This window comes from Triturus cristatus, chromosome 2_1 (genome assembly GCF_964204655.1).
Source record: "Triturus cristatus chromosome 2_1, aTriCri1.1, whole genome shotgun sequence".
Taxonomy (NCBI): Eukaryota; Metazoa; Chordata; class Amphibia; order Caudata; family Salamandridae; genus Triturus; species Triturus cristatus.
The window spans coordinates 59,313,252-59,385,340 of record NC_140581.1 but is presented as its reverse complement, the minus strand read 5'-3'; the positions used below and the strand labels follow the sequence as shown (position 1 = coordinate 59,385,340).

Genomic DNA, 72,089 nt, shown 5'->3' with positions numbered 1-72,089 from the left:
CAAAGGCAATTGACTGTCTCCTTTTCTTTTTTTGCAAATGCTGCCGCCCTGCCAGTGTCTACTACTACTACTATACTACCACCACCACCCCAATCATGGCATGTTAGAAAAAGGAAACCATCTTCACCATGCAGCCATTGCTGTGCCTAAGTTACACATAAACATCAAGCACAGGTAAGAGAGAAGTTTGGGGGAGGCAGAATTAATAATGGACATGTTTTCAATGAATTCAATTTCACACACCAGTCCAGATAAAGAATGCATAGACTAGAGGACAGACTGAAAGTACTAGTAGGACAAGTCAATGAGTGAGGTGTGTCACATCTATCTGTTTGTGTCTTACACAGTCAGCCAATTATTTAAATCAAACACAGGCTATGGGCGGCCCTGCACCAGCAAGGAAACAGTGTGATGTAAAACAGTAACCCCACCTACAAACCATTAACAACATTGCATGTAACATAGAAAAATATATTTAATTTACCCTAACAAAAATAAACTAAAAACCCACAAAAGCTGACCCACCCCCTCCCTAACCCCAACCAATGTCCGTAGGAAACTCCAGGAGAAAATAGTAGTCCGAAAACCCAATGCCCAAACCAGTTCTCACCCACCCAAACAAGGATTAAAAAAGGGGCTGATCTTGAAGACAGGGACTAAGGTGTGGGGCGGGACTGAAGGAGGACACGCATCTGCCCCTCTAAACGGGCGACACGGCGTCTGAGGGCGCGGCAGTTGCAGCCACAGTGGGGGGGGGCACCAGAGATGGTACAGCGGTGGCAGCGGGCAGCCGCCAGACGGAGGCGCCGTACCACTGGAGGGCGGTGGCTGGGGCCCGGGGCACTGGAGGAGGCTTCAAGTGCTGCTGCAGTCTCCTCCTCCTCCTCTGCCAAGACCACCAGCCGCCGGTATTCACGCTGGATTGCCTCCAGCTTCCGGCTCCGTGCCTTGGCGGCCAACTCCTTTCGATTGAGTTTAGGAGTAGCTGTGTATCAAAAAGAAAAAAAACAAGACAATTGTAAAATATACTCTTAGAAAAACAGTAAGACAAGTTAATTATTTATACACATAGTGGCATGGTAGAGTAGCACTATAATATAAAGCAGAGTAGTACATAACATTTTAAATCTCGCCCGTCCTTCTTCCTTCCACCCGTCTTTCACTTTTTAGTTGAACAGTGCACCAGGTGCTCTTCTCCATAACACTTTCAAAGCGGAGTTGAAATCAGATAGATGAGGCCATTGTTTACTCAATCCTCCCGCTCCTATGCCAATGAAAGGGATTCTAGTCTTCTAGTTCACTCTTCAAACGTTCACAACTCATACTTACTTAGGACATCGGATGGCGGGCGGACTTTGTCCGCATGCCATCCTCACGCTAAAAAGGGTGGGGGTCCCGTGGGGACAATTAATTAGGAGGATGCGCCCGGCACAGTGGCGGGCGCATCCTGTTTTTTTTACATTCTGGTTGGCGATGCCGAAAGCAACGCTAAAAATATATGTTGTGCTGCTTTTCCAAGCACAATATGACAGGCCCCGCGTGGAGCCTGTCACGTTATGCTTTGAAAGGCAGGGGGGTACCGTAGCATAGGTACCCTCCATGGGGGCCCCCAAGCATACTCTGCAATGTCTGCATGCCTTTCCGTGGCAGACGGCAATGCTGCCACGCAAAGGCATTCCAAAATGCAGATTATATGGCTGGCGGTGTGTTCATAGAGACACCACAACCATATTGTGACTCTTTTCTACAGGGATAGCGGGAGGTTTGCCCCTGCGGTGTCGGCGGTGAATACCGCCGGCCCGGCGGGGGCAATACACCCGCCATCCTAATGGGGCCCTAAGTCTCAACAGTACAGTATACATACAGTACACCCTTGCAGTGAGTGTACTGTCAAGTTTAACAATAGTTAAGGACTATGAATCTAACTTACCACCGCCCGCCACTGGTGCTGCCACTCCCCCTACCGCTCCATCGTCGGTATCTGCAGCAACTGCCGCATCCTCTCCCTCCGCGTCGCCTTCGCTGGCCCTGGCAATGGTGGTCGGTAGTGCGCTTAGAAAACATTACACATTTATTAGGCGTCATATACACCTCCCCCTATTGATCAGTAGCAAGGTTGAAAAATGAGTTAAAAGTATACTAACATACATCACTAGTACAAATCAGGTAGTAGTAGAGTAGACCTTAATAGTTAAATATGGTCATTCTAGCCTTTGCGTAGTTACCCTGAGCCATGCAACCATTTTACCTTTGTGTCTTTTATTTTTACAAATGTGAAGTTACCTTGCAGCTTTTTGGATATGACACCTTTGAGCCCACATGACCTGTCTCACACTGCTACTGTCTACACGCTGCGTACAAGCAGTCAACAAAAACATAAACAAGCCACTTTTTTATGAAGTACTGGTGTACTGTTAGTCCATATTGCTTATCCATAAATGCTGCACTTTTTGGCACGGCTGAGAAATGCTTGCAAGTTGCAATATACTAACGCGCACCATTTAATTTTTCGCATTACAGACGGAAGATTCCCTTCTTCGAACCAGAGCTTTGCAGAGCTTATGAATGATGCAACAACTACCAGTACTAGGTTCCTCTAAGGTGAGGGGTCCCTTCACTCAGATCTTCATTTATAAATTTATATAAACTAAATTGCTAGGGGATGGTGGTGCTGCCTTCCACCACTGTTCAGTTATCATGATTTAATTCCCAACTGTAAGTAAGTGTAACAATGTTTATTGTTTTAATGTTACGGTTGGTGCTGCATTTTATAATAGAACAATGTACAGAGCTTCTCAATTCAAAATAAACATTTTGAACGTACATAGACTCGGTGGTATTTGGTGTGGACTGACTTACACGAGTGAGCAAATTAAAATATTGGTGTGCATGTGCATTGCTTCCACGACTGAGAGGTTGGGTGTGTTATGTTCTGGGTTGTCTACTTGTTGGGTATCTTGGGGGGAGGGTTCGGAGACCTAATAGTTATGACAATACAGTACTATAGTCGAGCAGGGGATTGGGGTGGGTTCTGAATTTCTGATTGAGGTGTGTGAGGAAGGTCCAACCTACCATCACCAACATCCTATTTTCTTGTGCAATGGTCTGTATGTGCAAGATCCCTACAACAGTAGTAGTATGTCCTATAGGCTATCATATCAAAATAGTAATAAATCTGGTTGGGCATTTGTTGCTGTGAATTGTCAAAGCCTCAAGATTAACAAAGACTCAAGATCAATAAGACTAGAAGTAGTACAAGAGGACGACCCAAAGGACTGGACTCAATGGCTAGAGCTACTGGTAAATCTGAGTTTTATTACAACCTTTCACATAAAGAGTGGCACTGGCCAACTGGGCAAGCTTAGCTACTACAGTACAGACAGACTGGTAGTAGTAGTAGTACTGAGAGTCATCATAGCAGAGGAAGGGATAACAAGATTTTTGAAACCGTACAGATTGAAGGATAATTGTTGGTAAAAAATAGCATTGGGAAACTGAAACAATAGTTTGGGAAAAATATGGTGCAGTAAAAGTTATGGAATTAGAAATATTATTAAAAACAAGAAGACTTACTGGGGCCAGCAGAGGAGCTCTCATTGGTGTCCTCCTGGTGGTGGTGTTCGGACTGTTGTCCCGCCGACTGCCCACTCCCTGTCTGTCTGCCCCTGGGTGCTGATGAACAGGAAAGATATAAGAAAGAGACAAACATTGATGGATGGTGTCAAACAAATACAAAATTTTTAAAGAACGGTCAAAAAACACTTATGTAAACAACAATTGCAATAACTAAATTGACCGATCTCATCTGGTCAACAAGTAGTATCGGGGGATTCGCGGATCGACTACTTAAGTTACTATTTATCAACAGTAATCCGGTCTTCCATTCTGATTCCAGAATACTAAGTTACAACTAAGCCCAAGTACGACGTACCACCCCACCTAGCCCACCTATTCCAGGCATGCCAATTGTATATTAAGTATGCATTTCCACTTCTTTTATTCCTCAACAATGCAGATGGTCAAATGGAGGACACATGACTACATTTTTAGTATACACCAAATTTTGGGTTGATTGATTGATGCTGATGTTCTGCTAGTGCTAAGCCAATTACCACCACTCATTGAACAAACTAGAAAAGGTTCTAATAAAGACTGCCGTACTAGCAGCACGTCACGTAACTGAGGGGGCATCACGCATACCACTAACAAATTAGAAACAAAGATACAAAGTACCTAAACCTAAGTATGAATCCGCCCCTATCTCTTAGTGACAGGACAAAGTAAAGAATGGACTAGAGTCACTGTAGCATTATGTAACATAATTTCTCTGAAATAAACTGTTACAGAATCACGCTAAGCGAGCACAAACACAAAGTTGCAAACAAGTTAGATTCGTAGTAGCGCAGAAGAGCACCTGTGTCATAATCACAGAAGACTTTTAAACGTAATTAACCTGGAATGTAAGCAGCAACATTCTAGCTGGTTGGAAGAAAAAAAAAAATTCGCAATATATAACACAGAGCAGAAGAACAGACACAAATTAGTAATAATTAAATAGTTACTCACCAAGCCCCGGGACCTCCACTCCTAGCAGGTCCAGAAGGTCCTGCTCACGGTCCAGGATATCGGACCACCGGTGCGTCAACTGCGCCTGGGTGCGCCGGACCCCAGAGAAGCGTGACACTGCCCGGCGCACCTTCCCCCACCGCTGCCTACGCTCCCGGAGGCCGTACCCGGACCCAGGCCTGCCAACTGCAGCCAGGGTTGAGGGGAGGTGGCGCTGCACAAACAAAATGAGTGCACCCAACTCCACCTCCCCAAAATAGGCCTGTGTCTGCACCCCTTGTGGGCGCCGCCTTCCGCAAGGAAGGCGGTCGCGGCTCTGGCTGCGACGACGACCAGCCCTACCCTTAGACATGGTTCTAGGACGGGGCGGGAAAGAAAAGGTAATAAAATTAAAGAAGTAAAGGAAATAAATAGCAGGCAATAGAAATAGAGAAAAAGTAGCTAAAATACCAAAAAAAAGTAGACAAAAACCAAAAATATAGAGGCAGGAAAATTGTTAGAGAAATAATAAATAAGAAAGATAAAAAAAAGGGCCTTTAAACAAAGGATTGAAAAGATGTAGGGAGGATTCAAAATCAGGCCCCAGAACCATGCAATAAAGTGAAAATCAAGATGCCGCGCCCATTGCGACCACGTAAGCAAGTTCGCGCAATATTTTCTTCCCGAGCAAGCAAAAAGCAACGCAATCAAGTAAATGCGGTCGCGAAAAGGAAATATCTACCGCGAACGGGCGCGAACATGCATTGCGCAACAGGAAGTAAGCATCGCGAGAGGGCGGGACAAGTGAAAACAAGATGGCCGCGCCCGTGAGCAACCGCATGGGTAAGTTTGCGAGCCGCTATCACATAAAAAATACCGCGAACAGGCGGGAAAAAAACTTCCGCGTCTTCGTGATATTTCCGGCGTGTTTGCGGAGATTTTCAGCATTTTCGGGATAGTTTGCGAAAGTTAATTTCGCAAATTCCGCCCACCCCTACTGGTTAGCTGTTTCCGAAGTCTGTTGCGGGTGCATCTATTTTTTCTCACAATATACGGGAGAATGATGTTATTTTCTCTTATTTCAGTCTGGGTCACTTGTTTTGTTTATACACAAACGGTTTTTTCATTACACTTCACTATTTTGCGTATAAAATGTTCCCATTGCTCTATTACTGTTTTCATCGCAATTTCTTTAAAACACTCATTAATTAGGTTTTGTATTTTTTGTATTTATGGTTTCCATATGAGTTTCCTATAATTGATGGTATGGATCTGGCCTTGCGTTGTCAAATATTCTTGAGGATTTGGACAAGATAGTTTTATCCTCATTATTTGTTGGCTATGGTCACTGTCCGGCACTTCGTTCAGTTGGTAGGAGATCACTTTATTGAAGATATATAATGAAGCCATTGTATAACCATTTCGTCAATTGCCATTCTGCGAATGAAATGTCCAAGAAGGTGGTATATCCATTGGAAATCTACCGTTCAATATTCTTAATCCCAATGCCTCCATGTCCATCAAATAGTTTCTCCCCATTCTATTTTGCTTAGTATTTGTTCGAGAATCAGTTATTTGTTCAGGGATTTCCCATTGTTGGTTCTGGGACTGGACATGGTCGTCCCGTAGATAAGGTATTAATACATTTATATTAAATTTTATTATTGGAATATATATATTTATCAAAATTATGATTATTTGAGTCTTACCTTTGCCCGATGTATATCTCAACTTTACAGCAAGATGATTAGAGTTATTTGTAACTATGCGCTCATGATTTATCTTTAAATCAGTCAATATGAATGTTGCAAGCCCCCGCATGGACGACCAAATTTGAAATCTTTGGTTGCAGGTTCAAAATATCCTTTATATCGATGTAACATAAATGGGTCTATTGCCCATGTTTCCTGCAACAGTATAACATGACTAGAACTTGGTATTGCATCTATTTGGGCATCTTTTAGTTTTTTTACATATCCCATTGATATTCCAAGAGCACATTATTATTACAAAATTGTCCCTATTCTGCTCTACTAATACTGCCTGTGTTGAGCTTTGTCAATGTTCTTCGTCCCCATGTAGAGCTGTCACAATCCATTTTTCATTTATACCGTTTGCATGTTCTACTACTATTTTATTAGAAGAGTTCATTTCTGCAAGACATGTTTTTCCAAGGGGATTTTTTAATATGGAAAAAACTGAATCATCTTTTTTCAGCTTTGGCTTTTTTGTCGGACTTTCTGTTTTTAAAAAGGTGTTGGATAGACCTTTGGAGTCGGTTGACTAATTAGTATCCCCCAGTTTTGAAAGGTTCCTTGCTCTTGCATGATTAAATCCGCTGTAAACCCAGAGGCCACTGTGAAGAACATTAGGGGATGTTTGCCTTCGGGATTAGGTAGAAATCCTACACATTCAATATCTTCAGATGTTATTTTCTCCAATGTTCCTATTGTTCTTAATAGCCGAAGGATATTTCCTCTATTCAAAATATCGTGTTTACCCCGTGACTCATATAATGGTGTGAAAATAATTTGAGCAGACTTTTTTAAGAGGCATACTTTTCTTTTTTCTTCAATTCTTCCCTGTTCCTCATATGTAATTTGCCGATTTTGACCACTTCTTTCAATCACTAGGTTTTCCCATGTTTTTATTGGTCTCATTTCCTCTATTGTTTCTTTAACGTCCAAGGAATTAGTCGATGTTTTATCAACCCACAGTTCATTCTTTGCTTGATTAACTTTTTGATACATGTTCCCACCTATACTTAATGCAGTTTTTTTGGTTGTGATATATTGTCTTCTGAATCAATTGTCCCATGTAGTTTTGCTCATCATTCTGATTGTGCACTGCAATTGTAGGCCCAAGAGGATATGAGGGCCTCATGACTTGGGTCATATTTATTGTTTGTTCATTTTGAATATCACAAGAAGTGACCGCTTTTATTACACATCCATTTCCATTAAGTTTGCATAATGCTTCTTTTTCTTGGTCCCTATTTGCTTCAAATACTGGAGAACAAGGCCTTTGGCTAGTTCTATCTGCTAGTATAATTGTAGTTGTAGCGAGGGAATTTTGTTCGCCCAAATTGTTCCCAGACTTAGTAAAGAAATCATATTATTTTTCCTTTTTTTTCAAGTTTTTTTCCATCCGAGTTACATTACCCTCTTGGTTTTCTAATTTTTTTTTCCCTAATTTTTCTCCTACGTCAAGTTGATTAGAGGATGCGCCTAATTTGGTATCTATTTTTTCCACTTTCCTTTTTTAATGGTGTATCCATATTATTGTTTGCTTTTTCTACTGTTACCATTTTCACCTTATTTCTGACTTTATGTAGTTTTTTCCTTTGTCTTTTTGTTATTTCAAAGGTTATTGAATCCTCATCATTTTTTCCACCTTCCTTCAGGTCGTGTGAGGAATGCGACAGTGTTTCAATACCTTTTTTCTTGTTTATATCTTGTTTTTTGCTCAGTATTATTGCCGTGCTTGATGTAGCAGAGGCCTCGTTTTCTATGTTTTCACCTGATTGCTCCATATTTTTTTCCTCTATCAAAGCAGATACATTTTTATCTGAGTAACAATTCTCCTTACGATATTCCTTTTTTTTGCAGACGATATCTTTGACACCCACTAAGACTGTGTTCACGATGTCTGGAATAGTTGACAATTTATTAATTGAGGGAGCGCATGTACATTCAAGATAATTTTGACGCTGCTTCCCTTTGGGCTTTAATAATAAGATTATTCAGTTCGACCAATTTGTGCTCATTCCCAGCGACTGCATTTGCCATAACTCTAAGTATATCAATTTGAGTATCCATTTTATTAGATTGTACTGTTAGAGCTTCAAGAGTTAATACTGATGGTTGATAAAATATATCCCATATAGTTCCTACTTCTTGGTTTGTTTTATTATCCATGTCTGCCTCCTTATCACACATTGAAATATTAGTATCATCATGTCCACTTTCTATATTTGTTGTTACTGATGCATTTTTTGGCGTATCCATACTATCATTATTAGTAGAATATTTATTTATAACTACCAGTTGATCGTTGCTTCCTAAAAATGTATTTATAGTTACTAATGTTTTTGGTTGTTTTCTGCTCGCCTGTTCTTGGCTTTCAGAGCTCTGTTTCTTATTCTTTTTCTCCCCGCAAGCATTATTTTGCATAACAGACCCATATACAGGATTAATTATACCCACAGTGCATTTTTATTGATTTCCAGATTTAGTGCTCAGTGTATATTTATTGACTAAATCCTAATTTTTTTTCCTTATATCATCCTTTACTTCTATTGGCCACGGAGCTCCTGCAGTGGGCGTATTCTTGGACTTATCAGTTTGTATAAAATCCTTTATTGATTTTTCCATCCTATTTTCATCCATTTCTCTATTTCCGGTTTGTAAAGATAGTGTTTGGTAAACTGGATGTAATAAATGTAATAGAGCCACATCCTCTGTTTGCTCTTTTATTTGACCTTCATGTTCAATATCCTTCGTTGGTTTTTCCGTCCTATTTTTTTCCATCTCTTTATTTCCAATTTGTAGAGATAAATTTTGGTATACTGAATGTATTAAATGTAATGGATCCGCATCCTCTGTTTGCTCTTTTATTTGCTCTTTTATTTGTCCTTCACGATCTTTAATTTGCAATTTGTTTACGTGGTCCAATTCCCAGTCTACATCAATTAAATCTATATTCTCTTCCAAATTATTTGTTGGCTTGATTGGGGTCTGCAGGCTTTTTATTTCTGCTTCTGAATGCATTGACATAAGTGCAGTTGTTGGATCACGCATAAAATCAAATTTCTGTGGAATTTTAGTAGATTTTTCAAACATCCTAGCTATTGGTGAAATTAAGGTTTGGCTTACACCCTTAATTTGGGCTTTAGTATTTCTTAGCACTTTTGGTGCTTGAATTTTTAGGGCGCGTCTTTTTGGAGTACCCACAGTTCTTTCTTTGCCTGAGCGCATTTCAAACAGTAGCCTTATTTCCCCCCCCCCCCTCAAAATATATAAAAACAGCCTCCTCCCTGAAACTGGCGTTATAGAGGTTCTAAAGGCACAGAGGGCGCTTTAAAGGCACTAAAGTCATTTGTATACTTGCGCTCACCTCGACCCACCGGCATTCACTATCTTTGCTGCTCACCAGCTGTTCCTGCGGCACGCCTCGACTCTGGCAGCTCCACCGGCTCAGCTAGAGTGTTAATTGTTAATTGTTTGCACTTCACCGGTCACTCCGTCAGGACTCAATGCTCAGCGCTCAGGGCTCAAGGACTCATGATGTCCGGAGTTCCGAGGCTCACTGCCCAGCTCTGCCGTGCACACAGCTCCTCACAGCTCCCACTCGCGTTGCATCGCCACGCCTCCCAGACGATCGGACTTCTGCTCGACACTGTCTATCTTCAATCCCCGCAGTGCAGCCACCTGCCTCGGAAGGTCCTCCGCTCCTCCCCGACTGGCTCTCTCGGTGGTACCTTTGCCACCTTGGGCTGCCTGTCCCAAGCCGCGGGCAATGCGGCAGCCGTCCGAGTCCAACGTCCTGCTTGGAAGCAGTGCGCCTGTCAGGCAAGCTCCGTGCCCGTCTCGGCCAGCCCTGAAGCCGCTGCTGACACGCTCAGCTCCCCGCTCCCGGAAACGCTCAACCCCTACCGGGCACAGCCAGAGCCACAGCCCGGAGCGGATCCTACTCAGTTAGTCAGGAGCGGAGCCCACAGCAGGAAGGAGCACAGGAGCAAGCGGCGGCGTGTGGCGTACGGAAACAGGAAACAGGAAACCGAAGAGCGAAGTGCTGCTGTAGGCAATGGAATTATAACTCAACTCAATGATATTCATTTTATGCTCCAGCTTGCCACTGGTGCCAACAGAGCGCTCTGTGTGATCTGGGGGCATGGGTTCACTCAGTTTGGAGCACCTACCAGTCCATAGTTGTGACTCATCCAGACAGGTCTTCTTTGCCATCAGCACTCCAGTCAAAGTTTGATGTTTGCAAATGATTCTAGGTAAAAAGACCTGTTGAAAGCCTCACAAGTCACCCAACCCTGGAAGACTAGAGTTGTCTAGTTTTACAAAATGTTCAAACTTGTTAAGTTTCCCTGGGTGCTGGCTGAGTTAGGGCCAGAAATCCACTGCTACCCAAAAATGACACAAAAGGCTTTAAAGTGCTATGTGAAGAGATCAGCAATAGGGATAGCTTTGATATTAGGGGCTATGCTCAGCTGAGCTAGGGCCCAAAATACACAGCTATCAACTTTGCAGAGAAAGGGTCAGTTTTGACTTGAAAAATGTGATGCATCCATTTTACATTATGGGCCATTTCCTAATGCCAGCAGTAGGCCCATCCCCACAAGTGAGTTGCCATTTTTATATGGATACTTGGGGGAACGTTGGTGGCAGGAGGTTTGTGACTCTCAGATTCTAGAACTTTTCATCATAGAGGAAAATGTTTTTTATTAGTCAAAGTTTGAGGTTTACAGTGGATTTAGGGTAAAACAAAAACAGTAAGAGCCATGCAAGTCACCCAGCTTTGGATTCCTTAAGGTGTTTAGTTGTAAAGAATATGCAGTGTTTACGTACATGCCAGCTGAGGGAGTAGGCCAAACTCCACAGCTACACATATTGCAAAGAAAGGTTTGTTTTTAGTGGAAATGTTAGGCATCCATATTGTGTTTTCGCCTGTTTTCTGTCGGGGGCACTAGGCTTACCCACACAAGTAAGGTACCATTTTTATTGGAAGCATAGAATAGTAGAACATTTGTCTATACCAGTTGGATCTCACTGCATTTGTATCTAGCAATTGTAAGTAAGTATATAAGAAAGAAGTCATTGTGAAAAATACCCTCTAAATCATATGCTACTATGCGTACCCACTAGCAGATGTAATGGTATATTACTCATTTTCAATATTTATTTATATAAATAGTTAGTTTATTTGGGAATCCCTTGACACATATGTGCCCTTGTTTAATTTGAAACACCATAACATTTTTTACATCTGTAGTACCACTAACATAAAAAGTTCCCACTGACAATTGGTATCCGCTGGCATCTACTTCTAATGTCCAGGCTTTATTACCTAGTCAGCCATAAACCAAGTAGGCCAACACATACTTACACCTGATGCTCATAGATTGGCCCTGCTTCTGTGTGCTAAGTCAATACAGTGTAGCCCTTGGTCCGTTCACTGCCAGTCCGTTAGCAGTTGTGTGGCTGCATTGCAGTGCAGTTAGGCCTTCAGCCCAAATCAGTCTGGTTAGAATGCTGTGATCAAATAGGGGTACACAGGAGCATGTGCAGTGTATCTGTTGACAGCATACCTGATCCACGTAATACAACTTCAAAGAATCATGAGTTGTGGGTCTCATGTCTCTCTGATGTGAGCTAACATGCTCAGCAGCTTCAAGATTAACAAGGGGTCCCAGGAAGTACAGGGTTGATGCCTTACATGCCCACGGGCTGCTTTAAAATATGTTGCTATTTCGCACCATCAGTGGGTGGTCCCTGAGGACCCCTGAGTATTGTAGGCCAATGATGGTGCCGCACCAGCCCTGATCCAGCGGGTTACCAGCCACAGATACTCAAACACCATATACTCACTTGGGCCCATAAACACACACTCACATAGACTAGTAAATACCGCTGGAGTCAATTACTGTAAATGTTTTTATGAGATTAGTTGCCTGACATTCTTTTCCTAATCTTTCACTGATCAAACGGTTCTTTCCTCTGATCAATGGACCTATTAGTTGGAACTAGTTGATGGTGAAATTACATTAGAATTATATTCCTTATATATTGAAATAACCACAGATTCGGGAAAAGTTTAAATGTTTTATCTAGTTAAATTCATGTGAACCAAAACCAAAATACAGTACGAACGCCGTTACCCCAAGGAAGGAAAAGTCAATACATTCAATAATCAGTCATCTATATCAGAGCAAAGTTTCACAATGACAGTACTCAGAAGAGAGAGGGTAGAGAGAGCAGTACAATGACATACTACACAAAAGTATATTTACCTAGAATGGTGTGGAAACCAACCCCTAGGCCAGGGAGCTAGAAGGGTCCCTTGGGAAAGATCAGGTGACAAAGGCCTCAAGACAGATTTCAGGACAGGATTCAGGACAGGATAGATGACATCTGCTAGATCCGACGCCTGCTTCGTACCCCTCTCTGACACTATCTTTCCCCTTCGATTCTTCCGAGATCTTCTTCTAATGAATTGTTTTATTTTCCTCCTCGATTCTTCCCCCTCAGTCTGCTAAATGTATCCACTAGGCAGCTCATGCGCAACAGCCTATATGGGTCCTAAAAACTGCCTGGCTTCCTCACTTTTTAGATTATAACATTCAGAAAGCCCTGGCACTGTGTTAAAAGAAATGTGAATGGTAATTCAGCTTTCCAATTACCATCCATGTGACTCAAAATATCAGGAGGGCAAAGCCTCAAAGCACAGCGCCAGCAGCCACACCTGAAGATCACACTTCACTGCTGATTGGCTGAGCTGATCAGCCACATATCAATGTAACAGAGGATACGAGCAGACAGGGTGTTGGCTGTGACAAGGCACTTCATGGCACTGTCAACGTCCAGACTAATCTGGTCAGCTCTGTGAGCCCTTAACTTATGTGACACTCATAGTCATTGCAGTAACGGGGGAACTTCAAAGAAAATGTGTTACCCTAACAGGAGATTCGTGGCTCTTGCATGTCTGAATGCTGGATGCCATTTACCCCTCAAGGAGTAAGAGAATGTGTTGCAGGTTCTCCATGTCAAAACTATAGGGGACATTCTGATGGCAGTCAGACCATATCTAGCAGCTCATTAGATGCAGTGCTACCGCCATCTGCTGTTGCGGTCCATCTGACTCATTACAATGTCGCAGACGGAAGGACAGTCCTACACTGTCCAATGGGCTCAAAGGGCAGTTGGACCATCAGAGGGTCAGTGATCCCTACAATAGGGGTAGTGCCTGCTCAGGCACAGTATTAGGGATTACATGTATTTTGCTGCCTGCCATTTCAAAGCGGTTCGCCAGCCATGAAAAAGCAGGTGGAAAATGACTATGGGGGCCCTTAGTGGGCCCCCCTTACCCACTGGCCCTCCGCTATGGGCCGGGGGGCGTGACGTATGGTGCCCCTCTAATCATCCCTGTACCATGTGGCCACGCAAAACCCCTTGATTTTGGCACATTTTTAGATTTACCATAAGTGGTAGACCTGGGAATGTCTCAAATCTGCCACGCATTCACAGAGCAGGCTCAGTGAGGAGAAATATGTGTTTTTCTCATGGTTTGTTCCTCATGGGATTGTTTTTGTTCAGGAAGTGGCCCTTCTTGCACAGACAATAATCATTTCTACAACAATGGCACCCTGGGTTCTTGTGTAGGCACTAGGTAGTACATTGGGCACCAACACTGGGAAAAGACAGGAATACGGCAAATTCTTGCCCTTTACCTGTCACACAGTGCATCAAGTTGTCTTACTGGGCTGTGCTACATGGAGTTTTCTTAAATATGCCCTGAATCTGTTGTGGATTTTCCTTTATGAAGTATTCCACTGTCAGTGGCTAGGACTGTGCTATACTAATACCACTAATCAATACATGTGTATACATTGGATTTATTTGCATCACTTTTCTTTGAAGAAACCTAAAGAATACAACCTTGTTAGTTGTGCAATATGCCTACATACATTCCCCCATATAGTGATTTCGCTAGACCTTTCAACTCATTCACAATCTGTGGATATGGCCCTCCTTTATTAATGTTCGACAAGTAAAGGCTATCACCCCTACAAAAAAAGATAAATGCGAGTAAAGCACTATGTAATGTAGGTACGCTGTACACTGTGTGTTCCACATAAGTTCTTGGTTGCTGGATAAATGCTTGGGAACACTTTTCTCTCCTCAGTGGCTCCGTTTGAGGCTTGGCACTGCAGTTCACTTCTGTCCTCCATAAGAGTTTCCAACGACAGCTAGCATTTCCCAGATAACTTATAACATTTATGAACATCACAACAAAAGGACCCAGCCAAATTTTCCTTTAAACACTTTATTCTCATATCATGTCGCAATTATTGTGCTATGCTAGTTATGGAAAAATGTTGGCTTATTGTAGAAAACTACTGGTAAAATGATATGCTTGTGGGTGGAAAATAAAAGTAAAAGAATTGTACATGTGCACTGTAAATTGCTGTTCTCCAATGTGAAAAACCCATTGTATGTTGGTGAAGGGTTACTGTAGTCCATATTTATGATTTTTGTGGCACAGGGCAACACACAAGTCACCTTGCTTTGCTTCCCTGTGATCCAGCGCGACTAAGGGGGGGCACATTTTACAGATCCTCCCTGCGTCATATATCCATTACAACACTTATTCATTCACACACGCATTCATTGGTGGAGCCCATAACACCAACATTCACACTAACGCACTCGTATCTGCACGCAGGACGATGAATCCGCTGGACATGTGGGGGGGTACTTTACTACCTACAGGGAAAGAAATATGTTACAAAACATTACAAATATACATCAACCCCTATAGAATCCTAACCTTAACATCAAGGCACTCCACCACTTGGTCGAATGAACCAATTAGTTGGACTGGTTGATGGTGATTTAGAACCAGCTAAAACACATTTAAAGCTTCGGATTTCTTTTCTATGCTCTATTTAAAGAAACCACAAACTCATTCTCAGTTAATCAATGTTTAGTTTATATAATTAATTTCTTATAGTTGCATAATTTTGCATTTCAGTCAATCAAAGTTCCAAATTTAATTAACACAATTTTTCATGACATTTATATTTACCTATTCTTGCTATCAGGGTTATTTTCTAATCCAATTGGCTCTGCATAACCCAAATTCTTTGCTCAATCGTCTCAATCGGAAGCAGGCCAAGACTCAAAAGTCCGGGAAAAAGTTCTTTGCTTGGCACGACACTGTCCCAAGGATTTCCAAAGGACCATGTGATTGCGCATGCGAATCGATCACGGAACGCACTCTCCTCCGGATATGATCTGCGACCCCCCTCTCTATTCTACTACCCTTTTTATAATAAAATTCTGGGTGACATTGAGGTTCTGGACTTTTAAGAGTCCAGAGGTGTCAGGGAAACAACACCCGAAGACCCCTGAGTTCCTCCTGTCTCGGTGCACAAAATAAACAGAGACGCGGGTTTCTCGATGGCGGCGTCAAAGACCAAGGTTTATTTACTGCAGGGACACAGAAATCATAGGAACCACACAGAGGTCGAATCTACGAGACTGTTCAAATTGCATTAAGTGGGTTGCTCCTTAAATACACGAAAAATGTCTTTAGGCAACATTACACGAATATTTCTCATGCCCAACCCGGTATCCCAAACAGACAATAAATATACATCAAACAATAATTAGTCGTAGGTTTTCGGTATTCGATCAGATCCCCTTGTCAGTTCTCCATTCTTTGCTCGATCCTCCCCATCATAAATATCGTAACCTCCCCATTGTAAAAGCCCAGAAGGAGAGGAGCAGAGCCAGGTGCAAAGGATTGAAAAGCAGGATAAGAAGTGTTTAGGGATCATAAACGGGCATGGCTATCGTCTTCGGCCTCTCGGTCAGGATAATGGACGCGAGAACCAGTATAGCAGGACTGGCCTCAGGCAAGGGAGGCAGCTTGATTCTGCCTAGTCATGTAGCGTCAGCCTTTCTCGGGACTCGAGCTTATGTGTCCTTAACAAGGTGATCCTGCCGGGGTCATCGTCCGTTCATTGACTATGTGACGGCAAGAAACAAAATGGACGCTGTATCTAAAATGGATGCCATGACTTGACAACAGAATGCCCTATTCTTCAGTGAATTCAAGCTCGTTGCGTAGCGAAAATACTGTCATGTATATAATGGATCATTTGCGGTTCATTGGTACCAAAATCGTGTCAGTACTACGATACTGAATACTCGGGATCGGATCGCTACGGAACCTCAGACCGTCCTTTTGCCCTTACATAGGCAATAGCTTACTCTATGTCAGAGTCCATTTCTATGTTCATCAGGTCACTGATATGTTGCTGAAGCATTACTCTATCCCGTGGCGTATCTCTAAAAACAGGTGGTCTTCTTACGCATGACGAAACACAAACGCTACATAAGGCAGGACCACACTGAACGATGAGACAGCACGAAAATAAAAATACCAACGCAACACCAGTGACCATCAGAACCTTCCATCCCCATGCAGATAATAGACTCCAGAACCATCCCATTAATGACCAGTCACCTTCCTCTACATGAATGGAGTCAGAGATTTTGTGCAACTTAGAGATGGCCTTGTATACCGTTGGCGCATTATCTGGGATAAAAACACAGCAACTTGATTGGATCATCTTACATACCCCACCTCGATCTGCAAGTAACACGTCAAGGACCATACGGTTCTGTAACGTCATGAGGCGATCCGCTTGAAGCTCAGCTGTTAGGTTACTAAGGGCACCCGCAGTTTCGGTAATGGTGGATTCAACTACCCGTGTTAGTTGACGTAAGTTTCTACTGTTGGCCATAGGCCCCCAGAACGGGAGGAAACCTTTGAAAAAGTCTCCTGCTTCTTGGCCAGCAGTATCTTCTTTACTGAAAACACCTCTCACAACTCTCGTTTTGTGATAGTCCGGTGCAGCAGTGTATGTCGGAGGTAACAGTTGAGCGATATAACATGAGCCTGAGAAATCAGCGGGCAGCCATGTGTATGCTCTGTCTCAACAAACAAAATAGGTACCCTTAGCAGCTAAAAATGCAGGGGAAGACTGTGACGGGAAAACGTATGTTTCGATACAGTCACTCTTCCCTAGTCGAGCTTTCGGATTCCTCCCATTTCCTTGCAAGCAGACTTGACCTTGGTGGGTTACGACCCAGATCGGAGTCGAGCTTTTACGTTTGTTCTCACCCAAAGTAATGCCATATTCCGTAACGTTCCACCCCATGTAAACTCGCAATTCATCCTTGGGAATAAACGGAGTGTTATTGACGTCTCTAACCATGTCAGTAATTCCCTTTACCAAGGCTCTGTTAGCGGAGTTATACCTAGTGGAACGCGGAGGTCGTGGAGGATAGGTCTCTAGAGCATAGGCGAACATGGTCTGAAATGCCCAAAATGATCCATTATAACTAAAGGGCAGAACTAGATACGGGATGCCCTTATCCATGGTATGTGGTATCAAGCCACATACCCAACAGTTCGTTGTGTTTACCACTAGTTGATGTTGGTGCAAGAGCTGAATGAAAGTGTTATTTATAAACTCGGAGCATCGAGCTTGCTCGTGTGCAGGAAAAGGATGGAAAGAATGAATAGAAACAATAGTCGGGGAAACAGAAATATGGGGAGATACTGTAGACGTAACAGGTGCAAAGATCAATTGAATACCAAAAATAATTCCGCCTACCAAAGTTATAAAAACAATCAGAAGTGTCAGGGTACATTGCATTAGGAAACATTTGCTATATAATATATCATATAGTTTGGTCTTGTGCACATTTATGACGTTAACCCGTCGCAGTTCAGGAAGCTCCATCTTCTACAACCGTTCGCAACGGATGGTTTGTACCTGTTAAAAATTGCCTCTGTTTACCTTGGGAGTTCCCAAAGTAGACAGAAGAAACCGACCTTGTGTCAGGTTCCCTGCAAGTTTAAAACAAGGCACACGTTACGACCCTACGGTAACCCAGACGGCAAGGTGAGAGAACAGTAAAAACAAAAAGATAAAAATTAAAGCAAACTTCCTGACTGAATGGAATGCAACAAGATCAACACAGTTTTCAAACAGAAAAGTAATTAAGCAACGTCATTAGTTCATAGCATGAGAACGTAGATTATATCTGTACTTTCCAGGTCTTGTCTGGTCTTGAAATAGCTGGTCTACAGGTGCAGAAATGTTCGACTCCACAGGTGACAAATGTTCACTTTGTACAACACTCTGTTCAGGGTTTGAAAGAGCAGTTCCTGCTGAGGTGTCAGAGTTTTGCGTTTCAGTTTGTTTGTCCGTTATGTACTCTGCATCACTGAAAGGGATAAGCCTAGGAACAGGTTCTGTCTCAGATACACCAAATCCCTGTCTAACCCAGTTGTCGTAGGGGAGTGGGAGAGGGACACGTTTCGTATGGCTAGCGTGTACCCAGTTCTTTTTCCCAGCTAGTCGTACAGCAGTTCTCGTTGCCAGGAGCACCTGGTACGGGCCCACGAATCTTGGCTGGAGGTTCCGAGTTCGTTCGAAATTCCGGACCACCACCTGGTCTCCATGTGTGGCATAAAAAATATGACTTCTTCGGATGCGGTTGTAGAGTTGTATAGTTTGGTAATGAAGAGGAAGACCGTTTTTAGTCAAATGTGTCAATGTGGTCTAAAACATTGACACATATTCAACATAGTCTGGCTGTACTGTCTCCCGAGATCTTGGTCCCAGTCTACTATCATACCAGTTTTTAAGAAGGTTCAGGGAGGAGACCCACGATGTTATAGACCAATATCGCTGATTGATTCAGCAGTTAAAGTATTAGGGAGAGTGATCCTCAGCAAAATAACAGAATGCCTGCAGGAGTGTTATGTACTATCAAGCCTCCAGTATGGCTTTAGGAAAGGTAGTGGCAACACGGACCAGTGCCTAAACTTGCATTTGATAGCTGGGAAATATGTTACTGCTAAAAAGGGGACACTACACCTGCCTTTTATTGATCTCTCCTTGGCCTTTGACCAAGTAAATGGATCCAAATTTACGGGCCCGATTCACAGAACTAAGTTAAGACAAAATCCTAAATGTACTGCTTTTGGTATTCACAGAAGTTAGGATTTTGTCTTAAGTTTGTCTTAAGTCAAACTTAGGACAGACTTAAGACAGACTTAAGACAGACTTAAGACAGACTTAAGTTAGCATTTTGTCTTAAGTCTGTCTTAAGTCTGTCTTAAGTCTGTCTTAAGTTTGTCTTAACTCTGTCTTAAGTTTGTCTTAAGACAAACTTAAGACAAAATCCTAACCTCTGTGAATACCAAAAAGTAGAACGTTTAGGATTTTGTCTTAAGTTAGTTCTGTGAATCGGCCCCATCATCTTTATTACGTGAACCGGAATATTGTCAACTTTCTGTCCGATTTGCATTGGGACCTTACTGCCAAGGGGTGATACGACCAAAGGGGTAATCACACACAGATTATTTGTATCTCAAAAGGAGTCAGACAGGATTGCATTTTAGCTCCTTTATTGTTTATTTGATATACTACAAATTTAGATTCCGTCTTTTGTATAGCCTGTAAAGATATTCCTCGAGTGGGGGAGCATTTAATCGCAGTGCTTTTATGCGCTGACAATGCTGTTTTATTAGCACGCACAGCGGTTGTGCTCCAGTGTCTCTTAAGTTCCTTTGCAGATTTTATGAGATCACTCGACCTAAATGTAAACTTTTCTAAATTTCATACTATGATTATGGACTCTATAACCAAAAAAGTACTATTGTGAAGGAAACAAAATATCAAGGGTGACTACATTTTTGTATTTATGGGTCTTGTTTGACGAAAGGGGCACCTGGGCACCGCAAATGCAAGTTTAAAGGATTGATATGGTAAAGTCAACAGAAGCAGTTCTTGATTTTTGCACGCAGGTTAGGAGCTAAACCAGTTCAAGCCATGTTAGTAATATATACAGCGCAATGTATTGCTTTCTCTAACTACGGGTCTGAAATTTGGAGATATAAGGGGATTAAGGAACTACAAATAGTAAAGAACACATTTCTTAGACATTTGTTATCACCTACGCAATCAACACCCTCCTATATCATTCATCTGGAATTGGTTTTCTGTCAGATCTGATCAGAATGGCTCTGCTACTCAAATGAATAAATATCTGGATTAATACTGAATTAGAGATGAACTGGGAGACTGTTTGGGATTGTTTATCACTAGATAGATTAAGCAGTATCATTTGGTCATGGTATGTTAAGAAGGTATAAACAAATTAGGGCATCCCAAGTTATTTGACTTACCAAATAATCTGTCAAAGTAGGATTTACTCTGGGTCAAGAAACATTTTCTATGTATGCTCAAGCTGAAAGAGAGTTTGGAGGATTGATGAAATCAACACTATGAGCCCATTTACTCCTGAAAACAAACCTTGCAATAGGACCCTATTAAAACGAAGTAACAAAGTCCTACCATCGCTTTCTTTTAATAAGATTTTAATGTATCTATTTGCACTTTCTGCTGGCAGAACCACAGAGGTGGTGAAGGTTGGAAGATTTGGGTCCCTGCTCCTGTTATAATTTCTCCACCCAAGAAACGTTGTCATTTTTTACATTTTTTTAAGCCATAAATGTAACTGATATCATATACATGTCCTTACATTCAATCAATCAAACAATCAATCAATCAGGTGTTTGTTGAGTGTGACTACTCACCCGTAAGGGTCTCAAGGCGCTGGGAGGCGGGGGGGTCACAGGTTCCAGTCCATCAAGGCGGGGGTCTGTCGAAGAGCCAGGTTTTGAGGTTTCTTGCAAAGATGTGGAGCAAAGTTGTCTGTCTGAGGTGGAGCGGAAGGTCGTTCCAGGCTCTGGCCGCGCGGAAGGAGAAGGAGCAGCCTCCCGATCTAGTTTTCTGGTGATGGGGACCATGGCATAGGAGAACTGGGCTGATCGTAGGGTCCTTTGGGGTGTGTGAAATTTGAGTCGGTTGTTCAGGTATGCTGGTCCGGTGTTGTGGAGTGCCTTGTGAGCGTGGGTTAGCATCTTGAAGGTGACTCTAGCTTCGATAGGGAGCCAGTGAAGTGTGAGCAGGTGCTGGGAGATGGGGCAGCATCTTGGCAGGTTGAGGAAAAGTCTTGCAGCAGCATTTTGGATATTTTGTAGCTTGCAGGTGAGGTTTTTGTTCATTCCGGCATAGAGTGTGTTGCCGTAGTCGAGCCTGCTGGTGACCAGGGTGTGAGTGATGGTATTTCTGTGTTCGAGGGGGATCAATTTGAAGGTCTTACATAGGAGGCGGAGGGTGTGGAAGCAGAAGGATGAGACGGAGTTGATCTGGTGGTCCATTTTGAGCTCTGAGTTCAGGATGATTCCCGGTTTGCGTGAGTGGTCCGTGGGGGTGGACGGGCTTCCGAGGGTTGGGGACAACCAGGTGTCATTCCAGGCATCGGGTTTTGGGCCCATGATGAGTACTTCCGTTTTGTTGGCGTTTAGTTCTAGGCAGCTGTTTTTCATCCATTTGGCAACGGCTTCCATGCCTTCTTGAAAGTTGTGTCTGTCGGTGTTGGGTTTGTTGGATAGGGAGAGGATGAGTTGGGTGTCGTCTGCATATGACACATTATTGAGTCTGTAGCGTCTGACGAAAGGGGCGAGCGGAGCCATGTAGACGTTGAAGAGCGTAGGGCTGAGGGAGGACACAACAACGAGAAAAATAGAATAACTAATTAAGTAAACAAAGAAGGTATGAAAATTAAAGAAAGATAACAAACTAAAATCTTTTACCTTTAAAGCCAAGAATAAAAGACAAAAAAGAAGATGATGAAACACCTTGTTGCTCCCACAACTGGTCAGTCCAAATCTGATTACATTTCAACCACAAACACGGTCCCCTAGTTTCAGCCAAAGCAAGTTCCATTTCATAAACCTATCTAAGTACAACCCATAATTCATTAACACTGGGACTGTTAACATCTACCCAGGCTCTAGCAATACATAAATGGGCACAAAAAATAATAATAGTTGCCAGGAAATTCCAGTTCCTAACAGCCTACTTCTGATCCCATGAAAAACCTATTTTGCAGTAAGCTGATATTCAGGGCTCATAAGTGGGCTGAGAATATTGGTGACCCCCCTCTAGAATACGTCAAGCTTTGGACAATCAATAAGCATACATCTAAAGTCTGCCGCATATATCCAGCATTTCTGTCTTGCCAGAAGCCCACTTAGATATTAGCGCCAGAGTATAGAACAACATGTACACAGCCCGATGCTGTTGCAACTTTAAATTAACTGATGTTACCCCTTGATCTAGTACTTCCATACTCTCCCAGATGTCCTCAGCTGCTATTTCTACCTGTAAGACCAAGCTTGCCACAAGTTTAGCCACGATTTGTAAGCTATCATCGCTAGTCCGCGCCAGACGTTTTTGATAGACTAAGCTAATTACCCCCCCCCGACCGGTGCATGTAAATATTACACCCAGTATTTCCGAAGATTTTGGCAGTGTTAATAACTTCTTGACTCATAAATAATAATCCCTGACCTGCAGGTATTAGAAGAATGTTTTTGCAAGAGGCCAAATTCGTCCTTAAGTGCAATAAAAGAACAAAACCCCTGTCTATCATAAAATTGGCCGAGTCGGGTAGTGCCCTTAGAATTCCAGTCTTTACCAGTACGATCCTGGAATATGTTGGACATCGTTGGATTGCCCCATAGCACGGTGTATTGATGCTGCACCGGGAAAGATCATTGCTTACATATGTCAAGCCAAATTCGATTTATGTCTATAATTACCTTAAACTTTACCCTCTTGAAATAATTGGGGTAAGCGGTTTTATACTTTATCATGTTTTACAATCAGTCACTAGCTGCACATCCACAAACATTTTTTGGTACCTATTTTAAAGAGTAAAGGTTTTACCCAAGAAAGGCCAACTTTAGTTTGCTTACAGATGTTGAATAATGTATAAGAAACTTTTAACATTGATAGTTTTGTACTTGCGACAGTCAGGCAAAGGAAAAAAGGGACCTTATGATATGAGACATTTCCACTCTTTTACAATTATAGGGAATTAATATTTATTCGGATGTTCTTTGTGTACAAGATTAATTTTTAAAGAAATGGGTATAAGACTTTTTTCTGATATCATAAAGATGCGGCAATTTTTTACCCTTATATTTTATGGTGTATAAGAAAATCCTCATTACATTTTGTGTATGTTTTATTGTTGTTTGTATAAGGTTTTTGTAGTGTACTTTTATGGTTTGAATTATCCGAATAAAGTGATTACGACTGCATAAATATTACTATAATTTTTCAGGCAGAGTTAAGCAATAGTTGCAAATATTTATTTGTTTGTGAAATGAATGAACTGGGAAAGTTTCTTAAAAAATCTATTTTGAAATTAAATGTTCCCACCACAGTTAGATTATTGCAGGGTTTTTATTATGCCTATTCTATTGACGTGTGTTTTCCCACAATGCTTGCATTTGGATAGACACAAAGATCTGTATTTGTGCACATGTCTAAAAATGACCTAGTATGTGTTGGCAAAGGGTGCGCAAAGCAAATACCTGCAGCCATGTCATAGAAGAGGGCACAAGGGAAATGCTCATACATGTCTCAATGCAAAGAATTGTAATCCTCCATGCCTTGTCAAATTTCAACAAGTCCACTTTACCGACAGACTAATATATTTTGCACAGTTGCATAAAAATGTGTGCTGAATGATGCGCACACTTGCATCTTGGTGTGGTGCAGCACGGATGACAAATAAACCCATAACCCAGTGTTGTTATATGGTCAGGGATTGTTAGTTTTTCATTACACTAAGCATGGCCAGCTCTAGGGCGGTGCAACCGGTGCCACTGCACCTGGTGCTGTCTTTGGGGAGGCGCTGTATTTTTAAATATATTTTAATTTTCAAAACACATGATGCTGCGTTCCTTGCATCCAGCAATTTTCAGGCAGCAATAAAATTGTCAAAATAACAACTTGGTTAATATTAGTTTTTTTCTGGAGGGAGATTGGAGTTTTGTCTAGTGGCAACTTTGACTCATCCTAAGGTGGCACAGAGGGTTAATATTGAGTGCTGCAAAACACGTGCACAATGCAGGTCACACAGTGGGATACTTCTTTTCTCAGAAAAGTCCTTTCAATACTTGCAGCTTATAGATTAAAATCCTAATATTGAACAGTGAACTATTATCTGTCATCAAAGAACTGCTTGGAATAGGTTAGAGAGTTATTATTTTTTTCTCCAGTCTTACATTATTCAAACGCTATAAAAAAAGGTTCTTTTGGGTAGAAATACATTCTTATAGTAAAGACAACTGCCAGCCATGGTGATAAGCTTTAACCCCTTCGACGCTCATGACGGAGCGGTTCCGTCATGAGCGTCGGTTGTGCTGTGCGCATGATGGCCCCGCCCCGTCATGGCCCTGCCCGTGCAATAGAACCTTCAGCACAGCACGAAAATCCGCGCCGCGATTAAGGGGTTAAATGTGCTGCTCCAGACCAAGCAGCATTAAACTATACTGCCTAGCAGCATGTTTGGCACGTGACTCCTGCACCTTGAGTCCTCTGTCTTATGCAGCATTTCCTGTACCCCGATTTAGGCACCTAGGATAACCTGTCTCTGTGTAATGTGTGTGTGACTTGAGGGACACTGTTAAAGGGTGATAGTGAGGGAATCCTTGGCAGAGGTGGTCATAGGGGGCAGCAAAAAACATGGTCTCACCGGCCGTCACCAGCGCTAAAGAAACATAGAAATACTTGCTCTCTTTTATGAGGTGTTCTGCAGTAGGAGCTGTCAACTCTCTAATGAATTCTTAATCTCTTGCTTTTGTATGCATCTTATATAAATGTTGGAAGGAGTTTATTTTATTATACCTATTTATAAAGTATATGTGCCGTTAAAATTCTTGTTGTTTGTTCTGTGGACCTCCGCTGGAGTTCCTCATCATAATAAAATGTTTGAACCTATTGAAATGCAATTCATATTAATGCTGTCAGCCACATCAGTGCATGTTTTAGTGCTGTTAAGTCACAGTTCATAAGCATGCTTAAACATATTATAACTTTCGATGTCACTTCCTGGCTTCCAGATGTTTATACATGTCCTGGGCAACCGAATCTTGGGTGACATTGTTACTGCATGAACCTCAGTACCTGCATCTGTGACATTAAGGGCTTCATTTAGAGAGTGCACTTTCTACAGGTGGTCAAATATGATTTAATGCACAGACAGGGCTCTGCTGTGCTTAATGCAATGTGTGAGATCCATTTTGGATTTGTTCGTGTTTGAATCTCGTCTTACACCCACAGTTAGGTCTGAGCTGCACATGACAGGCCTAAACTTATTAAAACCAACAATTTTGCTCACAAATATTTGCCAAGATACCTCACTGTTTGCTGGCACCTTGCAGGTGATTGATGGCTTCGGTTCTGTGGGAACAGTTTGCCCTGCCAGACCTTCCCCCTAATTTGCATTGCTGGGTCTATATCTACAGAGATCTCTACTAACTCCAGCATCACTCACTGAGTGTGAGAGATCCCTCTTGAGCTCACAGAAAAGAGCAGCAGGCAGAGGTGAGTAATCCAACAGAAGGTGAGCAGAAACGATGTATAAAGGTTTATTCTCTTTGCAACTTTGTGAAGTTTGACCAGATGAAAAAAACTGATTTCTCAGCAGGAAATCTCTGCTAAATGTTTCTTTATGTGAGAAATCTACAGCAACAGGAGAAATGTATTTGGAACACACTTTCTAAAAAAAAGGTACATTGCAAAAATCTTCTATGCGGAAAACAACTCCTGCAGGAAATGATTAGGGAACTTGTAGACATATAAGCCTACAGGAAGAATTCATCCGTCATTAGTGGCCCCATTAGCTCACAATAATACCCCCCCCTGATATTTCCAGCATGGGCTACTAGGACATCTGAGTGGTCTTCCTCAGGAGGGTTTCCGCCTTCAGCCCATTCAACTCTTAGTGAGCTGCTAAGATTCTACATGGACCATGCAAAACCCTCCAACCTCCTCATCCCACAGCACCACACAGGGCTACAGGATACTTGAGTCCATGATTGGGACTATGTGCTGATTGGCACTGTGGCGACTGCACACTACTGTGTTCTAGGAACCCTGCCCCTCTGACAGTGACACGGTGCCCATATCACCAGTACAGCTCTGCTGAGAGAGGCCTTGCACTGTACTGGTGTCTACATGGCATTCACATGCTAGTGTCTGCATGGTATGGCAAGCGTCAGCGGTCCATTGCATGCAGTTCCACTAAGGCACATTAGTGCTGCCCTCTTGTAACATGTCAGTGTACTCCTCCATTGCGCTGCGGTTCCACTACGGCGCATTAGTGCTGCCCTCTTCTAACATGTCAGTGTACTCCTCCATTGCACTGCGGTTCCACTAAGGCGCATTAGTACTGCCCTCTTGTAACATGTCAGTGTACTCCTGTGTTGCACTGCGGTTCCACTACGGCGCATTAGTGCTGCCCTCTTCTAACATGTCAGTGTACTCCTCCATTGCACTGCGGTTCCACTACGGCGCATTAGTACTGCCCTCTTCTAACATGTCAGTGTACTCCTCCATTGCACTGCGGTTCCACTAAGGCGCATTAGTGCTGCCCTCTTCTAACATGTCAGTGTACTCCTCCATTGCACTGCGGTTCCACTAAGGCGCATTAGTGCTGCCCTCTTCTAACATGTCAGTGTACTCCTCCATTGCACTGCGGTTACACTAAGGTGCATTAGTTCTGCCCTCTTCTGACATGTCAGCGCACTCCTCCATTGCACTGCCGTTCCACTAAGGCACATTAGTGCTGCCCTCTTCTGACATGTCAGTACACTCCTCCATTGCACTGCGGTTCCACTAAGGCGCATTAGTACTGCCCTCTTCTAACATGTCAGTGCACTCCTGTGTTGCACTGCGGTTCCACTAAGGCGCATTAGTGCTGCCCTCTTCTAACATGTCAGTGTACTCCTCCATTGCACTGCGGTTCCACTAAGGCGCATTAGTGCTGCCCTCTTCTAACATGTCAGTGTACTCCTCCATTGCACTGCGGTTCCACTAAGGCGCATTAGTGCTGCCCTCTTCTAACATGTCAGTGTACTCCTGTGTTGCACTGCGGTTCCACTAAGGCGCATTAGTGCTGCCCTCTTCTAACATGTCAGTGTACTCCTGTGTTGCACTGCGGTTCCACTAAGGCACATTAGTACTGCCCTCTTCTAACATGTCAGTGTACTCCTGTGTTGCACTGCGGTTCCACTAAGGTGCATTAGTACTGCCCTCTTGTAACATGTCAGAGCACTCCTCCATTGCACTGCGGTTCCACTAAGGTGCATTAGTACTGCCCTCTTGTGACATGTCAGCGCACTCCTCCATTGCACTGTGGTTCCACTAAGGTGCATTAGTGCTGCCCTCTTGTGACATGTCAGTGTACTCCTCCATTGCACTGCGGTTCCACTAAGGCGCATTAGTACTGCCCTCTTCTAACATGTTAGTACACTCCTCCATTGCACTGCGGTTCCACTACGGCGCATTAGTGCTGCCCTCTTCTAACATGTTAGTACACTCCTGTATTGCACTTAAGTTCCACTAAGGTTCATTAGTACTGCCCTCTTCTAACATGTCAGTACACTCCTCCATTGCACTGCGGTTCCACTAAGGCGCATTAGTACTGCCCTCTTCTAACATGTCAGTACACTCCTCCATTGCACTGCGGTTCCACTAAGGCGCATTAGTGATGCCCTCTTGTGACATGTCAGCGCACTCCTGTGTTGCACTGCGGTTCCACTAAGGCGCATTAGTACTGCCCTCTTCTAACATGTCAGTACACTCCTCCATTGCACTGTGGTTCCACTAAGGCGCATTAGTGCTGCCCTCTTGTGACATGTCAGCACACTCCTCCATTGCACTGCGGTTCCACTAAGGTGCATTAGTGCTGCCCTCTTGTGACATATCTGTGCACTCCTGCTTTGCACGTCTCATCTGTTGAGAAATGCTGGGATGGGTCACTTGCAACACTACTGAGATCAGCCTGGACTGACCTACAGCACATTATGTCATTCTGTTGCAATCTGTCACCCCCCTATCACAAAGTGCCATTTCTGTCCTCCGCTGCAACATATTGTACATAACTCAATCCCGGGAAATTTTGCCTAAGAGCAGGTGGTGGGTAGACTGCTGGCATTACCGTCTTCTAATAATAAGTACATTGTCAGCATCTGGCTGCACACATCTGTAGATATCTGGTTGCAGCACTAGTGAGTTCTATACTACCAGAAAAATGACATATCGCAGATGTTTTCATCACGTCTCAGATGAGGTGGCCACAGTTACTTTCTGCTTCACAATTTTAAATCAAGGATTAATAGTGCCACCCTCTCAATTTGTTGTATTGAAGGCAAGCCAGATGTGTGAAAAGCTTGTTTTGTAAACTTTTTTTCTGACATGTCAGTACACTCCTGTATTGCACTTCAGTTCCACTAAGGCGCATTAGTACTGCCCTCTTCTGACATGTCAGTACACTCCTGTATTGCACTTCAGTTCCACTAAGGCGCATTAGTTCTGCCCTCTTCTGACATGTCAGTACACTCCTGTATTGCACTTCAGTTCCACCAAGGCACATTAGTACTGCTCTCTTCTGACATGTCAATACACTCCTGTATTGCACTTCAGTTCCACTAAGGCGCATTAGTTCTGCCCTCTTCTGACATGTCAGTACACTGCTGTATTTCACTTCAGTTCCACTAAGGCGCATTAGTACTGCCCTCTTCTGACATGTCAGTACACTCCTGTATTGCACTTCAGTTTCACTAAGGTGCATTAGTACTGCCCTCTTCTGACATGTCAGTACACTGCTGTATTTCACTTCAGTTCCACTAAGGCGCATTAGTACTGCTCTCTTGTGACATGTCAGCGCACTCCTCCATTGTGCTGCGGTTACACTAAGGCGCATTAGTACTGCCCTCTTCTGACATGTCAGTACACTCCTGCATTGCACTTCAGTTTCACTAAGGCGCATTAGTACTGCCCTCTTGTGACATGTCAGTACACTCCTGTATTGCACTTCAGTTTCACTAAGGCGCAATAGTTCTGCCCTCTTCTGACATGTCAGTACACTCCTGTATTGCACTTCAGTTTCACTAAGGCGCATTAGTACTGCCCTCTTCTGACATGTCAGTACACTCCTGCATTGCACTTCAGTTTCACTAAGGCGCATTAGTACTGCCCTCTTGTGACATGTCAGCGCACTCCTCCATTGTGCTGCGATTACACTAAGGCGCATTAGTACTGCCCTCTTCTGACATGTCAGTGCAGTCCTGCATTGCACTGCGGTTCCACCGAGCACAATAGTAGTGCCCTTGTCTGACAAGTCAGTGTGCTCCTCCATTGCACTGCATTTCCACTAAGGCGCATTAGTTCTGTCCACTTGTAACATATCAGTACACTCCTGCAGTGCATGTCTGATCTGTTGAGAAATGCTGGGATGGGTCACTTGTGTGTCTTGCAATGCTAATGAGGTCTGTCTATAATGAACAACAGCATATGATGTCATTCTGCTGTAATCTGGCACCCCCCTATCACAAAGTGCCATTTCTGTCCTCAGCTGCAACATAGTGTACATAAATCAATCCCGGAAAACTATTCCTAGGAGCAGGTGGTGGGAAGACTGCTGGCATTACCCTGTTTTAATACAAATACATTGTCAGCACCTGGCTGCACACATCTGTAGTTATCTGGTTGCAGCACTAGTGAGTTCTATACTACCAGAAAAATGACATATCGCAGATGTTTTCATCATGTCTCAGATGAGGTGGCCACAGTTACTTTCTGCTTCACAAAGGATTAACAGCAATGAATTTGGTGTAGTGCACGCGAGCCAGATGTGCGAAAAGCTTGTTTTGTAGAATTATTTCTATAGCAGCTTTTGGCAGTCCTAAGTAGTAGAAAGAATACATGCTACCATTACCCACTTTTTTGTTACTCAATTCTTCAGTCTTAGAATATTGAAAGGAGGAGCTAGTCTAGCCAAAAATACAACTTGTGACATTTCTGCAACACAGACATCAGAAGCGAACACGACATCTGTGCTTTACTGCATTCGTGCTTAATATACTACATGCTGTAATGCAATAAAGCACCCTTTTATACTAGTGTATCATTGTTATGACACACCTGTCCTGACAAAATGGCTGCAATCTGATGGGGCAGAAGACTGCTGTTCTTGGGTGATGCTTGTCTTCATCTGTCCACAGGAATAATGTCAGAGCTGAGGGACTCACTAACAATGCAAACAAGATGTGTTCATTATCAAATACTGACAATAATTCCAGTAATGTTAGCTGCAGTCCACTTGCTTGCATTGTCACCCAAATCTGACTCTGCTTCATGAAGAGGTGGCCTGATGGTGAGAGCTTTGGAATGGGGGATGTGGGGGCCAGATGTACTATATTCTGGTCCTAATAAACTAGTAATTTGCGACCAGCATTTTTGCAACCACAAAAGAAATTTAATAATACACCTGTGAACTGAAATGATGGTTCATAAATTACGAATTGTAGTCAGTCACAATGAGACCAGAATGAGGTCGGCTGCAGATTGCAACACACTTTTATTGGAGACCCTCACAGGGATAGTGGCCTACTGGGGTCGGAAGAACACCTTATCCTTGGTTTCTTTCAATGCATTAAAAAAAAAAAAACTTATTTTTTTAAGCCACCGAAACGGAACTGTGTTTTGTTTAAGAGTTGGCAGTGGTCACTACCGGTCTTCAGCAAATGTATGTTTACATTCACAATGACAAGGGGTTCCAGGGGGCCCTTCCCCTTTTGTGGCTGCATTACCACCTCTTTTGAAGTGATGTAAAATATTTATGTTTTGCCACCAGATTTTAGTCAGAAAATATTGATACATAAGATGCCATGGCAGTATTTGGAAGAGACGCCTACAATCATGTTGTGTTATGTTATGTTATATATTTTTGTAGAGCGCTCAAATGCCCATGGGCGTCTTGGCACTAGACAGAGAGGAGCTTAGCGGGAGAACAACCATGTTTTCAGAAGCTTCCTGAAAATGATTTAAGTTAAAGTGCAATTCCACACTCCTATAATACACACACCATTCCACACACACATCCACACATGGCTGTGTAATTGATAGGTTGGAAATATGTATCATATTGTGAAGTTACTTATTTTTTGCATGCAAAGCATACACTTCTCATCCTTAAAATGTTTGGGTTGTATTACCCAACCAGCCAAACAAATCCATATATACTACAGGTTCACTTTGTGAGGGAATTATTTCCAAAATCCTACTGCTTGATTAAACTAGCATATAAAGAAAAACAATGAATCATGAACTTTTAGGATGCACATAGCAAAATATTAATTGTGCCGACAGACGGATGAAAGGTGAGGGGGACAGATGCACATAAATGAGACAGGGGAAAAAAATATATGCATTGTGGAGTGGCGATGGAAAAATAAGAGACAGAGAACCTAGAGGGGCGAGAAAGGCAGGTGGATGAGAGAGAACAACAAAGAGTGGGAGGAAGAGAAAGACATTCATGAGGAAGACAGGTATAACACATATACATTGTTGTGGAATTCTTAAGCTCAAATAAACATGTAGCTCTCCTGAAAGTGAGCAGTGGAATGACACACGTAAAGAGGCTATGCTCCAGGGGAGGGACAAACACATGCTGGACAAGGCAAGACATTGAATAAGATGAAAACAAATGAAAGTAACAATAATGCCAAACAATGCTAAGCATTTGACAGGCGTTGAAACCACTGCAAGATCTTGCTAAGCTGACTATAGGCATTTTTCAACCAGAGAGATTGTCATATCTGGTCTACTCAAACTATAGCAGTTATTTGTCAGGCAGCCTACAGAGCCAGAAGTGGGTTTTGTTTGTTGGAATACTGGGTCTTATGCTTGGAGCCATCTATTATTTCATTATGATCTGGACCCCATGGCAGTCTTTCACAGATGCCTTTCTCTGTGAACATGGTGACAGAAATTTGCTGAACCACAAACCATGGCCACAGCTGTTACTGCTATGTGGGCTATGCATTTTATCCAAAATCTAGTGTCAAGTTGCAAACTAATGCATTGAGCACCCTGTCTTGTTACAAAGGTTTACACTGCATCTCCATAACTCTTCACTCTCACATATGGTCCGTTGTAGACCTAGGCAGTACAGGTAAGTGGTTATTGTAAATCTGTATATCACCTTTATATGAAATCTTTATTTCTTTGCAAAGTTTAGACATACTGCTGTTGTTAATTGTTGTAGCTTTAGATGTTCAGTGTTCTAAGTTGTCTGTATTTACTGCATAAGTGATACATTATATTTCTCTGCCATCCTATGCAGGAATAAAAACTGGATAGCAGATCGGTCAAACCCGGCACCATGGGTCCCCGAATACTGATTTACTCACTGGTCATCGTGCTGTCCATCCTGGAAATGTCCCTTTCTGGCCCAGTTGCCATTTACAGTAAGTTATCTGACACAGGAGTCTGAATGTACCTCATGATAATCTGTGATTTCATGCAGTGACAGTGGTGATCATGACTCTATTGGACATTTCCTCCTCCTACAGCAAGAGGGTGGAAGGCCATTTCAGCTTCAGAACAGTCATATAAACAAGGGATCATGGGCTGGGTGGTCGAGTAATTATTTGTAAGTCCTCTAAATTTTGAGAAATCAATGCCACACTCCACACATGCTGTAGCTCTCTGCGTTAAGGATGTTTCCAAACTACAGTGAAATCAATTGTGCAATGGCTTTGTTTCCTTAAACACAAACCCCCAGAGCATTGGCAGTGACAGACACTTCTATTGGACATGGGAGGGTGTTTTATTTCAGGAGAACATATTGCAAAGCAGGCTCACACAATAACATGTCACTTTACTGTCTGCACATTGTGCACATCCTAAGATGGACATCAGTTTTGAAACTTGAATGTAGAAACATTTCCTATTCATATCCCCTTTGGGGCAGGCAGAGCACAAGGACCCAGGAAACATGAATTACTTCAAACATTATTAAGTATCATCCCAATGTTCACCGGAATGACACAATCTAGTTACTTCACAGTAAACATCATGGGCATCAGAGGTATGGCTAGAAGGTCAGGACCACCAGTAGGTAGTTCCTACCTCTAATTCAAAGATTACTCCCTGTGCCAGCTGCGAGTGTGAAGGTTTATATGCCATGTGGCCCAAGGTTGCACCTCTCCTGCTGGAGTACATAAAATTAGAAGGGTGCTCCAAACACCTCCACCTCCATCCACCCCTGCCTGAGGCCCTATCTGCATCGGTGTGTAGGTGCAATACTGACTTTGTACTGGTTCACATTTCTTTCCTCTTCCAGATTCTGAGCAACATTACCTTTACCTGAGTTTGTAAGAGATATATTCTTCCATAAATTGGAAATGTCTTAACTATCAGGTCATATGGTAATACTGATGTTCTGTATATACTCATTAATTTGGGCGTGTTTACTCCCAACGATGAACATTGGGGAGAGGATGTTGTCTGTCGGCTAGACTGCCGACTTTGCTGCTGGAAACCAGCATTCGAGCCTCGGGGTCGCATCCACATCCTGTGATTCTGGGCAAATCACTTAATCTCCTCGTGCCTGAATACGTAATGTATATACGGTGCTCATGTACAGCGCTCCAATACCTTCGGGTCGAGTTTGCGCTACATAAATATGCAACAAAAATAAAACATGACTCCTGCTCTTTGTGCCCTCTCATTCCTCCTGAATAAGAGGGTCTGCTTACCATCCCGCAGGATAAATGCACAAACTTGGTGTTAAATAAGAAAAAGCTTTTTTAATATCACCGCTAGATGGTGGAACAAGCTACCTTTTCAATTGAAGAACTCTACTGCTCTCCTGTCCTTTAGGAAAGGACTGAAGGCCTGGCTTTACACTCAGTAATTTTGAAAGTACTGGTTTCTGACATCACGCAGCTGCTTTGTGGGCTACCTCTGCAAGCGCCTAGACGCCCTCGGGTAGGAGTGCACTATATAAATATATAAATAAATTAAAAAAATACTTCTTCTGCTGCTAATGAACAGGGGCCTAGCACTCAAATGATGTATTGATGTTCCAGCAGGGTGAACTCCCGAAGAGTTTGCGTTCGGTAATTCGTCCCTCACACAGCACTATTATCAGTCTGAAATGACTACCTAGAGAAGGCCTTGTAAGAACGTAGATTGTGTCAGACAATATGATGCAGGTGTGATTGAAAGGTGATGCCACTGGCCCAAGTATTTCATTGTATGTATCTCCCCTGCTTGCACCAATTCTGTAAATGATGTTCAAGGGCCTTTTCAAATATGTCCACCTGCGCATTCATAGCCACGCACTTTATCTTTGTTGGGTTGTTGTCGGAGCCTAAAAGGTGTTCCTTTAATTAAACCTGAAAAAAAGAAAGTTGTGAGCACCTACCAGTCTCTCATTTGAAATCTTCCATATGCCTGCGTCCCGAGCAAGCTCTCTTAACACTTGCCTGAAATTTTATGTCTAACAACATGTTTACTCTTGGGTTTATACTCTGAAAGCTGCAGGCCCTGCAGGGGGCACGGAAAGTGGCCCATTTGAGCTCTGCTCAGGTAGTAGAATACGATAATTATCACAGTGGAATAGACCCCTCTGGAATCTGAACCCTGGTGCACCGATTAACTAATGACGCCCCCCCCCCCCCTACTGACACATGCTCTTGGGTGGGTCTAGATGAGCAGAGGAAACGTTATTCACTGGGCTGCTTCACTCACGCATCGGGCACAAACAGGACATTTAGGACCAGCACTTTCCTGCAGGTTTTCTCCAAGCTCAAATTTCAACTTCTTAAAAGAGGGCCAAACTTGTAATATTACAAGGTTGTAACAAATTGACTTATCAGAAACTTGTGCCTGGTAGTGTCTGTGAGCCCAGGGTACAGAGAACAGCTCCCCCATGGTAAAGTCATGGCTTGAGCCGCTGACAGAAACGCCACACATGGCTCTGTGTAAAACGGGAAGTGGATTGAAGAAGTTCTTAGGGGCATATCAGCAACAACCGGCGATAATTATCGCTAAGCGCACTTAGCGCTAGGATAATTATCGCCGGCTAGCGTGGATTTTTATCGCTGAGATAGCGTGCTATTAGCAACGCTTATATCAAAAGCGATAAAAATCCTAGCGCTAACTGCCTAACTTGAGATTATCGCTGGAAACCCAGCGATAATCTCACGCAATGTGGCATTAGCTTGTTGATAGGGCATCACAAACTTAGCCATGATATCCACCCTCCATAGGATATCATTGCTAAGTCAGTCCTGAAGCAGGCGTAAGGAAAGTAGCGATAACAGGGGTTATCGCTACTTTTCTTGCCGCTATGCTTCATAGCGTGGGTCTTGATGATAGCGACATTTCTCCTGTCATGTCAGGTCAGGAACGCCCACTTTGCATTTCATTAGAGATGCAAAGCTGAGCGTTACGAATTCCTACGCTAATGCAAGTTTTCACACGTTAGCGTGAGCTTGCTAATTAGGCAATAAAATTATTGCCGCTTTTCAGCCGAAAACGGCCACAAAAGCGACGATAATTCTATTGCCTCGCCTTGCTGATATGCCCCTTAATTACAAGCAGGACCTTGGTGCAGTCCTCTGCCCCACTGAACCCACCTCCTTTCAAGGTAGAAGATAGTGCCCTCTCTAGAGAGGGTACAACCCTCTAATCTAGAGCAGTTCCCAGACACACTCACTCCATCAGCGACTGTCGTTTAGAATGGCAGATCGGTCTGGTAATACCACTAACGTGGTTATGTAACCACACCCTACACATGTTGCATTAGCATTAGCATTATGTATTGTGACATTGCTCAATCCTCACCGTTATAATAATGCATTGGTCGAATGTAAAATCTCCCTTTTTGCCCAAACTAAAGGCCAAGTTTGCCAGTATTTTTTTTGCCTATATTTATTTAACTATTACAAAACCACATTTGCTGAATCACCTATGCACAGCATTTGCTGGTGCACCTATGGAAAGAACTTTACATCACAACGCATTAACCGTCCACAGCAGCTTCCCCTCCTATCACTCATTGGCTTCAAGGTTGTGTAGGGCCATGTCACCGCTGACCTGCCTTTACGCTATGTTTGGGCTGTAAAAATGCCATATACACACATCCCTACACATTCACAATTCTGATTCCTAGAATCGGATTGGTTGGCTTTCTTCCTTGCAAATATCATTGGCGAATACAGATTTCCAATCATTGAAACTTCCACAACAGCTAATTAAGAATTATTTACAAGTTGAAGTCCATTTTTTAGTAGGCCTACTTCCAAACTACAACCTGAGGTTATTACAGGCATTTAACCCCCCCCCCCCCCCCCCCCATGGGTAGTGTATCTTGCACGTTAATAGACTCCTCTCATGGGCAGAGATAAGCTTCCACCTCACGAGCAGGCAGGAAGTACACCCTCCTGTAACGGGGGTTCACAGCAAGAACTTTTATCGTTTAAAGCACTTTCCTCATGGAAAGATATAATACATACAATGAAATATGCAAAATGGCCAGTTGCTTCAAATTGCTCCAGGTGGAACCATAGGATTTTTTGGGCAGAAATCTGGACTGTTGTAGACTTTTATGAACCCTCCTATGATCCTTTGGGAATCCCAGAAATGTGGAATATTCACTCAAAATATAGGAATAATCTCAGAAGAGAAAATCTCCCCCTTTCAAAACCAAGACTTTGTGAATGTGACCTCTGCAGGCTCCTCCCACCATATTAATCGAAGGAGCCAATCACATTCCGTCTGATTACCTCCCATGATGCAAAGCGCTCTGGTAATGGCTTGTTAACAATCAGGGATGTCTTCTCGGAGCCATGGGACAAGAGTATTCTTGTCAGAATATTGAGTGACATAAATAGTGTGTCCCAAATATTCTCTACATGCACATATCCCCATTAGAGTTAATAATATAACATTTACCTTCAGTGGGAGTCTATTTTTAAAAATAATATGTCTGTGTACAACATTGTGAGATACAATCATTCAACAAAGTTTTGAGAGGCAATGCAGATGATATTAATACAACACATTCAATGACTTTGTCACACAAAATGAGTACTTGTGATTCTTTTTTTTTGGTCCACATCAATCTTCAGCTTTATTTTGTACGTTAAGCATTTCACCTAATGTCGGTGTTGTCTCCCAAAAACCTGCTCAATGACTGTATTGCACTGTATGGTCCATTGAGGTAGGCAGCAGGTCTTTTCTAATTCACTGTGCTGACGTCATCAGGCAATACAGCTGTGAATTCCCTGGCTCTTCTTTTAACCCTTAAGAGGAACATTGTCAGATGCCCTTTGTTTGCTTCCTGCCCTGTTTCTTCTAAATAAGGAAACATGTTCTTCCATCATTGGGTATTAATTATAATGTATTAATTGGATCACTGAAAATGCTCTTTGAATGGTTACACTCTTGACAGAACATGTAGCATGTTTTATATACATTATGTCGGCCCATGTTACAGATTGTAAATATGGGATTCTTTCACTTTCAGGGGCGGCTCCTCCGCTGAGGCGGAGGAGTATAGCCCCACTGCTCTCAGAGGAGGGAAAAGGAAAAATAACATTATAATAAAATAGCTATTATCATTTTAATTTTCATAGGGCAGGCGGGGCTGATGGCACAGGCAAGTAGTGGTTTGTGCACACTAAGGGGTATATTTACAAGAATTGCCACTAACTAGCGTTAGTGTTAGTAGCAGCAATTTTCATAGCGCTGCCTATCACTGAAGACTATCACCCTGTTACCAACGTTTGTACAATACGGCGCTACAGGGCAATAGTATCAGCTACTCACTAACACTAGCACTTTTCTACCCCTAGAGGCAAAAATAGCCTATAAGTCCACCATCAATGATAAAAATAAAATAAAAACAATGGAATGCAGAATGCAGCAGCCATGGACAAGTTCAGTACAGCTAAACAATCCGCAATCCCCGTAACAGCAAGGAATACCAGCCAGAGTCCCAGATGAAGACAAAATGCAGATTCAGGGCTCCATTTATGTAATGAGGCGCATCGCTGGGGAAAGCCAGTCATGTGTCACTTTACAGAGTTCTTTTCTTGTGACACCATGGCAGCCGAAGCCTGGAAGCCCAGAGTCTTAGACCCGGAGTGGGGGACAGTGGTGCTGTGTAGTTGTTGCGGCCTGACGGTGGAAGCGAGCCATGTCGGGATCAAGCCTGTGGGCCTTGGTGGTAGACATTGAGGCATCAGCGATTGGCCTTATCTGGTAGGTCGCTTGGAGACAAGTTGCTAACCTGTGTGGGAAGACCACCTGGTGCTCCTTGGAGCTGTGATCAGTAGAGATGCTTCTGCGCAACAACGTAGGGAGGGCTGCATCGCATAACACGCACCACCATTACACCAGGATGCTCGAAGGAGATTGCCAATGGTTCACCGCGCCTCTCTGCACCACAGGCCAGAGGATGTGATGCTGCCCAGATGCTGTGAAGGGTGAAGCAGGAGCACTGCAACTTCACTTCTAAGGAGGCCCTATTGCATCACCTGCATCAGGAGGTTCCCTAGTGTGCTTGGTGGTACTACTGAACCTAGGCTTGTGAAATCCAACCTGGTTGAGGCTCCTGCTGGGTGAGTCACAGATTCAGGGAGAGCGCAGCAGATTGAGCATCGGTGTTGGTGTCCAGGTAAGGAGAAGGTGGGTCAGGAAAAGGTGGGAAAGGGAGCAAAGGAGAGCTGGGGGTCATGTCCAGCCCAGGCCTAGCACTGGTGGGTGGCACACACTGTGCCCTGGGCAGTCCCCGGATACCACACAAGACAGGTCTGGTACACAACTAACTGGCTCAAGTTGCTTAGATTGGCCATTGTTGGCAGTGGGTGCCAAGGGCATGAGGGCCAGTTTGGGCCCAGGCCCTTCATATGCAGCTTGATCTGTCGCTACTCACTAGGGAACTGAGGAACATTGAATATGGTTGCCACAGTTAGCTCAGAAGAGGACACCGGATGGTGCTGCCTTTCCTCTCTCAAAAGTAGTGAGCTCTTGGTTGTACAAGGGACTATCCCTTAGTGGACCTCTCCTTTCCCACAGAGCAGTGCTGTCTGTTAGCTGCTTCTGCTGTCCCCATCTGCTGCTGCTGATTCCTCTGACCCAAAGGTCAGGGTTTGAGGCCCTCCTCCCCCAGCAGGCTCCTACCTGCACCTCACTGCCGAGGGTCCAGTGATAGAGCATCACTGCTCTGCTTCTTGACTGCCCTCCTGTTCCTCTTTTCTGCTGTTCCTGTCCCTCTTTCTGCTCTTCTCCATTGCTTTCTTTCTTTGGCTTTGATTTTTTTTCCTTACTTTGTTTGACTTTGTCTTTCATGTGGTTTTGTACAGTTCCATTTTCCATCTCCCCTCCCTCATTGATGCTGCAATCCCCCCAGCCCTGCCCTTCCAGTGTCCTTTTCCGCGTTTACCACTTCCCAGCTGTCTAGCCCCCCCACAGCACTACTTACTGGTAGCCGTTGTTCAGCCATGTGCAGCGGGTGTGCCACTGGTGCGCTGAATGTGTGCCAAAGGCAAGCTCATCTGCACTGCCTGCACATGAACTATGTCCAGTGCCAGGCACCCTCCTCACCCTTAACCCTGGAGTCCATGCCGCCTGCCATCTAGCATCAACAAAGAATACCATTGCACCATTTGCCTGCCAAAATTGAAAAACACCTTCTGCCACATCAACTCACCAGGGCCTCTCGCTGCCCAGCTGACCGACAGCTCTCCCGACCAGGCTCAACTTGATCCTCCTCAATGTGTGATCCCTCCAAAAACACACCACAGAAATCTGGACCAACCTTTGCTCCAGATCAGACATGACCATCATAATCCCAGATGGCTACAGCACCACCTGCATGGACCATCTTGACTGCCCAGGATGAGGCATTGCCATCATTTACAAAGGCACACTCTGACTGACAACGCACTTTAATGGCCCAAAAGCAACCATGGAACACTTCCACTTCCAGATCCGGACCAGGCCCAATACAATCCTCAGCAGGCACCCTCATCTACATGCCCCCTGCCCCTGACCCCCATTCACTGATGCTATTGTAGACCTCATCACACCCAGGCTCTCCCATCCACTGACTACATCCTACTTGGAGACTTCAACTTCCACCTGGACATCCCGAGTGACCAGAACACAAACACCCTCCTGGAGAACCTTGCCAACATCAGACTCAACCAGCTAGTCACCATACCAATCCGCATGCTAGACTCCGTCTCCTCTGCCAGCGGGAACATTCAACTACAGCCACACACCCAAACTCTCCTGTACCGGCCATCATTATATACATCCTGCCTTCACCATGCCCACTGTATACCACCACCATCATTTCCCCTCCCCGTCGCAGCTGGATCAAGGCCACAGGAGAATTTCTCGTCAACTCCCTCAGCACCACCACTCTGCCAACGCTAACAGATCCCAACATCATAGCGCACAACCTCCACCAATGGATGTCTAGCTGCACCAACACCCTGGCACCCCTCACGGAGAAAACCGGGTAAACAACACTTCAAGAAAGCCAACTGGTTCACTCCTGGTTCACTCCTTCCCTCCTCTAGTCCAGACGCACCTGCAGCTGTCTCGAGTAGAGATGGAGCCACAACATCAATCATCTCCACAACACAGTCATCCTAGCACCATAGCACAAGCATGCCTGTGTTGTTGCATTTCAGCCATTGTGCGCCATCATAGGGGAAAAAGACAGGGGGGCGTATTCCTGAGCTCCTTCTGACAGTTTAACGCCACTGGTGCTTTATTATCTTGACATACTTGGAACGTGAATCTTGGACCATGTTGCATCGTATTTACAAAGTAACGCATCTTGGCATATGCATGACCTTCTGAAGCGCTATGCTACATTATATAAAAAAAAATATTTACAACATAAATGTACTTATTTTATTTCCTACCCTATAACACCACACCAATAACAAAACACTTCAACATTTTTATTACATTTATTTAAATATTTGTTAACATGCAAATGTGCTTAATTTATATACATGCCTGAACAAAACTGTAATGAGAAACATATTAACATAATTAGTAATCAATTAAAAATATAATTAATAAAAATAACAAATACACATTAATTAACTACACAAATAATAACACTATATCCACAACACACACCTAAATTGCACTAGAAAATAATAAAACACAATTAAAAAGTATTTTAAAATATAAAACTATTAGTATTAACAGCTAATAATTAAATAATTACATTTAATTTAATACCCACCCTTTACCCCTTTACCTTTAAACAATACACACAAAAATAAACAATTACCCAACATAAATATCAAATAATTAACATTAATTAAAAACGATATATTAGTTAATCAAACACGAATTACTTACCATTCTTTACTCCTATAAACATCACAACACATACCTAAAATTAATTACACACTTACCATTATCAATTACCAATTAATGAGTACAAATTGATTAGCAACCGATTATTAATTCATCAATTAAAAATTAAATACTTCCCACCCTTCAAATCTATAAAAACCACAACACACTCCTGAAATTAATTACACAGTTAACAAAATTAACAACAAATTATTATTTCATAAATTAAAAAAAAATACTTCACACCCTTTACACCTCTAAACACCATAACACACACCTAAAATTAATTACACAATTACCATAATTAATTACCAATTAATTGATGAAATGTAATTAACAACCAAATATTAATTAATTAATAATAAATTACTTTACACATTTAACACTATAACATCTCAATTAAATAAATATTAATACATTATATTAATAAATATGAATAAATGACAAACAATAAATAAATGTGATATAATTAACTCCTTCTATGCCCATGACGAGATAGTCTCGTCATGGAGCGCGGTTGCGCTGTGCCCATGACGAGACTATCTCGTCATGGACCCCGCCCGCTAATGAAAGGCCCGGCACAGGAGGGGGAAAGGGCGGGGCACTCAAGGGGTTAAATTACTTCCCACCCTATTCTCCTATAAACCCACAACCCACTACTAAATTAAAAATGCTAAATTCAAATAAAAATACATTATTAACTTTAATATAAATAAATAAATTCCCTACCTTTTCCCCTTTGAACCAGATACGGAACTAAAAGCACAAAATAAACATAAAATAAAAAACTAATCAAACTTAAAACATATATTACAAATACAAACAATTCTTATACAAAAAACACACATCACATGCATATAAAATATATACTAAAATACATAACATTAATAAAAACAATATTAAACACTTCTAGATTTTGAAAGTCGATATTACATACCTTAAATCAATATTCTTGACCACAATGTTCTTGCTGTCAATGTTTCTGACCACAATATTTATGCTTCCATATTGGTGCCATTTGATATTTATGACTCAATATTCTGTCTCTGCAACCAAGAAGAAGTAGTGAATGCTCTTAAAATGAGTTCTGTTGGAAAGAAGCTCCGCAGTTGCACTTTGGAAAATAATCAATATCTAGGAATGCACAAAACCATTGTTTTTTATAGTTCAGCGCTAAAACATTTCAACATATACAATATTAGTGCTTCACTTACAAGAATTCAACATTTGACTTAAGAGGCTTTGTAAACACAAAGTAGCCCTGGTACTCATAATCTCCAAAGGAACATACACATTCAAGCAGTGATGAAGCCTGATGCCACTATATGGTGTCAAACAACCTCAGTGACTGCAATATATAAAAAGGTCCCAGAAACACAACTTCATGTAATATTCTTTACTATTTCCATTGTGGTGTATAAAATGTCTTCCAAAGTATACTCATTATTTCATAACAGTGAATGTTTCCTCCTTTTTCATGGAGGGCGTCTGAGGTACAAGTGTCCCCATACTTTTGTGTGGGTTGAATACCACAGATACCAACAGAATTATAAGATCCGGGGGAGTGCCACCTATCTCATCACTTTTACACAGTTCGGCTTTTGAAACCTCCATGTGAAAGTTGAGGAAAAATGAGGGATTACCAGCAAAATCCAACCCGAAAATACTGACTCTCATTGTAATTCCTTATTTCTTAATGAACCCTAAGGTTCCAATTAATTACTGTTGGAAAGTGGATTATTAGTGGTGATAAGTACTGACTTGCCACTAGTAATAAGGCCACAATAAGAGGGTCAGTCACGGTCTCAATAAATGATTATCTTGCTCAACCCTTGGAAAATGGGAAGATCAGGAAGGCGTATTTTAGGAGACAGATTTGTAAAGCATTTGAAAACACGAATGCACTTAATAGGTAAGACACAATGAAAAAGCAACACCAGTTTATTAAAATAGGGTATATTTTTATGAAGGAATAGAAATCAAAATGACAAAACTCCAATGTAGGGACCCATAGATATGAGTTGTGAAAGATTGAAATTGAAACTAGCGCTTGGAAGCAAATAGCATTCAAAAGGTTGGGTCTGGGACTGCAACTACCAAAATGCACCTGTTCAGCTTATTGAGCTTCTTACAAAGGTTGCTCCATACTTCCTAATCTTCTTCTAGAAGGTCTCCTTGATGGTTCAAAGTATCCAAAATGCCAATCTAAGGGTCTGGAATCTCCTAGATGGTTCATTGGACGTGTGAACTACAATTCCCACAATTCACCTGGCCAAATCTTTGAAAGTCCACTGGTCGCACTCCAGGATTGGAACTCTTGGTGGAGATGATGCAGGTGGGATCTGGTAACCTGTAGCTTGCAGTGAGTGTACTGTTTAATCCTTTTTAAAGCAAGGCAAAGGCTATAGTACCAGATTGTGCAGCAGGTGCCGTCTTCAGAGTTCAATCCCATGTGGTGCCGTTCCAGAATCCAGAAGTGAAGTCCTTCTTTTCCTAGAAGCAGATCTTAGGCGCTATGGAACTCTTCTATATTCATCCCGTTTTCCTGGGCATCAAGCGGGATGGGTTGACCAATGGGTCACAGGGTGCCACAGGTCATGTGGCATATTCTTGTCCCAGAAAGCACTATTCTCTCAAAATCCAAAATGGGGAAAGTCTCTCCAGAGGAGTTGGATCAGGCTTACCCAACCTACTGGTGTGGTTATTTTTTCGAAACACTCTACTTCCACACTTCTCCCAAATCAAATTACAGGGTTCCTGTGTGGGTGGGTTGGCAGTATGTGGGGGTCATTCTTCCTTTGAAGACCAGTCTGGCTAGCTTTCACCCCCTTCCTGCCTTCTGCTCTATACTTTTTACTTGTTTGCCCATAGGAAACTCATTGTTTCTGTAGCAGGGCTTTTCACACCTCATTAGAGAAGCCTGGTCAGCCTTGGCACAGGCTGGCCAACAAGGAGAGAGCAGCTGAAAGGCTGGATTTTGGCTCACAGAAAAGAAAGTGTAATAACATTTTCTCTCATAGCTATTAGATCTCTACCAGTGGCAAGTTGTTGGATATATCTTAACTATTAATTTGATACCCTGAACTATATTTTGTCATGGCTCCTTTCAAAAATACTACAATGTTAGCCTACGGAACCAGTCACTACAATGAGGAAAAGCCAAATTGGCAGCTTTTTTCCTCATCAGGGCTTATAAAACATATCTTATATTGTCCCTGTGTAAAGTTACAAGGCACCCTACCGCTGGGGCACCTAGGAGAGACCTTAGGGGTGACACATATGTAACAATAAGGAATTTTAATACTTTGGAAGTACCTTAAAATCCAAAGTTGTCATTTCCAATGGAGTATTTGTAAACAATGTACAACTAGCCCAGAACAAAAGTCAACTCCTTTATGCAATGGCATAATTTTCTTTATGTTTTGCTTTAGGAAATCACATACCTGACACCCCACAAATGTAACTGACACCCCAAAATTAGTGGGGTGTTTCTTTATCCTTCTCATCCTGGAAGGGAATTTATTCTTGCCTCTGAAAAGAGAAAATCTCCAAACAATGTAAGGATTGAAAAGGGTCAGAGGAGTTCCGGCATTGGCCACAATCTTAGATATATATGGACATTAACAAACTTTCAATCAAATTACCATGTACTTTTTTCACAAAGTACAGGCCCTGGGTCTGCTTAGCGGAGCCCAGGGCTCAATCATAGTCAGAAAACCAGCACCTAGTAGTCAAAATGGGGGCAATAAGTGGGGGCGCACTGTAAACAGGTCCAGATTTCTCACAATTACGGACGGCATTTTTATCACCATCTGAGTTACTGTCACACTTTTATCATTTACTTTGGGTCTACCAGCCCGTTTTCTGGACATTTCATTATGAGAGCCTATAATGTATTGAATGTGATACGACTTTAAGTTTCAATCCCTACACTTGGAGTTCTGCTGAAGCTGATGTATTTCAGACAATCCTTATAGCTGTGTGTCAGATCTAGTATTATCCTCTGATGCTCTGGAATGTATTGTGTGCAGAGTATCCTGTACTATGTCTGGTAGATACATGTCTGGTATCACTATGTAAATGTATAGTATGTCCATGTCTTGTATCAGTAGGTACATATGCAGTATTTCCATGTCTGATACCACCAGGTACATGTGTCTTATGCCCATGTCGGGTATCACCATGTACATGTGCAGTATGTCCATGGCTAGTTTCACTAGGTACATAAGTAGTATTTCCATGTCTGGTATCACCAGGTACATGTGTACTATGCCCATGTCTGGTATTACTAGGTAAATATGTAGTATGTTCATGTCTGATTGTAGTATGTCCATGTCTGGTATCACTAGGTGCATGTGTAGTATGTCCATGTCTGATTTCACCAGGTATATGTATCTTATGTCCATGTCCGGTACCACCAGGTACATGTGAAGTATATCCATGTCTGGTATCACTAGGTACATGTGTAGTATGTCCATGTCTGATTTCACCAGGTACATGTATCTTATGTCCATGTCTGGTACCACCAGGTACATGTGAATTATATCCATGTCCGGTATCACTAGGTACATGTGTAGTATGTCCATGTATGATTTCACCAGGTACATGTGTAGTATATCCATGGCTGGCATCACCAGGTAAATGGGTAGTATGTCCATGTCGGGTGTCACTTGGTACATATGTAGCATCTCTATTTCTGGTATCACTAGGTCCATATGTGCTATGTCCATATCTTATGTCACTAGGTGCCGTGTTAACATATATTTTGGTATAATCAGAATATATACCTGATTTGCTTCATGTAAATCTACATGCAGAGAATTACACTTTTGCACATGGACAGAATGTCTTCCTTCTTAAGGTCAAAAAACTTTGAACTAGATGACCTGGGCCCCTTTGCAGTTTCCCGGGCATAATTGAGGTGAACCTTTGTGCATTTCTAATTGCTCCTGTGAGTTATTTCCAATGGAGTATTTGTAAACAATGTACATCTAGCCCAGGACAAAAGTCAACTTCTTTATGGAATGGCATAGTTTGCTTTATGTAGTTGCCTTAGGAAATCACTTACCTGACACCCCACAAATTTACCTGACACCCCAAAATTATTAGGGGGGTTTCTTTATCCTTCTCATCCTGGAAGGGAATTTATTCTTGCGTCTGAAAAGAAAAAATCTCCAAACAATTTGGGGATTGAAAAGGGTCAGAGGAGTTCAGGCATTGGCCACAATCTTAGATGTATATGGACATTAACACACTTTCAATTTTGACCAAGCCTTGAACCTCTCACTCCCCACTCCTGCAAAACATCGCACCATCATGGGGCAAAATCACAAGATATTAAAAAGATTTATGCAACAACGTCAACTTTTGTGAAATTAGTGACCTGCAAATCATGATACTATGCTCCTAAATCCTTTTTCCGAGTTGCAAATGGTTTTGGAAATTGGGGTCAGTATGTCTACTCTGCCTCTGTATGTTTATTATATGTGGTATTTCTATATCTAGTATGCCTGTATGGACTGGTATGTTTTCCTTGTCTACTTTGTATCTGTTTACTCCTAGTATGGCCATGTCTACACGTACAGTTAACAATTTGTGACACTATAATGACTTCAGAGTTTACAATTTCCTAGAAGCAGCAACTCACTGTCACTGCTAAAATGACGTATGCCTGGGCTACTCTTACTTTTCCCAGTAGTCCTGTGTTTTAGTCATGCCATACACAATCATGTAATAAGGCATCAAAGCGAGAGCAGTCACTGGACACAATGGGACCTCGTATCACCCGGAAAGAATGCACACTCTGCCATCTCCATTATTCCATGTAAGACTAATTGATCACTCTAGATAGTTATGTTATATTAGAACATTGGAATGTGGAGCACTCCAATGTAGACAATGGAGTGCTCCCTGCTTCTACGGGCCGGAAAAGGCCCGCAGAGCAACATTCCAATGTTTTACAAAAGCCTCTCGAAGCTCGAGGGGATTTAAACCCCTCAAGCTTCGAGAAGCCTTTGTTTAATTTTTTAGAACATTCTGCCCTCTAGTGGCAGAATGTTCTAATAGCCTTATAGCCCTTCGTAGCAGGCTATACCGCTATTAAAGTCCCGCTGCTTTTGTTAAAGTCCCTTGCCTTCGGCTCGGGCCTTTAACGCTGCAGTGGGCCTTTAATAGCCGGTATAGCCCGCTACGGCGGGCTATAAGGCTATATTAAAGATATCTCCCAATCGCCCGTGGTTTCTAACAGATATGGTTAGATTTGTCCCAAATGAGGATCTTTCGAAATGGGAAGCTGGGCCTTGCTCCTGCTGCCCTAAAGTGACGTCTGGTTTTGTGAGTGAGATTAGCTCAGCAGCAGGAGCTAAAGCTAAAATATATTGGGGTTACATGTCAGAATGAATGTGTTCACCCCTCCAACTGAGCAAATATCCCTCTAGATTGTTGTTGTTAGCACTTAAAATCTCTCATTCCCATAACTTTATTCATGACACTTTTTTCTGAATCTGTTTTCTCCAGGGCGTAAGAGGGAAGTCGACTGTAAGTCTTCAGCTAAGAATCTGAAGGAGGCCGTGAAGAGCGTCACCTCACCCCAGCGCGTGAGGGAGGATGCTGAGATGATGATGAAGCCCTACGCCAGCTGGGAAGAGTTCCTGATGCCCGCCCCCATCTCCATCGCCATTCTGGGAGAGCTGGCCGCCATTTCAACAGCCGCAGGGGACTTCTCGATCAACCTGAATCCACCAGCAAGTGGTTTCAAGCACATGCAATACCCAGACTCCTTTGCTGCCTCCCTAATGCAGGTCTGCAATAAAGCCTGGAATTCCTTCAACACAGCAAATAAAAATATGGATCAGATCAGGCTCCTCACAGGTGCCATGCCAAATGACATCACACAATTAATCAAGCTTCTGTTCGAGCCCACTGCCACTGTTAATGCCATGCTCCCACAGCAACTCAGCTCCATTCTCAAGACGTCCACGGAATGCACATCCTTGTCTCAGGCTGTAGAGACAAGCTTTAATGGCACCATTCAATTAGTTCACGAGGTGCTGGAAGCTTGTCTGAACTCCAAGAAGGGCTACGAGCAGAAGTTGGGCGATATAGAGGCTGCCCTGGGACAGCACGCCTTAAGAGAAGCATCTGCAAAACGTGCTGTGGAATCGGCAGAGGGCTTCAGGAAGAGGACTGAGAAAGAGCTAGACGACGCTTCGCAAGCCTACAAGGATGCCGTGAAGAACGTGCCCTCTGCGTGGGAAACCATGGCTGCTAATTTCGTGGGCGGCCTTCTTGACACACTGTCTTCCTCTGCAAACACAGTGATCAACAAGGAGCTTGGCACAAATCTTCCTGTTGGTGGGGGGACGGGTGCCGTTGATGTGAAGGAGGTAAAGACCGATCAGGCGACTAAGACAATCTGCTCCAAGTCTAACCAGGTTACGGCTATCGCAGACAACCTTCAGAAAGTCATAGACAGCAATAGCCAAACCATTAACATGAAGGTCATCTATGATTCAAAAGAGAATAAAGTGACGACAGACTATCCAAAAGGTCTGGCATTGAGATTGAAAGAGGCTATAGCGGAGGAAGCTGAGTGTACAGCACAAATGAAAATGGATGCTGTTCTACAAGCTGTTGTTGACCTGTGTGAAGACTTGAAACGAATTGCATTGGCTGAGAAACCAGATGAGGGTCAGCAGAAATTAATTGTTCAAAGGGTAAGCTCAGTAGTTGGCAGGGCAATACAAGTTGATTCATATTGTAAAAAGGCGACTAATGCTCAACCTCTGAAGCCAACCCCACCGAACGCGGCCCGCGCTGAGGGCCCCGTCAGCATAGGCACTTATTCTGCACAAATGGCACAGGCACGAGTGGAACAAACCACACTGCAATTAAAAAATGCTCAGGTACTGTACAAGGAGGCCATGGAGAAGGTCCAAAAAGAAAATCAGGAACTAACAGAGATCCTCGTTAAAATGAAAGGCCTTTCACTGGAGAAGATTGATTTTGACACAGCCAAAAAGATGCTCATTAAAGGCCTGGATTGCCTGGGGAGGGTGAAAAAGCAGTGGGAGAAAATGATCCTCTTCTTCCAGATGATATCCAACCTCATTAAGTCCTGCCTGGATAAAAATGTCAATGAGTTAGTGGCGAGTGTCAGATCAGTGCAGACCATTCCCAACTATTCCGCTGACAAGTATGTGAAGGACATGCTGTACAACCGAGCGTTTTCATGCAGCAGCGTCTCCCAGCTAGTCAACATGATCGCGTCTACCTACTGCGAGGTGTCCCAGCGCTACCTGATGGACCGCGTGAGCACTCTAGGGAGACTGATCACCATGAACCCCTCAAACCCACAGTTCAAGGTGGAGCTTGAGGCGTTACGTAGTGGTTGTCAAGAGGCTCAAGATTCAATCCAATCCTTGGTGATATCAAAAAAACAAGACTTTGACCTGAGTATTGAGGCGAGAGTTGAAGCGATCAATTGCCAGCTGGGCGCCGCCATCCCGGGCATGTCAGCAGAAGAAAAGGCGCGCATCAGTGAGGAGGTAAATTCAGGGGCAAATGAGTATATCTAGAAACAGCTATCTTTTCCTGAGAGGGCCAACATATCCTATTTCAGTCCTGTTTACTCCCCTAAGCTTTCCTTAGACAATAATCAATTGCATTCAGTGGGTGGAAGATGCTTCCATTCCAAGGGTGTGGGTGACGGGCACGTCACATGTCTCGCTCTAGAGTGCTGCTGTCCATTGGTTGGAAATGAGGCCTCCTCTGCCATTCTTTAGAAATGTATCTACACTCAGATACCAAGCAATGCTAGCTCACTTATGTGCACTGCCATGCCAGATACCTTTGTGCATAAACTCAAGGTCATGTCAAATGCCTCTGCCTTGAAATCAAAGCGCTCTTGAGTATCTCAGTCCAGGAATTCAAGGGTGTGTCAAATATACCACTCGAGAATGAAACTGCCGCAACATGCGCCTGGGCTTTACATTTTATAGATGTGCATCAGTTGCTGTTTTGGAGTCTCCGATATTCTGACCTTTGAACTCAAAGTACCTCTGAATCCCATGCCTTGGTTTCCCCAAGAATTCATGATTTAAAACTCCCCTGCTTGAGCACATGCCCCTGTGTAGTAGATGGGTCCTGATCGAGCCCTCTGCAGTTCTAATGTGTTGGTTAGGAGTCAGACTTTGTACTTTGGGTATGAGCTAAACAGGGCACAGACTTCCCAGATGCTGCCCACGGACAAGAATGTTATTATTGTTCAGAAATTAGCTAACAGATGCACACCAATGTCTTTGTTTTGTATCCTAATTCATGCATGTGCTTTGTTTCTCGCCATTGTAATCTGTAACACAATAAAGTTTGCTGCTTGTGACATATATTCAGTTTTCACTTCCGTTTCTTTGATAGGTAAGTTTTGTTATTTGCACACGTGTAGCCACATAATTATGCAGTTTAAACATTTAGCGCTTGTTTATTTTGAGGCACCAGGGATTGCATGTTAAACAAATTTCAAGAGAACCAAATTTCAAGAGAACCAAAATGATTCCATGTAGGGTAATCATGCAGAATTACCCAAAGATTCTACGAGATGATGTGAAATGATGCCACAGATGCCCCCTCGCTCATAGGTAACTCACAGTACATCTCTTAGTGTCTCATCTGTGGACCATCATACCTATGGGACGCCAGCCCTCTGTAAGCCACTGCCCTAAAGTTTCCACTCATGCAGTTACCACGAACCTGGCACCGGACAAAGGAACACATACTTTACTCTGCGTCAAGGGGCATTCCAAGAGTGGCACATTGGTTTCCCAGTCCACCGCCTATCTACTAACAATAGCAGACAAGGCTTTGGGCCACAACAATCACGCATCTTTTGCCGCTGGCGTTGAAAAAGAGCAATGCTTTTACTTCACTTAACGTCTCCCATTTGGCATGTGTGCAGCAAAATAGAGCACACATCCAAGGTAGGAAACGTTTTAAAGTTAGACTAAGCACAGTGGTTTCTACTGGAAGAGCACCCTTTTGGCACAAAAGCTATACTAGGCATGATGCCGACACCCTTGCACAGGGGTGCGGAAGTGTGTCAGCGGCATAGGGCTGTCCGACGCTGCGCGAGACCTGGTCAGAGCCATATATTAGGAGATATGAAACTATCCTGCTCTCTCCCTCACACACCATGCAGCGCAGCACATTCGGATGCTGTGCTGTGTAGTGTGATGTTTGTAAATGAGTCCCTTACAATTAAATCTCTCCCTAGGAACCCTTGCGCCATTGGTTCAGCTCTTGATATGTAAGATAATGGGTAGCAGGCATTCCGCATTATATGGCTTTCTACCCCATCCCTACTATTGTGGGCTTATGCTCATCCTTATTTCCTCCTCCTACACATTCTTTATATAGTTAGTTTCATGAGAGCTTACCTGACACCCCACAAATTTACCTGACACCCCAAAATTATTAACTGCGCTAGTTAATGTGCACTGATGAGACAGCATGCCACGCGCAGGGAGGGATGGTATTTAGGGTAATTATAAATAAGATATATGAAGTGGAACACACAGAGTGAAGTCAGCTGAGTACACAGAATGGAAGGTACTTTCAGCAGTATTGCAAATGCAATTAAATATAAATGTAGTATCAAATCCTCTGGCATTCCAAACCATGGCATTTGTGCTCAATACTTCTAGTTCCACCTATTCCATACCCGCTTGTTAAAAGCCCCATCAGTAATTGTGAATCCCCTGAGATGCATGTGGGAAAATGCCTCTATTAGCGTGATAACCCGATGTTGGTGGACTGAAGCTGATGGCATTGGGTGCTGCAAAACTGCAAATCAGGCCCAGTGCATTTGCTCTTACTCCTGAAACATGTCAAAATTGGCTTACTTCGAATTAGAATATTCAACTTTCCTATAGGTCAATAGAATATGGTGTACCGAAATACAACCATGACAGGTTAAAAGTCACCTATTCACTATAGCACTACTGTGCCATCTACTAGTGTGACAAGACAAAAATTACACCAAGCCTACCACTGTTGCCTGGCTGCTCCAGTTTTGAAACTGCAGCCTGGCATTGCAAATGACCTTTTTGCCAAATGAAATCCTCCCTTTTACAAATAAAAGAGTCGGAGGGAGCTCTTGTGTGCAATGGCAACTCCCCCCTCTGTATCCTGTATCCGTCTGGAATGACAGTGGCAATGTTGGTGGCAGAGGCAGCGTTTGTCCTTGTATCCATGAAGAAGGGGACGTCTGGCGAGAGGGTGTCAAGGAGGTCCCAGATCTCTACTGCGAGCCTGTGCAGGGAGCGCATGTTGAGGATGATGCATAGTTATAGTGGTGTGGGTGTCATGGCGTGGGTGAGGCAGTCATGGGGGTGCTGTGGATGGTGAAGGACTGTCTGCAGTGTCAGTAGGAGAACTGGCCGTGGGTGGTGTTCAACGTCGACCGCTGGTCGCGGTCGGGTCACAGACAGGCAAAGACAGGCTTGCCTTTGGTACGACAACGGCGTGCCAGCGGTGTGCCCACTGCGCGCATCCGTGCTTGGCCATGCAGCGGCTGCCATTAAATAGGGAAGGGGAGAGAGCAGGTGTTGGCAGGGCGGTGGGCTGTGGGAGGTCAGCAGCGGGAAAGGGTGGCAAAAATAAAAATACAAGGAGGTGTTACAATAAGGCACAATGAGCACAACTGGAGACAATTAAGGCCACTGCAGAAAAATAAGGCAAATTAAAATAGGGCAACACTTACGGCACAATGAGCACAATAATGCAGGAGGCAAGCAGGGAGCGAGACGTAGGCAGAGAGCAGGAGGGCCTCGAACAGCTACCAGGAGGATGTGTCGGGGGCTGTGACAGGTGAAAGCACAATGGAGCTACTTGGGCGGAGAGTGGGACTCTGTCCGTAGGAAGGACAACTGGCCCATAGAGAAGCACGGAGAAGCAATATTCGGTTGTGTCAGGCCAGGAACCAGCTCGAAAAATGATTATAATAATATTTTTTAATACTTATTTAAAGCCCAACTATAATGTATTGTAGTATAAGGAAAACAGACACACTAAAAGTTGCATTTTTGCTTCCTGAAGCTCTTTGAGGATTCGTTGCATGTCTCCCAGCTGATCACCAGCTCTATTAAGGTGTGAAAAGTGCTCTCAGAGCAGAGACAATGGTGTGGGTGTGCGGGGGTGTTTTTGTTTTTCTGACCGGAGGATCACTTGGAGGATACCCAAGAACTTAATTTACTTCAAGGCACCCTCCCATGTCATAAGCAGATAAAACATAGCACCTAAATAGGCTCTTTTCTTTCTGCTCCATGTCAGGCAGGAACCAAAGTGCCTGTCACTTTTCCCATTGGGGAAAAAGCTACCACCTGAACTGGTTTGGAGTGACCAGAGAGGAGAAACTGTGTGTTGCCGTGGCCACACCTCAAAGTGTGCACACAGTCTCTGCGCAAAGGGAAATGGGGTTCTCCTTCTTGGATTTAGTAAGTAAGGGGGAGTTTGGGATTATTTGCAAATGGGCACATAAGAACAGCTGCAAGCCTTGTTAGGGCTAGCAGTGGCAAACTTTACCTTATTGGCATTAGGCCTTTGGTTTTTTTTGATTTTTTTTTTCAAAATAATTTTGTGTTACAATGTTTGCACCTCAGGGAACATGGAGTTGGATCTGGGTGCTATCACCATTGTGGAGATAAAAGCTCTATGCAAGAAAAGGATACTGCAGATGTCCCTGAATGCCAGGAAGGCAGACTACGAAAAGGCCCTCAGGGACTAGGAAAAGATTTCACAACCCCAAATCTCCTCTTAGGCTAAAGAGTGTGATAAACAACCAGAGGAAGAAGTGGCAGGAGGGAGCCTGTTCCATAATGTATTTTCTGGTGCCCTCCCTGGAGCTGGAAGTGATGCAGGCTTCTCCAGCATAAGTCCTTCTGAGCTGCTTATCTGCCATATGGATCTCAGTGAAAAGCAATTAGCAAGGATGTACAGGGCAGACTGGCACCCATAGCACTGGAGGAAAATAAACGTACACTCGAAGAACATAAATTGGCTTTGGAGGAGAAGAATGTCAGCCTAGGACTCCAGAGGTCCAAGGAAGAAGGTTGGCAGTAATGGTGAGATATCTTCACGGGGGTTAAATACCCCTTTCTTTGCCAATAGTATCATGTCCAGCTTTGTAGTGGTAGACAACATTGAGAAGTGGTTTTCATCAGATGAAAGGGCAGAAAGAATGGGCAGGGTAGATTAACATCAGCAGGGTGTCTTATTGTGGGCATTAGTGCATCTACTAGTTGGGTTTACACTCCTGATTCTAGAGGAGGAGGTAGATGACTTTTACACTCAGTCGAAGAATGATCTATTGCAGATGTTTGGGCTAATACCTGATTAGTACTGGAAGATGTTTTTGGACACAAATAGTGATTCAAGAGAATCCAAGGATAATTTGTAGATGTCTCAGTGACAAGCACTGGAGGGATGGGCTGAAAGTCAGTCAACACACATGATCAGTAAAAGTTACACTAGAATACAATAGATTCAAAGCTGTCTGACCAGAGACAGCTCCAGAAGGCAGCTGACATGTGGGTGCCTACTAGGCTGCTTAAGAAGTACCAGGGGTTGATCCCAAGAAAGCGGGTCCATTCCCCTGAGGGAAGAAAATGGACCGCACGGATAAAAAGTTGACGTCCTTAAAGTCTTATTAGGAGGGACATTCACATGCCTTTTTTAAACCAAAGTGGGATGGGTACAAGGGTAAGAACCCCTTTGATAATTCGAAGGTGGGGTATTACCTAGACTGTCATAAGCTGGGACCGAAGAATGGTCAATCTAAAGGTTCCAAAAAGCCTCCCACTGTTGGGCAGTCCCAAAGGATTGCAATTGTAGAGATTTGAGTCGAGGTTTGCCCAAGATAAAGCAGGGGATAGAATAAAGTCACCCTCAGAGCCTGGTTTGCTGCACTTCCATTTTCTCCCTGATCGCTGACCCTGGTGGAGAGAGGCGGGGCTACGCCGGACCACGAGTGTAGGATAGCTACAAAAACACCAGAGGCATCCTGCATTGCAAGACTCTCAGAGCCTGGTTTGCTGTACTTGCACTTTCTTCCTGATCCCTGACCCTGGTGGAGGGAGGCAGGGCTACGCCAGCCCACGAGCGCAGGAGTGCTAAAAAAACACTGGAGGCATCCTGCATTGCAAGACTCTCAGAGCCTGGTTTGCTGCACTTGCACTTTCTTCCTGGCTCCTGACCCAGGTGGAGGGAGGCAGGACTATGCCAGCCCACAAGCGCAGGAGTGCTGCAAAAACACCGGAGGTGTCCCGCAGAGCTGGACCCTCAGAGCTTTGTTTGCTGCACTTGCACTTTCTCCCTTTTCCCTGACCCTGGTGCAGAGAGGCAGGGCTATGCTGGACCACAAGCGCAGGAGCGCTACAAAAACACCGGAGGCGTCCGCAGAGAGGGACACGTGCAGGGCTGTCTGGGCTGGCGCGGGCCAAGACTGGCCCATCTTGGCCCGTCATAGCCTAACAGAGGCCAGGCTAGGCCCTCTCCCTTGGTTCTTCAGGAGTACTCATGGTATTTCGTCCTTCGTCACCGGTGAGTGCATAAAGGAGGAGAGTGTTGTAAATCTGACTATTTGGCTATTATATACCACTTAATTGCCCGCCGGGCCTGCTCTTTACTTGGACACAAGCAGTCACCCCAGCTCAAGACATTTAGCCGTATAAAGGAAAAAAACTAAAATCTTTTGCATCGGATACTCTACCTTGTATGATTTATGGAGAAAATAAAGGCAGAAAGTAAGAAGACGGCAACCACATTGACCACCGCCAAACCGACGGCGAGTTTGCGCTTAACATTGATGAATTATTTAACAGGGGCGATGGGGGCAATAAAAAAATAGATAACATCAATGGAGGAGACTTTAAACGCAGAAAGTCAGGGGCATAGATAATTCCAAGTGATGGGCCCCTAACATCTGTAGCTGTTGAACCCTAACACATCACTAACAGCTGTGTGCAGAATGTTTCAGATCACATATGGGTTAGTGACCATGACGCCAGTGATATCCAACCCCCGTCAAAGCACCCTGGAAATCCAGGGGAAGATATATAGGCTGTGGACGACTGCCATATGGGTTCAAGAATGTTAAGCAAAAAAGAGTATAAAAACCCAACAAAGTGGGGTAAAATATCAGTGCCATCTGACACAGGTTCTGGTGGGAGACTACCAGCACATACTCAGTCTTACAACACAAACAATGACATGAGAAAACTATCCACATGGGATAGAAAACTTTTTAAAAGAAGCTTTAGCTAAACCGTCAGAGAGATTGACATCATTTGAAGTGTCCCTAAAAAAATCTAGGGCATCATATATGTCAGTTCCAGAACCACTACCTATATTGGAAGGGAATCAAGCAAGGACAAACGCTGAGAATCACGCACAAATGGTGGGGTCGAAAATTCTCCCAGGCCCAGCAAGGCTCCCACACAATCACAGCTTGAGAGAGAGAGATAACAGAACTTTGGAGTGGGCGTCAAATGCCCAGCTTCCTCTATTGAGCCAACCTGACCACGATCACTCGGCAATGACCTGATTCCAATCAAGATACCAGCCGGAGCAGGTCTCCCTAGATTTGCCACCTGAGGCCATTCCCTATGTGATAGTCCTGGCAAACATGACTTCACTTCCCGCTCACATGTATGAACACTGTCCTGCCCTGAGGAACAAATCATTACACTGGCTAAGTACTAGAACTGGATTAACTAAAGTCCTTTTTCCGAATTTAAAATGGTCAGAAGTGTAGGCTGGGTAGGTAAAGCTTGTAATTCCCTTGAGGGTGATTGTGTGGCTCAAACATTTAGATCCCCTCACTTGGTGCAGACTATCTTTGAAAGAGCAGGGAACCACTTTATTTTTTCCCAGGGAGTTAATATTGTACCTTTAGTATATTTTTATCAACCACCAAAGGTACAGCGGAGCAGACCTATGAGTAGGAACTACTCAGACATGATGCACCATAGATATAGTGTCCCAGTTAGTACTCGCTTTGATAGCCTTAACACTCTCGAAGAAATAGACTCACTAAATAAAGAACTGGAATCACATCCCACAAAAAAGGAACACCCTGACACAAATAGGCCTAGTAAACTAAGTATATGCAAAGCTGTCCCTGACCATTCACACTTTACAACAAAAAAGCAGGTTCACCATAATCGGGTATCATATTTTCTGTAGAAGGCACTTCAATTATCCAAGGCACAAGTTTGAATCAGGCACTACCCATTAATTCTGTGTTAACTCCTAATAATGCTATTGCCGTGAACACCACAAGTAGCAATAATAGTGATCTATGTAACCTGTTTTTTTTTTTTAAATAATTCAGGCATACAAAAAAAGCTAGCCAACCCACTGTGGGGCCACATCATATTGAAGTTCAATGGAATGTGTTTCCAAGAAACCTGGGCAAATGATACTGTCCACATTAATGGATACAAACCTTTCCATGAAGCATCTGTCGCAGTGGACCATGGGAGGGCAAAAGGGAGGGTTGTCCACTTACATATCCAACATGGTGAACATGAGAATAATAGAGATAAAAACAGAAGAAATATATTACCAACTGATTGTACTTCATATAGATAAGAAATATCGCATCGCCTTGATAAACTTCTATAAAATTGTGCCCTCTGAACAGATTGGGATGGTTCTGAAGAAACTAGGAAATGAATTGAAATCTATTCAAAGCGATAGTGTAAAAGGCATTCTCATAATCTGGGGGTGACTTCAGTTCTCCCCTATGCCCAAATAATAGGAGGGAAGTATGTGGGTTCACAAATTAGGTCGGGAAAAGCTACACACATTTCCCACATACTAAATATGGGGAACTAATAAATGAAGTAATATTTGGTCTTGACTTGAGGTTCGCAAATGAGCTGTGTGTTTCACATGTAACCTTCAGACACACTTTTAATGGTAGAGAATGCTTCACGATGATAGATTACATACTCATGTCAAATAGATACTCAAATAGACTTAAATCATTTACTACACATAATATCCTCCTGAGTGACCACGTTCCACTGAGCATCTCGTTTACACTATTGAGACGACGGTCAGGCTCAGAGGACAAACTTGCACATGTTGCACAGAACTTAGCTATAAACAGAGTAAATTGATACTCCCTGCTCTGGTCGAAGGAGGATCCCTTAGATATGACAAAGAATGTAGTAATTAAGTACTTCTTGCTTTTATAGCTGCTTGGATGAAAGAACCACACACAACAATGTCTTGACTTCATTTCAGCAGATTTCAGTAGCCATAACAGCGGCTTCATTTGTGCAGAACAGAAAATCGTGCAGGAAACAACAAGGGTGGATTGACACCAAATGTACACAGGCTTATGCTAAATTAAAATGTGGAATTCATAAAACACCTAGAAACCCACATGACATTAGACATGCCAGAGGAGCTTATAAACATGTACTTAAAGAGCACAGAGCAACACTGAGAAATGATACATGGACAGCTCTGCATGATGCTTCCCTATCCAAAGACAGCTCAGCTTTCAGTAAACACTCCTTTCCAGGATTTTGGGGATGCTCTGTCCATTGAAATAGCAATTGCTGAAGAGCAGTGGGTCGAGCACTTCACCAACATGTATAATTATGGTGTGTGTGCACAGGAAAAAAATGATTTTACCACTTCTAAAATCATTTGGCCTTAAACAATGTCGCCCAGCCTTTATAGCATTCCAGCTTTTAGAAAATGAATATGTAGTACAGATTTTATCAATGTGTCTACTTAAATGCAGGAAAACTATCATATTGTGAACACTTTCCAAAAAAGTCATGAATGAATTTGGGACTTAAATGAGATCGTTAGCAGGTTGAAACTAAATGATTTTATGCATGATGTCTCTTATTTTTCTGTGTAATGTTTGGTAATAATATGTGCGTCTGGGGAAATGCTGGGATGTAGGACATTTGTGGATCCATGTAGATTCCAGAACTTTCCCACACAAAAGTTTGAGGAAAAAATGATTTTTTCCAGCTAAATTTGAGGTTTACAGGGCATTTGGGTAGGAAAACATTGGGAGACCCATGCAAGCCATATCTTGCTGGACTCCCCTGGGTGTCTAATTTTCAGAAATGTGTGGGTTTGTTAGATTTTCCAAGAAGGCCACCGAGCCCGGGGCCAAAAGCCCAGGTGACCCCCCTTGCAAAAACAGGTTGTTTTTAGATAGGTCATTTTGATGTCTCCTCAATACGTTTTGGGCCCTTGCCTGTCGGGGGTACTTGACCCACCCACACGAGTGAGGTAATATTTTTATCGGGAGACCTGGGTAGCTGGCTGTCCCCGGGCTTGGGAGACCCGCGGGGCTCCTCCTCCCATTAATAAGAAAGCCCCAGGGAGGTGGCAGACCCTGGGGCTACGGGGGGACCGCATTCCCCCCGCACATTCATAACAAAGTCCCGGGGAGGTGGTGCTCCTTTGTGCTGCAGCGGACCCCATGGGCACTCCTCATAACAACGACACATTAAAAGCAACGAAGCGAGGGAGCCCGCTCTTCATTTTTTAAAAATCATTTCACCTGGATTTGCGCACCCAGCGCAAATTCAACCGAAAATATTTTTTAAATATGCTATTTTTGCTAAGCAGGGCTAGGGGGTCTGGGTGATTCTACCCTGCCCTCTTTTGTTGTTTTTTAGCCTTTTTCACCCTTTTTCTTATGACTCTGTTCTACTGAGTCACAAAATGGCTGCCAACACTTCCTGGTTTGGATTGTTGGCAGCCAATAACAATGAAGCTTGTGTTTGGGGGGGTTTGCGAACCCTCCCCGGCCCTCAGATATATACAATTTTATTTTTTGAATTTCTCAGGAACCACTAAATGGAATTACACCATTTAAAACAAAGGTAGCTTTCTGAACCAAGAGCTACCTTATTGCCAAATTTTCTTGTAATTCTGTTCAGCAGTTCGGGCTGTAGCCGTGTCGAAGATACCTATGAAAATTAACATGGGGAAAATGAATTTTGGGACTCCCCTTTTTGACGGCTCCTACTTGACAAATCAACCTGAAACTTTCAAGTCAGTATCTGACCTGAGTGAACAATTAGTTTAGAAAATTTTGCGAAGATTTGTCAAACGATGCCAAAGATATTGGCAAAAGAAAAAACGGTTCTTGAATAGAAACAATGTTCTAACTACCCGTAGGTTATGTAAATATATATATATGCTCAAACCTAAGAATATTAAAAGGTAAAAATTGCAGCTTACAGTTGTTACAAGAAAGTTGTCACCGATGGTTGAAAAGTGCTGCAGCAACAAATGATGGATGGAATGCTGAATGAATAAAACCTACATGTCTTGGTTGTAAACTTCACTGATGACTCCACTCATGACATCTCAAGTGACATCACTGATGACGTCACTGAAGACATCATCCACATAATCTCTGACACAACTACTCAGACCCCACTATAACCCTTCATACACCGACTCCAACTTTCACACCCCCATTCTCAAAACCATTGACACGCCCATAAAAGTACTTACACACCCACTCACTGATTCATAGGTCTACTCACACATCTACTCAGTTAACCATCCAGCCAACTCGCTCACTAATACAGCCTCTGATATATTCACTCATATACCCATATAGCCACTCACACACTGTCATTGTCCCATAGACCTCCCCACACACCTACTCACTCACTCATAGAGTCTATCACACAGCCACATATACACCTATACAGCTTTACACACACACACTCATTTATTCATACAGATACTAACACATACTCACCCACCTATGTAGTCACTGACAAAAGCAAACACTCACTCATACAGCTTCTCTCACAATCACTCACATTCACATAAGGTCACTCATATACTTCAACCCTCACCTATACAGCCTTTCACATATGCAGGTAATCATGCATATACCACTGATACATCTATTCACTCACCGACACAAACATATACATACTCAGTCACCCATATAGCCTCTCACAGACGCACTCACTAACCCAAGAAGGCACCAATTCCCCCACTTACTCATCCATGCAGGCAGTCACACACAACCTAACCTACCCACACATACACTCACACCCATACAGGTACTCAGAAACCCAATCAATCAACCATACAGCCACTCACTGTCAAACCCATTTACTAATGAGGAAAATGGAAAATAAGTTTGCACTTATACCCAACATTTAGAAAACCCATGATGGCAGCTAAAATACGACAAACACCTTGGCGTTTTAGTGTTGCATTAAATGAGACAGATATGGAATGTGAAGCACGCGCTGCCTCAGAGCCGCGCACTTCATAAAATAATTCATCTTAGTCAGCTGTGTTTTCAGAGCATAGTGAAAGATTAGTTAGGGTAGTGACAAGGTGAATTCAGTTTAGTGTTTTAGTTGTTTAAAAGATTTAGGGCCAGATGTACGATGGGCAAAGAGCAAGTAAGATGAGGATTGCAAAAGTGGAGAGAGAACACATTATTTCTGAAATTTGAGAAGTGTGCTTTCAACGTTATATCTGTGGAATTCCTAAGATTTGTCTTTTCCCCAGAAGGAGTCACCAAGGATAAAAAGAAAATCAATGCTGTCACCGAATGGAAGTCTCCAAGAACCGTGAAAGAGGTTCAGAGTTTCATCAGTTTTGCTAACTTCTATGGAAGATTCATTCAAGATTTTTCTTAAAAATGTATCCCACTCACACGCCTTGTATTGGGCTCCTAGTCATCCTCGATATCTCCTGGTCCCCCTATCTGCAGAGTCAAGAACTCCATCAACTTACCTGAAGCACACGACATCGGTGGGCATTCGTCTACCGAGCCCCTGGTCACTTGTGAGTGACCCAGACTCTGTCCCCTCTGCTATCAGGTACTCTTCAACAAGAATCCACCTTAGGATTCCAATGGACATTTTACTTCCTCCCTGCAGCTTCTTCAAAGTCCTCCATTAGGTTTGACTGCCATTTCCAAAGCACATCAGACCGATGCACCTGTCTTCCCTGGGATAGGTAATTTGGGTACCTCGGTATCCAGGGGTGGGGTAGCTCTCCAACCACCTATCTTCCACTGGGTTGCTTTGATGTCCTCTGGGAAGGGACTTAAACTGTAAAACTTCAACCGCAACTTTCCCATAGAATTGTACAGAGGATGTGGTTATGTTCCCACACTGCACTCGTCCAACTTACTCACCTTTGGTGGTTCCTTGGGGTCCCAACATTTCTACATCCTATCAACACTGCCTTGACTCAAGTCGTGGTTCTTATACCACTTTCTTTGTACATGGTTTGGTCCCCCCCCCCGGGGCCCACTGTGTATTATTAATATTTACTGTGATTTCTGGGCTTAAGTATTGTGTGCTTTGTGATAATCTCTGTGTAGGAGATACAGTGTCATACTAGATAGTGTTATATTAATAAATACATATTTGTATAACTACTGTGTGGTTCACCTTTCATTTAACCAATACTATAAGTTTGCATTTGGGTAAGACAAGCTGCTTTACACTCCTTCAAGACTAAGCCTGAAGGCTGCTCTCCACAGCTACCAATTGGATAGCTTTTCAAGGTTATCTTTGACCTCTTAAATCACCATAAGATTTGTTTGTACGGGTGTTAGGTGCCCCCTTTAGTTAGTGAACAGCATATACCAGGTCAGCTTCAAACACCTAGTGATTAAACTAACAACAAGAATCTTTAAGCAAGTGCTGAGCCTACCAAAAACCTCATCTCCTGCTCAGATGCGACTTGAGTTTGGTCTCCAAGATCATAGAGCGGTTGGGGCAAGAACTTTTATCAAGCTGTGCAATAACACATATCTAGATAAGCAAGCCTGAAGGCTATTTTGTTGCAGGAAATATCAAGCAGTCCGCTTGGATGACCACACAGATTACAACAACAAGATGTTTTACAACTTTTGGGAGCAGAAGAAATCTGGACCTCCAATCCATCCCAGCAGACTCTCAAAACATATATCAAAAGGAAGGTCCATTTCTGGTCCTTCCACTCGGACAGAAAACAATTGGCACAGCCCAAGTAAGCCAAGACAGTTATATCAGGGTTTAAGCCAGGGACTGCAGCTCCATACCTGTCATGTACTTATGCGGTGTTTTGGAAAAAAAGATTTCTGGCCCTCAGAATGGGAAAAAGGCTTTTTGTTATACCATTTACCAGGCTGGCGCCACACAAATGACGACACAAGGTATAGGGGGTGTAGGAGCACTAAGGAATCTATACAGCACATGGTATGTCCCTGCCTGTATTTTTTAAATGACTGGAAGTCTCTGTTATGAGGCGAGTGGAATAAACTTGGCATCTCTTCCTGTAGACAAGCCATTTTTACATTCATGAACCCAAACAATTCAATGCTTAACATCTGGTTTACCAAGTTTGCTATAAGTGCGGCAAAAAGGCAGACTCACTGTGAGACCCAGTGAGTTAACTAGTACACGACTGCTCTAACCCAATTGAGACACTAATCTGCTCACTTTAATACATCCTCCGATAGCAGTGGAGCCAGGCATTGTGATACCACTGGACTTGTATTGCTCTGTGCCCAGAGTGAATTTAGAGTTTTTTTATCATTCCCCACTGGGGTTCAGACATTTAGTAATTGAAATGCATTGTCAGTGGAACTGTCAGTAGGTTTCCAGTAATGATTTGTGTTTTATCTCTTCTTTTAGTAAGACATTAAAACTAAATGAATTATTATGGCTTTTTAACTGTGATTAAACTAAAGGGGCTTTGCCCGAATGCAGTCCAAACTCACATAGCATGAATTTAGAGAGATTACAAAACTTTTAACAGGTACTGATTAGGTCTCAAACAATTTCTATTATTAAATATCATAAACTCTTATTACTTGCTATTAAAATGTATGCTATTAATGGACTAAGGGCTGTATTTATTTATTGGTATATATATTTTATGTGTTGTATGTCCACCATTGTGATGATTTTGATTAATTAACCAATAAAAAATATATATACATTCAAATCTTTAAGTACTTCTGGAACAGGTATTATTTCTGGGTTGTTGTGTACTGCTCTATCAGGCATTTTGTTTTCCTATAACTCATCCCTAAACAAATAAATAAACAGCAAATTCTTGCCATTCTCTTTTTCAGTTTTAATGTACAAATCAACATTATGAGTTTGATTGTTATAGTGAGTGCATTGAGAAAATACCAAGCACAGTTTACTTGCTCTGAAAATACTGTGTTAAACTTTCTAATATTTTTTCAAAATTAGAAACATTGATACATCTTTTTTGCTCCACAACCTCTGTTGTTACCAACTCTTATTTTCTCTACACTTCTGTTCTGGACTAAAAAACTAAATTCAAAATCATCACAAACCTACTGAGGACCAAGATGGTGCCTGTGTGATTCCCTGCCTCACCGCCAGCTGCACCACAAAATCACTTGGCCGTCGGCTATGCGGCCTGACCTCGAGATCCTGTTGTGCAAGGAACAGTCAGCCGCAGATTGCCGTTCCTGTTGCTTCTGCGGATTCCCCCCGCAACAACTAGAATCACCGTGAGCACCGCGAGTGCTGTGACCGTGACCGCGGATATTCCTGAGAACACGGAGAAACCCGACAACTCTGGGATGCAGACCGGGAAGTAAATATTCTAAAAGTTGGGCACTTTCCTTAAAACCAGAAGCCCGGATTGTACTGCTTGTTCTCCTGGAGCACCAAAGTGGCTAGAATGGCTGGAGTGGTCCCGGTCTCCTGTTTGGTCTTTTTTTTGCTTGGTTGCTTTCTTTGGTGGCTCTGTGCTGTCCCCTACGAAACTCACGGGACTTAGGAACACCAACTGCCTACCTTGACTGTTTTACTGGTGAGTGGGGCATGACTTCTCGCAGGGTACAGGGGAAAAAGGTAAAATACCAGCCAATTCCAGCTCTGGTCCTCCAAATGCAGCGCCCATCCCTCTGGAAGCAGAACCCACCCCCAAAAACAAGCGAGAGGCCCTAAAAAAAGTCAAACAAACTGACCGTTGGGGGACCTCCAAAAGAAGTTCCTCACAGCCTTCAGTCGCAAAACTGTTTTCCACTGCAGGGATGGGTCCTGGTAGCAGGATTAGACCCACAAATAATTCTAATAAAGAAAGTGATTCGACAAAATTAGCCTTGGCCAGTCCGATCAAGCTCCCCGATACACAACTAGAATCGCAGCCTATTCCTCCTTTACCGCTAACTGGCATACTCAAGTTAGAATCTGATCATATAGTTCAAAATCAAGGGTTTTGGATAGCTGATAAAACTACCTCCAATATTAATATGGAAGTTTCAGCTCCCTTTGTGGAGACCGATCTGCCGACCGGTGCTGGCGCTAGCCTGAATCCAACTGCAAGTACTCCCCAGGATCACGATATCTGGGGCCCCTCACCCATTCATACCTTTGACTTAAAAAATATCAGCACACAATGTTACTAAATCCAGGTTACCCAGGCCCCATGAGGGAGCATTTTTTCTCGGTCTCAGATGGTTCAAACTCTCCAGCCGAAGCAAGCTCTTCCTCTTCCAGCGACAGTGACTTTTCTGAATCCAACCTTAGCAACGTTTCCAAAGGGAAAAACACAATTCGAAAACAAAAATGTCAGGGGGCAAAAAGCAGAGGAAAGAAGCAAGACAAGAAAGATCATCTTAAATGGGACTAGTCTGGGTCTCAACTTTCTTTTTCCCATAATGACAAACCCACTAAAATGACCTGCGTCTCACAAGCCCAGCCTTATTAGCCCTCTTTGGCCGCTATTTTGGCTTCAATTAAGCAATTTCAGGAGGAAGCCCGGGTAGACAGCCAACAGGCTAAATGTGCTGCCGAAAAACTTCAAGGGAGTATTTGAAAACTCAACAAAACTTGCTCTGACATCTGCGAAAGAGTAACAATGGTAGAAGGACGTACCGAAAGCCTTGATTCGGATGTTGTGCTGCTCAAAAACCAATGTACTTCCCAGGGCGATCGCATATCAGACATCCTATGGAAGCTGGAAGAACAAGAAAACAGGCAAGGCCGAAACAACCTCTGCCTTCTTGAGATTCCCAAAGGAGTCAAAGGGGAAGACCCAAGGCGCTATATCATAAAACTTCTAAGGGGGGCCTTTCCCGAACAGACCGAGTGGTGTTGGGAACACAAAATCCAACGAGACCATCGCTTCCCCTTACACTAAAGAAACAGTCTGGCAGCACTAACAAATCCACAAAGCCACAAGCCTTAATGTTTTCTTTTGGGAACTTTTTATTAAGGCAGCTAATATTTGACCAAGCCAGACAGTACTCTCAGAAATCCTTTGAGGGGGTATCCTTCTTCGCCAAACCAGACTTTTGTCATATCACCGTGGAGCGAAGATGGTACCTTCGCCAATTAATTGCCCCATTTCAACAGCTGGGAGCACAGGTCTTTCTTATGAATCCTGCCAATTTGAAGGTCATCCTGAACAGCGCTTCACTAATTTTTATTTCAGAAATCAAGGCACAAGAGTTTCTCACTGAACTTAAGGCTAAAAAAGTGCCAAATTAACAATAATTTTGCATTAGGATGATTAGAGTTAATTTTCTCTTATCCTAATAATAAGATAGCCTTAAGAAATGTATCTAGTCTACTCTTAGCAAAGGGTCAATTGAACAAAAAAGACTCTTTTCTTTCTTTCTCTCTCTCTTCCACTGACTTTTTTCTCTTTTTTTCCTGTTTTTTATTTAGGTTTTCTCTCCTATCCTTCTGATGATTTAATACATGCTGCAAAACAAAACCTGGAAGTATTTTACTTGGCAAGGGAAGGGTGGCGGGGTGTTACAACAGGCTCCATCATTCAGGGTATTCCTGATTGCTCATTTTTGGGGTGGAGGGTGGGCGGGGGATTCGGGGGTTAGAGCAAGCCTGGGAGGGGGGTGCTCAGGGGCGGAAGGCTGAGTTTAAAAGAGTTGTTCTTGCATTTTCAAAGTGCCTAATGCTTAACTTTTATGTGCAATCTTATAACAAAAGTACATATAAAGTGTACTACAGCCTGATACATGTATCTCAATCGCTCATTTTGGGTGGGCTTTTGTGTTTTTTAATGTGTTTTATTCATACGGGTTATTTGGCTTTATTGGGATTAATAGGGATTTTCCACACACATATTGTATGTATTTCATGCACATTCAGGTAGCTCAGAGCTTACGGCTGCTGGGAGCCATCATAGTTTGCCTCCAAGAGACACATATACATCTCCTAAATTCCTTAGGATATAAAGGTATTGGGAGTGCAACACAAGGGACTCGTACGAGGGGTGTTGCATGCTATAATTATCTACCTGATTCTACTCAAGTTAAATCTGACCCCCAAGGAAGATGTTATGTTAAAAGTGATTTGTAGAGCGCTCGTTCACCGGTTGGTTTCTTGGCGCAGATGAGGCTGAGTATCGCAGTCCGGACTAATTACAGGCGCATGAGAAAAGCCATGTTTTGAGAGACTTTCTGAAATTGATCAGGTTTGTGCTTAATCTGATTTCCAATGGGATGGAGTTAAATAGTCGAGGGGCAAGGGTCTCGAACCTGAAGCCCCCTTGCTGCTTCAGTTTGAAGGTGGGTACTGCGAGAAGGTGAAGATTGGCTGAGCGGAGATTGCGAGAGGGTGTATATCGGGAAATGTGGTCAGCAATAAATTTGGGGCTGTGATTATTTAGGGATTTATACACCAGGCAGGTAATTTTGAAGGACCAGCTTTGGGGAATAGGTAGCCAGTGTAGTTTTTTTAGGAGAGGGGAGGCGTGTTGCCATCTGGGTTGTTTGTAGACTAGTCTTGCCGCTTGATTTTGAACTAGTTGCATTCTTTTTGTTAGTCCAATTGGGAGTACCAGGACGGTAGCGTTTGCGTAGTCAAGCCGGGATAAAACCAGGGCTATCACGACCTGGATTAGTGCAGTTTGGGATAAAAGCCTGCTAATTTTCCTTATTTTGCAGGAAGCAGGTGGAGATCACGGTGCTTATGTGTGCTTTGAGGGAAAGATCATTGCTTAGGGTGATCCCAAGGCTCTTTATTGAGTTGGTGGGAGAAGGTGGGGGGGCCAAGGTTTTTAGGCCAGTAGTGAGGGCCCCAGTTATTTTGTGCGGCACCTATCAGTATTAGTTCGGTTTTGCTAGGGTTTAGTTTTAACTGATTGTGATCCATCCATTGGCGAATAAAAGTCATGGTGTCTTTGAAATTCACAATAGACTGGGGGGAGTTGTCGATGTGGAACAGGAGTTGGAGGTCGTCGGTGTAACTGAAGATAGTGACTCGTCTCTCCTTGAGGGTGCGTATTAGAGGGCGGAGGTAGATATTGAACAGGTGGGGGGAAGGGACGAGCCCTGTCAGACCCCACATGTTGTAGTTAGCTTGGGGGCGGTGAATGAGCCGGAGTGGACTGCCTGGGAGCGGTTGTTTAAAAGAATGTTGTATAACCCCTGCCTTCTCCTTCACCCTGTGTTCTATATATGGGAGTGTCTTGGATGACCCTAGTGTGATAGACCGGATTTCGGCTGAATTGGTGCATTGGCCCCTTCAATATGCAGGGACCTTAAAATTAATTTACCCTGTAACTGGGGGTCAAAATTTCAATGCCACTTGACCTCCCGCAAACCCAAAGTGCTTCAAGCACTTAAAAATCTTTTACATATTCATGGGCTTGTGGATGCCTGGTCTCATCTACATCCAACTCTGCCTGGACACACATTTTTTCTGCATCCCACACTTCCTTTGCATGCCTTGACTTCTGTTTTGGTTTCTTCTTCTTTAATTTTCTATAGCAAAATTGAACTGCTTTCCCGTATTCTATCTGATCATAACCCCTTAAGCCTCAACATTCGGGGGTTCATTTCACGTAAGGAAACCTCATCCTGGACTTTTGAAAGAGCACTTTTGCTGGATGAGGGTTACCAGACCCACATGAAACAATGGATAAAGACCTTCCTTGATAACAACCTAGGCTCAGCCCCCGTGATGGTAGTTTGAGACATGCTAAAAGCCTGTGTTCAGGGTGAAACTTTACAATTTTCGCTAAAGAAAAACAAGCAGGAGAAGGCACAGCTGATGGAATTACAAGCTAAATTAGCTAAAACCGAGGAAAATCTCCAAGGGTGAGGTAGATCGGGCACAATTAGCTGTGGCTGCTGCCAAGGCTGAGATATGCTCGGCATTGGCCGAAAAAGCCGCCTCCAAGTGGGCTGCTGCACGAGACAAAACATACGAGTGTATAGAAAAGATTGGCCATCAGTTGGCAATGAGAACCAGACAACAGACAACCGCTAACGAAATTCCCAAAAATGAAGACACCTGCAGGTGCTATAACCAGCAATCCAGAAGAAATACGTACAGCCTTCTGCACATTTTTCCAGGGTTTATATTCGGAGGAAGCGGTGGCATCCCAATTGGATGGGCAACTTGATCTCAACAATTATTTGGACTCAATTGCACTGTCATCCCTTAGCAGAGAAGAGCAGGAGCAATTTGAAATCGCTCCCTCCTGAGAAAAAATTGTTAGGGCTTTGATCAGCCTACCAGACGGGGAAGCTGCCAGTTGAATTTTACAAGGTTTTCCTCTCCCAAATTAAAGACATTTTTAATGCTGTAGTGATACAAATCTTCCAAGGTGCTACTCCTCCTCAATCTTGGTCTATGGCCAAAATTATTGTTTTCCTCAAAAAAGATAAACTGCCAATTGAAATGGGCTCATACCGTCCAATCACCCTTATTAACGGTGACTCAAAGTTTATTCCAAAATTTTTGCCACACGACTTTCGGGCAGATTTGAAGGTCTCATATCTCGGTGGCAGCATGTATTTATTCCCGCTAAGGGCACCACCTAGCAAATTCGGAGGGTCATCACTCTGCTCAACGCCGTACAGGTTTTAGGTGACTCAATGGCTGCAATATTCTTAGATGCCGAAAAAGCATTTGATTTGGTCTCCTGGAACTCTCTTTGGGGCGTCTTGCAGAGAATGAACTTTGGGCCTAAAGCCATTAAGACTATCAAGGCATTATATCTTACTCCCATGGCCAGGGTGTCTATCAATGGGGGATTGACTTAACAAATAAAAATCACGCTGGGGACCCAACAAGGTTGTCCCTGTTCCCCACTACTTTTCGCTATATATATCGACCCGCTCCTCAAAAAACTCAAAGGAAACCAGGCTATACCGGCAGCGAGCAGATTCGGCCCAGAAACCTAAATCATGGACTATGCCGATGATTTGGCCCTGGTCACGCCGGATCCAGAGAAAGCCATCCAAGAAATTGAGGCTTAGGCTCATTTATTTGGTTCTTTATCTGGATATAAACTAAACAAAGGGAAAACCCAAATTATAATCAACAAAAATGTCACCTGGAACGATGGAAGAGTAGTGGCCAAAGCTAAATACTTAGGTATCGACATCTTGGCTCATACTGACCTGATAGTTAGCCAGAACACGGATCCTCTTTTCCTAGAGACAAGGAAAGCCTTGAGCCGTCTTAACAATCTACACCTCTCTATCGTTGGGCATTGCAATTTGTTGAAAATGATTTTTTTCCAAGAATGTAATATTTGTTTAGGGCTGTACCTTTGGAGTTCAATAAGTCAACACTTTTAAGGTTCGAAAGGCTATTCTCTCAATTTGTGTGGGCATTCTCTCAACCCAGAAGGGCATTTAAATTCTTGTCTTTACCGTGGGAAAGAGGGGGGTGCGCTTTACCCAACCCTAAAACTATATTAATTGGCTACTGTTTTACAATCATGTCCCATACTGTTGCAAGACTCCCCCCAACTCCCGTGGTAGGTCTGCCCTCACCTTTTGAACTCCTGCTTGGTCCGATGCTTGGAGTTGTCTGTGGCAAAAGATGGAATTTGGATACCGCAGAAGAGTCAAATTCAAGTCCCTTCTCGGTGTCTATAAAGTTTTCTTAGCTGTATGTAAGAATTTAGGTATCGGCAGATTTAACTTTTATACTCCTATTAAAAATAATTCTAACCTACCGGATATCTATGGTCCATCATACTTCCAAACCTGGATAGATAAAGGAGTAAAGAGGTGTTTGCCTTTGAAGATCTTCAATCACTCTATAATTTAGATAATAGGCACTCTTTTAAATATCTTGCCATCAAATCCTTCTTTTTATGGAAGACAGGGGGGCCCTCTGGTTTTGCTGACTGTGAATCGATTGAGAAACTTTGCGGAACTACACCTCTACGAATTGGTATTATTTATAATTTTTTTATTAGATAAATGCCCGATGACCTGTCCACAGTTTCAACCTAGTGGCAACAGAAACTGAACATTTTTAACAATGTTTTCTGTTTGGCGCTTACGTACGCCAAAAGTGATTTTCTGTCTGCCAGTCTTCAGGCACACTTCTACAAAACCTGTTTCTTTCTA

At 43.2% G+C, this 72,089-nt stretch overlaps 1 protein-coding gene across 1 annotated transcript; it reads left to right on the top strand.

Moving 5' to 3' along the window:
• Nucleotides 1–25,769: 25,769 nt before the first annotated feature.
• Nucleotides 25,770–51,075, top strand: LOC146863728 (uncharacterized). Its single transcript, XM_085627886.1, has 3 exons — nt 25,770–25,828; nt 32,634–32,757; nt 48,209–51,075. The coding sequence occupies exons 2-3, from the start codon at nt 32,673–32,675 to the stop codon at nt 50,266–50,268; spliced, it is 2,145 nt and encodes a 714-aa protein (XP_085484012.1). The 5' UTR covers nt 25,770–25,828; nt 32,634–32,672; the 3' UTR covers nt 50,269–51,075.
• The last annotated feature ends 21,014 nt before the right edge of the window (nt 51,076–72,089 follow it).

What these genes read in the sequence shown, in the direction of transcription:
- LOC146863728 (XM_085627886.1), top strand. Translation starts at nt 32,673, where the DNA reads ATGGGTCCCCGAATACTGATTTACTCACTGGTCATCGTGCTGTCCATC. An exon ending in TGGCCCAGTTGCCATTTACA is followed by an intron (nt 32,758 to 48,208) that starts GTAAGTTATCTG and finishes TGTTTTCTCCAG; the next exon opens with GGCGTAAGAGGGAAGTCGAC.